Source organism: Ranitomeya variabilis, chromosome 5, assembly GCF_051348905.1.
Source record: "Ranitomeya variabilis isolate aRanVar5 chromosome 5, aRanVar5.hap1, whole genome shotgun sequence".
Lineage (NCBI taxonomy): Eukaryota > Metazoa > Chordata > Amphibia > Anura > Dendrobatidae > Ranitomeya > Ranitomeya variabilis.
In genome coordinates this window covers 613,425,722-613,497,810 of record NC_135236.1, presented here as the reverse complement: position 1 = coordinate 613,497,810, position 72,089 = coordinate 613,425,722, and the positions used below count along the sequence as shown (strand labels likewise).

The window sequence follows — 72,089 nt, the reverse complement described above, 5'->3', positions numbered from 1 at the left end:
GCAGAACTGAGCTCTGTCTCATTACAAAAATGTCTATAGTTACAGTTCTCTTCTTACAGTGCTGTATTCGCCCTCCCCTAATACTGACTACCATTAGATGAAACCTAAATGTCTTAGTAATGTCTGTTCTGCTCCCGACATGCTGTAATCACATACAGCCCTGAATTGAGACCGTTGAAGAGATCAGGCTATCAGTCATTACATGTTTCACACAGAAGAAAGCTTGATCTAAGCTCTTGTATTTTTTTTCACTGAATGTTGAAGCTTGCTTATGACTAGTCTGTGCTAACATCCCCTTGGTCTTAACATAAATTACAATCTATCCTTTACAAGCTAATTTCTCCACAATGCAGAGGAGAAATTAAAAAATAAATGCTACATTTTGTTCAGCTCTGCAGCCTCTATTACATCATGTGACTAGTCAAACTAGTCCTCTTTAGAGGACATTTTCAGGAATACACATTGATGGCCTATCCTTATTCTGTGTTATCTTAATATAACATTGTGGTTTAGTTTGGATAATGTGGTTTTGATTTACGCTCACACCCATATATTGTCCAGATGAAACCACATGTGCAAGTCCAAAGGTTACGTTGTAAATAACGTGGTTGTTATTTGTTAACAGAAATTAAGCTTGCCAAATACTGCTGCTGCGCAAAAAAGTATAGCTATATTTTGTGTTCTATCCTTTCTTTGAAAGCAGGCAAAGCTTAATATATTCTGTTTTGGCTCATGTACATATTGATGAACATATAATAATATTCATGTTGCAGGAATTTTCCAAGCATATGTAAGGGTTTTACTAAGTTCAGGGGTCAGGAGAAGGTGATTTAATCTGTATCAAATGATTTATCTTAAGAGACTTTCCAGGAAGGGATTGAATGGAGTGCTTGAGTTGAATCATAATATTCCAAGTAAGAGGTATTAGGCTTACTGTTAAAACCTTCTAAATCATTAAATGTAGCCTGAAATCTACAGGTATGGGCTTTTCTCCAACTAGAGCATCCTCCTTTCTAATATTCTTTTTTTTTAGTCAGACTAGAGATGTGAGATTCCATTACTTGAAATTTCGGACACTCAACCATGGTCATCATGATCACTGTTTAGTTCATGTACGACCAGCCCAAGTATTTTCTGTATGTGTTTTTACATGGTAATATAACTCATGAAGATGTGTACAAGGATTAGAGACAGTAGGTCCAGAGGAGTATCTTGAAGATCCAGGGTCCTATGGATAAACTATAATAGAGCCCCAATCATGTTAAGTTTTATTAAAAATAATGATGCCTTCCAATATAAGTATTTATATACACTATATAGAATTGAAATTGCAAAACCAAGAAGAAAAAGCCATGAAGTTCTGGAAGTCAAAGGATCAATAGACATGTTAATCATATGCAGTAGAAGAAACAAAGACAAAATGCAGAGAGTGGGTAAGAATATTAACACATGACTTTTAATGTGACATTTAAAGGCAACAACAAAATCTAAAATGCTGGATATTTTCTTCAGTCCTCCTGCTGTTCTACTGCCCAGGAGCTCACATGGAGTCTCTGTGCACCGCACCTTTATTGAGGCATTTTTCTACACTTACTGAGCCAATATATTCCTCCCCCTCTTTTTCATATGTTAACTATATGCAAATAGGAAAAATGGAAATAATATTTTTCAAACATTTTTATTTATTATCATTATTATTGTTATGTATTTATTTATATAGCATCATTAATTCCATGGTGCTGTACATGAGAAGGGGTTACATCAAAATACAGATATCATTAACAGTAAACAAACTAACAATGACAGACTGATACAGAGGGAAGAGGACCCTGCCCTTGCCGGCTTACAATCTACAGGATTATGGAGAAGGAGACAGTAGCTCGAGGGTTGCAGTAGCTCTGATGGTGTTGAGATTGACGGTGTAGTCATTTCAGGTTGTAAGCTTTCTTGAAGAGGTGGGTTTTCAGGTTTCTTTTGAAGGATCCAAATGTGGTGAATAACCGGATGTTTTGGGGCACAGAATTCCAGATGATGGGGGATAGTTGGGAGAAGTCTTGGAGGCAATTGGGTGAGGAACGAATAGGCGTGGAGGAGAGAAGGAGGTCTTGGGAGGACTGGAGATTACGTGAGGGAAGATATTGAGAGATTAGTTTGGAAATATATGGAGGAGAAAGGTTATGGATGGCTTTGTAGGTCAGTGTTAGTAGTTTAAACTGGATGCTCTGGGAAATTGAGAGCCAGTGAAGGGATTTGCAAAGAGGGGAAGCAGGAGTGTAGCGAGGAGAGAGATTAATTAGTCGGGCAGCAGAGTTAAGGACGGACTGGAGGGGTGCAAGAGTGTTAGAAGGTAGGCCACAGAGGAGGATTTATTCAGTATTGATTATGAAGACCACATGCAGAAGTACATGCACTTACTTGCCTCAGCAAAGTATCAATGAGTTTATTAATTGTTTTCTAAAGAATGTTGTGCCACAGTGAATGAATCCAATTAATTCATGAAGATTCATTGATGACAGCTCTTTTTACAATTGACAACTAATGGTGTTCTAAATGAAAGCCCGATGGTAGACAAGCCCGGAGATGTGCAGGACTTGGTAATATGTTTAGACCACTCAGGCTGCTCATAATAGCAGGTGGCACAAATATCAGCTTGGTAGAGCAGTAATATTAGAAAAATGTAAGGCTAGTAACACAGGTAGCTGACTGAAATTAAGTGCAGGTCTGCCAGTCTGGACGCCCTGCTGAATCACAGCAGAACATTTTTTAATGGCACAGAAGCAGTCAGCCATGGGCCATGCACATATCAGGGTATGGACCAGCATTTTGAGCTTTGAATTGAAGATTCAATTAAGACGAGCTGGGTGAGGGATCCACATAAGCCTTCTTTGCTGGGAGCCCTGACACCTCATGCTGCAGCTCAAACTGTTTTTTTTTTCCCTACCACAATCAGGTGCCACAAATATCAGCTTGTTAGACCTCAAATGTTCTAAAAATTTAAGGATAGTAATACAGACAGTTGACTGAAAGTAAGTGCAGGCCTGCCAGTCTGGGAGCCTTACTGCTACAGGCAACACACATGAAGGAGATTCAATTTGGAGTGCAAACATTTCAAAAAATTACTGCAGCACACCACTAAAGTGGCATCAATTTCCTGGAGTAGCTATAGTATAATCGGCTTCTGACTCCCCTTTCACTAAAGGTAACCCACCAGATGAAGACTCAAATTGGAGTCTCCACAGTTGAAAAAAGTATTGTCACTAGTGTTGAGCATTCCGATACCGCAAGTATCGGGTATCGGCCGATACTTGCGTGTATCGGAATTCCGATACCGAGATCCGATACTTTTGTGATATCGGGAATCGGTATCGGGATTAATAGCAATGTGTAAAATAAAGAATTAAAATAAAAAATATTGCTATACTCACCTCTCCGACGCAGCCTGCACCTTACCGAGGGAACCGGGAGCCTTCTTTGCTTAAAATGCGTGCGTTTACTGCCTTCCGTGACGTCACGGCTTGTGATTGGTCGCGTGCCGCCCATGTGACAGCGACGCGACCAATTAGGCATTAGGCATTCAGGACCTGAAATTATGTCACGGCTTGTTGTGATTGGTCACGTCGCCGTCACATGGGCGGCACGCGACCAATCAGAAGCCGTGACATCACGGAAGGCAGTAAACGCGCGCATTTTAAGCAAAGAAGGCTCCCGGTTCCCTCGGTAAGGTCCAGGCTGCGTCGGAGAGGTGAGTATAGCAATATTTTTTATTTTAATTCTTTATTTTACACAGTAATATGGATCCCAGGGCCTGAAGGAGAGTTTCCTCTCCTTCAGACCCTGGGAACCATCAGGGATACCGTCCGATACTTGAGTCCCATTGACTTGTATTGGTATCAGGTATCGGTATCGGATTAGATCCGATACTTTGCCGGTATCGGCCGATACTTTCCGATACCGATACTTTCAAGTATCGGACGGTATCGCTCAACACTAATTGTCACACAACACTGTTGGTATCACACTATTGCCAAACACTACTAAAGTAGCATAAATTTCCAGAGCGTAGAAATAGTATAATGGGGATCTGACACCCCTTCCATCACAGGCAACCTGCCAGATGGAGATCCAAATTGGAGTCTCCACATTTCAAAAAATTATTGTCGCACACCACTAAACTGACATCAGTTTCCCCAGAGTAGAAATAGTATAATGAGGTTCTGACACCTCTTCTACTACAGGCAAATCACCAGATGGAGACCCAAATTGGAGTATCTACATTTCAAAAAATTGTGCATAACATCAGCAGCAGTAGCAACAGCAGGCACAGAAGCCAAAACAATGATGCCACAGACTGCAATAACATCTAAAAACTACACCGCTGCCTAGTCTGCCCAGTCTGCGACTTGTTCATCTCAATGAAAGTTAGGTGGTCTACGCTTTTAGAGGACAACTAGGTGCGCTTATCCATCCATCCAAACACCACCAGCAGCTCTGTTAGGCAACTGGTTGTCGGGCATGACAAACCCTCCAAGGTGTGACAGGCAAGCTCAGGCCACTCTTTCATGTTTGAAAACCAAAATGCAAAAGGGTCCAAATTCCCCCTTATGGCATTGATATTGAGCTTGAGATACTCCTGCACCACACTTACCAATCATTTACATGTCAGACTGGTACTCTGTTCTTCTTGCCTGGTCTAAAAAATGCGTGAAACAACTCACAGAAATTGCACCTGCCAATTAGACTGCTGTTGCTAATGCTTTTGAATTAACAACTCAACGTTCCCGGAGTATGGAAGTCTACAAGAGTGATGCACACTGAGCTTCACTGCTGTCTTGGGGAAAAACACTCTTAAAATTGTCTGCAAACGTGTTTCGATATTCGAGCATACATGTCCCTTTCCAGGGAGGAAGCATCTGGCAAAATTTACTCTTGTACTGTGAATCTAACAGAGTGGCAACCCAGTAGTCAGCACTGTTTCTAGTCGTAACAATACGGGCATCATGTTGCAAATAGTGCAGCAAGAAGGCACTTATGTGTTGGGCGCTTCCAAGAGGTCCAAGTCCATGGTGTGTTGGTGGTGGGGTAACACTCAAGTTTGATTCCTTCTTCTCCTCCCACCAACCATGGACAAAAGAGAGGGGATCATCATTAGAGATGAGCAAATATTTCAATATTCAGTTTGGATAATGATCTCTGAATTTGCAAAATTCGCAGATTTAATCATCGTTTTAATCGCCAAATATAGCCGAACATACACAGCACAAAAGCCGTTGTTTCCCATGCTGTGTGTGCGCTGTAAATAAATAATTAAAAAAAACCTGCATGGGTTCCCCTGTATTTTTGATAACCAGCCTGGCAAAATACACAGCTGGGGATTCAGTAAGGTTGGCTATCAAGAATAGAGGGGTCCTCACGCCGTATTGTTTAATTATTTAAATAAGTAATTTAAAAAACGGTGTGGGGTCCCCCCCCATTTTTTACAATAAGCCTTGCTAAAGCAGACAGCTGAGATCTGGTATTCTCAGGCTCATAAGGGGCCATAGATATTGCCCCCCAGCCTAAAAATTGCTGCCCGCAGTTGCCCAGAAAAGGCACATTTATTAGATGTATCAATTCTGGCACTTTGCCCAGCTCTTCCCACTTGCCCTGTAGTGGTGGCAAGTGGGGTTCATATTTGTGGGGCTGATGTCACCTTTGTATTGTCAGGTGATATCAAGCCCAAGGGTTACTAATAGAGAAGCTTCTATAAGACACCTATCCATCACTAATCCTGTAGTTGTATGGTAAAATAAAGGCACAGCCAGAATAAAGTCCTTTATTAGAAATAAGACTAAACACAGTTTTCCATTTTATTTAAAAATAACAAACACAGTTATACTCGCCTAACGCCGAAGCCCTTGTTCTCCTGTAATAAAACTAAAATAAAAAAACAACAATATCTCTCACCTGTTGGTCGTTCTGTCCCAAGCCGTAATCCGTGTCTGGGGGATTAATAGTTTTCAATCTGGACGTTGCCAAGATGCGACCGTCCTGGCTGAGAACCACTGGTGAATGAGCTGCTGAGTGAGCAGAGTCAGTGACTGGTGGTAACTTGTTTGACATCACCGCTGGGCATCATGTTGCAAATGTGCAGCAAGAAGACCAGTGTCCATGGCCCCTTCCTAGGCTTTTAATATCAGCCCGCAGCTGTCTGCATAGCCTTTGCTGGTTATTAATTATAGAGGGAACCTACTTCATTTTTTTTAGGGTGATCCATTTTAAAAGCAAGTAAAAGCAAAGTATCCAGTTGTGAGCTGATATTAATAGCCTGGCATGCTCCATGGGTATTACCCCCTTCCCAGGCTATAAACATCTGGCCCCAGCCATCAGCTTTCCCTCTGCTGGTCACGAAATTTGCAGGGGAGCCCACGCCATTTTTTTCCAAAAACTAATCTTTTACTAATTAAACACAGCTACAGTAATTAGCACACACACTGCACTAATTGTATGTCACTGACATCTATATATCTATCTATAATATATGTGTTTACTGTACGGAATCCATCACTTCTATCCTGATGGCTCCTGCTGTGATTTTACAGTACACGGCACATGAATTGCCGGGTTTTCTTCTATCAATCTATCTATGTAATATACAGTATATACATATATATGGGTGTCACTGACATCTACATACCTACGTGTTCTAGGTGTAGCTATCTGTTCTATCTATTATATTCTAATCTGTCACTCTGATTTTACTGAACGCAGCACATGAATTGCCGGCTTTTATTCTATCTTTTACCAAATGATACCCACTTTTTTAGATTTTAGGGAAAATGCTCATGTTACTGATCATGAATCCAAATTTACCATATTAGTGCCGAATTTATGTTTGGCGATGGTTTTTCGAACATATTTGCTCATCTCTAATCATAATCTTCTTCATCTCCTGACTGTTGTGCGCTCATCACCTTTTCCTCCTTATCCTCCTTAATTTGTTCCTCGGCTCCTGCATCTTCAGTAACAGTTTGTATGGTACCATGAGCCCCCCTCGATCGCTGTAATCCATCCTCCTATGGCACCTGCCTGTGCAATTAAAGTTCAGAACTTAGAGATATTGTTATCCCTTTTGCATCCTACTCTGCTTCCACCTCTTCCTCTGGGACCACAACCTCCTCTTGCAGACTATTCAAAGTGCGCTCTAGCATATAGATGACAGGAATAGTGATGCTGATTACATCATAATCATCAGCGCTTACCATTTTAGTAGTCATTTCAAAACTGTGCAGAAGGGTGCAGAGGCCCTAAATCTGTGCCACTTCACAAGCGTGATTTCCACCATGTCCGTCCGTACTGTGTTGTCCCAAGCTATGCAAAAGGACATGCTGCACCAGGGATCATTGTTGCTGCCACAGTCATTGCAACATGTGCAGAGTGGATATCCACTGTGTTGGCACATTGAAAATCAAACAGTTAACTGGTAGGAAGAAAGACCTCTGCAGTGATGCAAGTCAATGACCTGCGGGGTGCGATCGGCGGCGGTGAGTACACAGCGACTGTGATTTCTGCATCAGTGCCTCCAGGACGGGATAGTAGAGAAGAAATTGCTGTACCACCAGGTTGAGGACATGTGCCATGCATGGCACATACATTAGTTGGCCCTGCTGTAGGGCCATCACCACATTCACACAATTATCGCACACGGCCTTTCCATGCTCCAGGTGCAATAGAGACAGCCATTACTCAAACTTGGCATGGATAGTTGTCCACAACTCTTGAGCTGTGTGACTAACATCTGCAAGGCATATTAGTTTAAACACTGCCTGATTGCGGTGAGCCCTGGCTGCATAATACAGAGGTGGGTGACTATTTCTGCATTTTTGGAACGCATGACTCATAAAGGTTGAGGGCGCAGGTAGAGGAGCCAGAAGCAGTGGAGGAAGTGTTAATTACAGAGATTTGCCCCTCAAGCCTTGGAGATTCCAAGACTTGTGGAGCAGCCCCTTGCATGCCTGCCCCCACAGTGCCCTGTGAGCAAGATGTAACTCCCCTGCCCATGTTTGCATGTGTCCAGGTGTCAGTGGGGAAATGCACCCTGGCAGACATAGATTTTTTAAGGAACAGGTGATGTTGTCTGCAACATGCTGGTGTAGAGCAGGCAAAGCTTTCTTAGAGAAGCGCAACAGGGCAACTGGTACTGGGGGACTGCAACGGCCATCAACTTTCAGAAACCAGCTTCATTCATCAGGCGGAAATGCAGTGTTTTCATGGCCAACAGATTGGAGATGGTGGAGTTCAAGCTCTTAGCTTTGGCATGTGTAGGAGGAAACATTCTATTATGAGACCACAAGTGTGGGACCAAGGGGTGACTGCTGTGCTGAGAGAGGGTGGAATATGGTGAACAGGACAAACTGCTGGACTGTGAGTGAGGTGCAGGTGATGTTATAGTGGATTGAGAAAGATGTGGTGTGCTTGGTGAAAGAAAAATAGCAGGTATTCCCACTTCCATAACAGGTGGTAGGCTCTCACTCACTCTGAAAGTAGGGGGTAAACAAGTGGAGGTTCTGCAGCTGGAGACCTTCGTGAGATCATTTTCCATGGTGATGTAGGAGGAAGAAGCAGCAGATGTGGTTGATGAGATGGCCAATGGTTGGTGAGGTCCACTAATTTGCAGTTTAGTGCAGTGTGATTTCAGACTAAGGCATGTTGATAGCGCATGTGTCGGTCAATTCACGTAGTAGTCAAATTTTTGCAATTTTTGCCTCTACTGAGTCGTTTTTAGCAAAGTTGACAGATAACGTGAGTTGGGTAATTCTTTGCTGTCTAAGAAAAGGTGCTATCCTTGCTGCTTCTGCAAACTACAGCGGTTGCATCACTCCGTGTCTGTGTGTCAAACTGCAATGTAACTTCCTCATCTTCCTCCTCCTCTGCTGAACTACTCAGCTGCGTGCCTCTGGGTTCACACCAAGTGGGATCTACAACCTCATCATCATCTTCTGTGTTCTCCCACGCCTCACCCTGAGAGTCACCCTTCTCCTCTCCCTACCCTGACAGCACACTACAGTCCTCGTGCGCCTCATGTATCAGAGTCATAATCAGTATCACCTCCGTTCCCGGTGGTTAACATCTGGTGACAAGGGTTTGGATTCTGCTCAGACCCTACTTCATCCGGAAACAATTTTGGGCATCGGTGCAGATGCTTTCTTCCTCTGGATTCTGCGAATCTTTGGAGAAGACCTCTGATACCCAATGAATAGAATGTGTGAACAGCTCCACAGTCAGTTTAGCAGTTGGAAAGTTGTGACTAGAGGTGAAAGAAGGGAAATTTGGTTGCCACCTTTAACAATTGTACTGTGTGTGATGTTAAGGTGGAGGAAGAGAAGGAAAGACCACTTGATGCAGCACTTGTCATCCACTGGAGCACATGCTCTTTCTGACTCTCATCTACAAGGTGTATCGCTGTGCGGCTGCCAAAGATAGCCAGTCAAGTAGCCAATCCAGTAACAGATGTTGCCATTTGTTTTTGGATAGGACAAGACTGTGTTTGTTCAGTAGAGCTTTCAGTAACATTACCTTCTAACCCTGGTATACGTCGAACACAAGGTCTTTTCCCCCTTTCACCACAACCTCGCTTTTTCCCACCCATGTTGCATGTGCCCTTCCCCTCTTTTCACCAGCTGTTTCACAACCCCAGGCCCAAACATGTCAGTCACCTGTCACTATGAACAATATCTATTTATTTTCTTATGTAGTGTGCCTGAACAACAATATTAGCTCTAGTGATTTTGATTTGCAAATGGGGCCTGGTGATTGCACAACAATATTAGCCTCAACGATTTTGATTAGCAAATGGGGCCTCCTGGCTGCACTACAATTTTAGCCCTAACGATCTTGATTAGGAAATGGGGCCACCTGGCTGCACCTCAATATTAGCCTTAACAATTTTGATTTGCAAATGTGGCCTCATGGCTGCACCTCAATATTAGCGATAATGATTTAGATTAGCAAATGGGACCTCCTGGCTGTACCCCAATATTAGTCCTAATGATTTGGTTCAGAAAATTGGGCCTCCGGAGTCCTGACTGCAACACAATATTAGACCAAACAATTTTGAGTTGGAAATGTGAACTGCTGCTTGCAAAGCACTATTTACACAAATTAATTAGATGCTGGAATGGTGATGTCACACGGGACAGGATCCTATCTAATTTTATGACAACTTGCATCATCAGGAGAAGCCTCTCTGTGCTGTAAGGCCGGCATCACAGTAGAGAGTTTTATGGACGTATGAGAGGCGCAAAAACAACGCATTGCACACGGACCAATGATTCTCTATGGGGCAGCTCCTATCTGCCGTATATTTCACAGCTGTATTTTACAGGCGTAAAAAATCGCAGCATGCTGCGTTTGTCAGCGTATTGCACAAAAAATCCGCCAATGAAAGTCTGTGGGGGCGAGAAAAATATAGATTACACACGGACCATCAGTGTGATTTGCGAGAAAAACGCACCGGTGTTCTGTAGAAAAGCCGGTAATTCGGAGCGGTGTACAGTAAAATCATACTGACAGGTTAGAATAGATGGAATTAATGTCTACACATAATATAGGTGTATTATTATATATATATATATATATATATATGTCAGTGAGACACATATATATATATATTTATATTTCATACAGCGCTAGATAGCAGAAAAGACGGTAATTCAATTGCCAGCTTTTGCTATCTCCTTATCAAACCCGACAGGATATGAGACATGGTTACATACAGTAAACCATTTCATATCCCTTATTTTTTTGCATATTCCTCACTAATAATGTTAGCAGAGTGTGTCTGCAAAATTTGGGGGCGCTAGCTGTTAAAATAAAGGATTAAATCGCGGAAAAAACTGGCGTGGACTCCAGCGCAATTTCTCCGCCAGAGTGGGAAAGCCAGTGACTGAGGGCAGATATTAATAGCCTAGAGAGGGACCATGGTCATTTGCCCCCCCCTGGCTAAAAGCATCTGCCCCCAGCCACCCCAGAAAAGGCACATCTGCAAGATACGACTATTCTGGCACTTAACCATTCTCTTCCCACTCCCCTGTAGCGATGGGATATGGGGTAATAAAGGGTTAATGCCACCTTGCTAATGTAAGGTGACATTAAGCCTCGTTAATAATGGAGAGGTATATCCATATATATGTGTCCCCACTTATGGTATATCCATGTGTATTTGCAGAGGTTGTGGAGACACAGCATTGTATCTTAATTAACCAGATGTCTATTTTTATCAAACCAAGAAGAATAAACTGTTATCTGTATGTTGGCTTTTGAATTTAAGCATTTCTTTCTGGCTGGTCAAAAAAATAGACTTTTTTGTTTGTCTCAACCTGTAATTTTGACTTGTAAGCTGATATTTGATATAACATAGTGTGCTCTTATCCTAAATGACTAGTGATAAGCTAATTTTGCATTAGGTAACCCAGATAGTTTGTAGATTTTTAAAACAGAGGATGAAAATCTATGAAAATAGAATCAAACAAGGCGATCTGGTCATCACCATTCTTCCCCTTCTCTCTGATACTGGACTGAAGGACACTTATTTGGTTTGAAAATAGGTTACATGCCTTGGTATAGACAGAGAGAGACAGACTGAGAGACAGCCACATATTCTGCCAAGACATCCAAACATCCAGGGGACCCTACAGGACTGCTGCCAAGATATCATGGCCCCATCACAAGGGACACGAATCTATCATTCTACAAGAAACAACCTAGGGTACCTTGGTCCCTGTTGGAAGGATACAGATCTGCTCCATTGACCATCGCTGAACCATGGATATGTTTGGAGAAAGCCATAATTGGAACCCACCAGTTGCCTGGCTCCATGGAGATGTTCTGAGAAGCCAGGTTGTGACCCTTGGGTCAACTGGCATTACAACTGAATAGACTGTCATCTTCCTACGCTTCCAGGTATGTTCTCCCATCCTGGCCCCATATGTTCTCCCATCCTGCCCTCATGAGTATCCATTCTGCCCCATGTGATGACCCATTCTGTCCCATGTGATGTCCTATCCTGCCCCAGCTGTCCACTGATCCTGCCTCATCTGTCCCATGATTCTGCCCCATCTATTCCGTGATCCTGCCCCATCTGTCCTGTGATCCTGCTCCATCTGTCTCATGATCCTGCCCAATCCCCATGATCCTGCCCCATGATTCTGCCTCTGTCTCCATTGTATCCATCCTGCCCATGATCCTGCACCATGTGTCTCCATCCTGCCCCATGTCTCCATTGTGCCCCATGATCCTGCACCATATATCTCCATCCTGCCCCATGATCCTGCCCCATCTGTCTCCATCCTGCCCCATTATTCTGCTCATTCTGTCTCCATCCTGCCCCATGATCCTGCCCCATCTGTCTCCATCCTGGCCATGATCCTGCCCCATCTGTCTGCATCCTGCCCCCTGTGTTTCCATCCTGCACTGTGTGTCTCCATCCTGCCCCCTGTGTCTCCATTCTGCCCCCTGTGTCTCCATCCTGCCGTCGAAACATATTGTGGCTTTCCGTTTTCTATAAAAAAAAATTCTCCTTACCTGACCACACTATCTGGCTCCATCCTGCCCCATATTCCTGCCCCATATTCCAGCCCCATCTGTCTCCATCTTCCACCATGTCTCCATCCTGCCCCCTGTGTCTCCGTCCTACCCCCTGTTCCATGAGGTGGTTGTATTACACTGTATCAAGGACTATGGAGAATACATACTATATGAAAAACTATGGGGTGCATTATAATATGGCAAGTGAATTGTGCTACATGGATGACTATGGCGGTGCATTATACTATATGGAGCACAATGAGGAGTGCATTATACTATATGGAGGACAGAGCAGCGTATTTTAATATATGGAAGACTATGAGGCATGTATTATACTATATGGAGGACTGAGGAATGTATTATACTATATTAAGGACTGAGGAGTGTATTATACTATATGGAGGACTATGGAAAGTGTAAAATACTGTATGGAGCACTATGAGGAGTGTATTATACTATATGGAAGACTGAGGAGTGTATTTTAATATATGGAGGACTATGAGGAGTGTATTATACTATATGGAGGACTATTGGAAATGTATTGTACTATATGAAGGACTGAGGAGTGTATTTTAATTTATGGAGTACTATAGGGAGTGTATTATACTATATGCAAGACTATAGGGAGTGTATTATATTATATGGAGGACTATGGGGAGGGTATTATACTTTATGGAGGACTATGGGGCACATTATAATATATGCAGGTCTATGGGGTGTGCATTTTACAATATGGAGGACTGTGGTGCACATTATAATATATGCAGGACTATGGGGTGTGTTATACTAAACAAGCAAAATGCTGCATATTCATCGAGTGATTGGATTGTTTATGCTGGAACAGAAATCATTGTTCTCAGCAGCACATCGCAGGTGTGAACTGTAGATGTGCTCCTGATAACATTATACTGTATGGGGACAGTTTAATCTAATAGTGATTGTTGTGTTCCCATCATTCTTTCTCAGTGGGTGTAAAGAGGCCAGGAAACAAGTGTCAAACGACTTCAATATTGTCGATCACACTCGTTTAGTGGCCTGAGCTCAGCACATGTAAATACAACAGAAATGCTTCTGTGTGATGTGCAATATGTTAGCATTTGAGTCCCCATTTTAAACTTTTCCCTAGGGCCTAAAACTGGCCCTGCCTGCTTCCTGTGTCTCCATCTGGGCCCCTGTGTTTCCTGTTGTGAATTCTGCTCTTGGGCTCCCTCCGGTGGTTGTTGGTGGTAGTGCAGTTGTCTTGGGGTTGTAATCCGGGAAGGTGTTTCTGCTGATTGCAGCTCTATTAGGTATTTAGGTGTGCAGGCTCCATTAGTCAGTGCCAGTTGTCCATTGTACTTGGAGGGATTGCATCTCTCTCTGGCTCCTCATGCCCTGCTGCCAATTCATCTAAGATAAGTGTCTGGTTTTTTGTCTCTGTGCACACATGCAGTGTGCTTTGCAATTCAGTGCAATTTATTGTGTTTTTGTCCAGCTTAGACTTTGTTTGGATTTTTCAGTCATGCTGGATTCTCAGGAGATGCAGATATACTTTCTATGTCTTTAGTTAGATGTGGAATATTTGTATTATCTGCTGTGGATATTTTTAGGATTTTAATACTGACCGCTTAGAATTCTGTCCTATCCTTTTCTATTTAGCTAGAAGTGCCTCTTTTGCTAAATCCTGTTTTTCTGCCAGCGTGTGTCTTTCCTCTTATACTCACAGTCAATATTTGTGGGGGGCTGCCTGTCCTTTGGGGTTCTGCTCTGAGGCAAGATAGAATTCCCATTTCCATCTATAGGGGTATTTAGTCCTCCGGCTGTGTCGAGATGTCTAGGACGTGTTAGGTACATCCCACGGCTACTTCTAGTTGCGGTGTTAGTTTAGGGTTTGCGGTCAGTACAGGTACCACCTACTCCTGAGAAAGTCTCTCATGTGGCTCCAAGGTCACCAGATCATAACAGTTTGCATCCTGCCCCCTGTGTCTGCATACTTTCCCCTGTGTCTCTGTTTTTCCCCTGTATCTCCATTCTTCCTCCTAGGTCTCCATTCTTCCCCCTATGTCTCCATTCTTCCCCCTGTGTCTCTCATTCTGCCCTCTGTGTCTCCCATCCTGCCCCCATGGCTCCCATCCTGCCCTAGTAACTCCCATCCTGCCACTGTGTCTCTCATCCTGCCCCGTGCCCCTTTCATTAAAAATAAAGAAAACCTTTCTCTCTGCCTGGCTGTTCTCCTGCGGCGATGCTCCCTTCATGCAGTTCAGGCGCGCACTTGCCGGCACATGAGAATGACATCATGCGCCGGCAACGTGTATGCTGATGTCAGATGCCAGCCTCCGATTGACTGGTGGTTTAAACTCTTTTTTTGTGCTAGCTTTGGTTAGAGTAGGACTCGTAAGCGCGGGGACCCTTGACGTTGGGTTACGAGCTTACATATTTTGGCCAGAATATAAACTAATACCTTACATATTTTTTATATGTGTTTTTTGCATTTTTTCGGGGTGCAGTTGGGCCCACTCTGTCTTGTAAACTGTGGTGTCTGTTCACATGGGATGTATCTTAATAGCGCTGGGCAGCCCGCCTGAGCTAATAGAAGGGCGTCACTAATAGGCTGTTAACCTGGATGCTCTGCATTCCCATTGTGTGAACAGTGCCACATACAAGTCTCTAATGTGCAGTCATATGCCAAGCAGCCACCCCTTCCATTAATTTGGTAGGTTGTGAGTGGCTGCCTTATTGGTATTTCTGCACCTGTGTAACCGCCATCTTAACCACATGGGTCCACTGCATCCTGATAATGCATTTGTTCGGAGGCCTAGGCAGGTAAGCATCTCTGCCTTTTTTGCTATTTTTTGGAATTTTTGGAGGATCTCTGAATCCTTTTTTTGTGCTAGCATTGGTTAGAGTAGGACTCGTAAGCATGGGGACCCTTGATGTTGGGTTATGAGTAGTGTTGAGCGATACCGTCCGATACTTGAAAGTATCGGTATCGGAAAGTATCGGCCGATACCGGCAAAGTATCGGATCCAATCCGATACCGATACCCGATACCAATACAAGTCAATGGGACTCAGGTATTGGACGGTATTCCTGATGGTTCCCAGGGTCTGAAGGAGAGGAAACTCTCCTTCAGGCCCTGGGAACCATATTAATGTGTAAAAGAAAGAATTAAAATAAAAAATATTGCTATACTCACCTGTCCGACGCAGCCGGGACCTCAGCGAGGGAACCGGCAGCGTTGTTTGTTTAAAATTCGCGCTTTTACTTGGTTACGTGAGGTCCCGGCTTGTGATTGGTCAGGGCGGCCATGTTGCCGGGACGCGGACCAATCACAGCAAGCCGTGACGAAATTACGTCACGGCTTGCTGTGATTGGTCCGCGTCCCGGCAACATGGCCGCCCTGACCAATCACAAGCCGTGACGTCACGGGAGGCTGGACACGCGCGCTTTTCAAAATACGCGCATGTCCAGCCTCCCGTGACGTCCCGGCTTGTGATTGGTTAATGGCGGCCATGTTGCCGGGACGTCACTGGAGGCTGGACACGCGCGCTTTTCAAAATACGCGCATGTCCAGCCTCCCGTGACGTCACGGCTTGTGATTGGTTAATGGCGGCCATGTTGCCGGGACGCGGACCAATCACAGCAAGCCGTGACGTAATTTCGTCACGGCTTGCTGTGATTGGTCCGCGTCCCAGCAACATGGCCGCCCTGACCAATCACAAGCCGGGACTTCACGTAACCAAGTAAAAGCGCGAAATTTAAACAAACAACGCTGCCGGTTCCCTCGCTGAGGTCCCGGCTGCGTCGGACAGGTGAGTATAGCAATATTTTTTATTTTAATTCTCTTTTTTACACATTATTACATTAATGTTGTTGCGATACCCGATACCCGATACCACAAAAGTATCGGATCTCGGTATCGGAAATTCCGATACAGCAAGTATCGGCCGATACCTGATACTTGCAGTATCGGAATGCTCAACACTAGTTATGAGCTTACATATTTTGGTCAGAATATAAACTAATACCGCACATATTTTTTATGTGTTTTTTGCATTTTTTGGGGGTGCAGTTGGACCCACTCTGTCTTGTAAACTGTGGTGTCTGTTTACATGGGATGCATCTTAATAGCGCTGGGCAGCCTGCCTGAGCTAATAGAAGGGCGTCACTAATAGGCTGTTAACCTGGATGCTGTGCATTCCCATTGTGTGAACAGTGTCACATACAAGTCTCTAATGTGCAGTCATATGCCAAGCAGCCACCCCCTCTATTAATTTGGTAGGTTGTGAGTGGCTGCCTTATTGGCATTTCTGCACCTGTGTAACTGCCATCTTAACCACATGGGTCCACTGCATCCTGATAATGCATTTGTTCGGAGGCCTAGGCAGGTAAGCATCTCTGCCTTTTTTGCTATGTTTTGGCTTTGAACTATTGCTGCTTGGGCCCGATGAGCAGTTCATCGGGCTCCATACACCAGTCAGGGCAGTAATGCCCTGATGGCAGCCCTGGCAGGCCCTTAAACAGTCCGGGCCCCGTCACAGCTGCGACCCATGAAGTTACGCCCCTTAAATGCCAACAACCTGGTTTTCCTAATTCTTTCAAAGTTCAGTGAAATACTGCTGCCCCTGCTTCACTGAGAGAAGCCGTTAGTGAATTTAGTTGTCACATGAACAACCTCTACTTATGGTATATACATGTCTATTTGTAAATTTTTGCTCTCTTTATTGCTATTTGCTTCATTTCTAGTTTTCTGTTTATTTGTGCTTGAATCTATATTGATTTAAATGATTAGGTTATTTTCACATATAAATGATCTAAAACTGTTTTCATTCATGTGATATTCTATTTGGTTTTGGTATGTATTATTTTATTTATTGTTGTTTTTTTCACGAATTTACTCTGGGAGCATTATCTTTCATTACATCTTTGAAGGACTATTTTTTTCAATATTGTAGTTCAATATTAAAGGGAACCTGTCACACCCAAAATCGACGATGAGCTAAGCCCACCAGCATCAGGGGCTTATCTTCACGCTGTGGCTCTGGCGCAGGCGTACTTTGTCAGGCGCCGGGTCTCTCTGACCTTTCCTGGCGCCTTCGCACTGCAGCACTTTGCTCTGCCCTCAACAGGGCAGACAAAGTACGCCTGTGCTGGAGCCGCGGCATGAAGGACCGCGACGCCCATCAGATCCGGACCGCCCCTGGGTGAGTATAATCTAACCTCTTTTTCTTATCATTCAGGATACATCGGGGGCTTATCTACAGCACTCCAGAATGCTGTAGATAAGCCCGTGATGGTGGTGGGCTTGGCTCATCGTCGATTTCGGGGGTGACAGGTTCCCTTTAAGGTCCAGCGCCCAGTATACATCCCTATTCAGGTGTTTTTACTATTTTCTATGGGTTTCTGTTTATTATATTAATAGATAGGGCAGTCTTAAGCTCCATTAGGCGTTTGTCTCATTATTGTATGCAGCCTTTTAGGCTTCTTAATTGCTTTCATTATTTGTGTTGGCTTCTATGTAAGTCAGTAGTGACATTTTATGGGTGATCCCTTTATTTGCATATTTATTTTCTTCCTGTTTCATTCTTTTTGGTATGCTACAGGTTTATCCCCTTTTCACTTTGGTGGTGCCCTTTAACTTGCTTTACAGTGCTTGAGAAGGGTGTTATCAATGCCATGAATGGCAATAATAAAAAAAATCAGTTTTGGAACAAATCAAGCAACGCACGCCACTCGAAGCAAGGATCACCAAACTGATACTTGCTCACTTTGGACACATTGCACAAAGAAAGCAATCACTGGAAAAGGACACCATGGACAGAAAAATAGAAGGAACATCAGAATGAGGAAGACCAGCCACCTAATGGCTTGATACCATCAAAATAATCTCGGACAAGACTCTGGTGGACTTATCTAGGCTTGCACAAGATCAATTTTCCCACAGAACATTCATCCATCAAGTCGCCATGGCTCGAGATCGAGCCAAAGGTCATTAAAATAATAAATAAAAGATTAATTACTCATACTCCTACTTATAATCCTACAAAATTCTCTGACTTTGTGCCTCTTTTTTTCAGGCAGACAAACCCGAGGAGCTGCTCAAAAAAATGCAACAATAACATGCAGGTTGAACATACCTAAAGAGTGTTCACTCCAGATGTTGATTTAATTTAGATTTCTCTTTGTTCATCAAGTTTGTATTTTGGTAATTGATAAAAATCTACTATTAACGTTTCTATTTTTTAAAGCTTCCTTACTTTGCGCCATATTTTTCACACCTGCCTTAAAGTTTTTCCCAGTACTGGACATGACAATATTTATGTTATGCACAATAAGTATATATTTTTTGTTCAACTATGTAATTTCACATCTCTTGTCAATCTCCTGAAGTTTTTCCACTAATTTAACTGAAAAACCTTTCCCTGTAATTGTATCTTGTCAATCATGACATTAATATGTATCAGTACGTTAATCTCATGACTCTTCTGATGGAATGCCCTGGGAGCTTTGTGTATCTAAGACAACAGAGTGATCCTACATAGTGATTTGGGGTGAGACTTCCTTTACAGCCATGGTTATCTCGCATTATGTCAGGCAAATGTAATTACTGTCATGGCTCAAATAAAAATCTACCAAACAAATCTAAACCAAAAAAAATGAACTAGAGTACAAGTTGGAATACATGGAAAATAGGAGCATGTTCACACTGGCCATCAAACAGACAAAACTAAGACAGAAACAAAATGAACAAATTCCCTGCTGTAAGTAAACAAGTAAAAGCAATAGTGCATATAAATAACATTGGATACTTAGTAAACATAGTTTTTAATTAAAAAAAAGAGTAAAAGCCATCCCACCAACTTTAAGGTCTACCCAAATTTGGGATGGTCCTAACCGTTTCTGTTAAAACCTTACCATGTGTCACAGTGCCATCAATGTGAATAAGGGCTAAGCAGGACTGGGTCCCAAACATGGACACACACAGTGGCGGACACTGACAGCTTTGGGCCCCTGTGCAAGAAATGTGTCTGGGCCCCCCTCCCTGCCCAGCATCATACCTCTCAACTTTTGAAGATGGGAAAGGGGGAAAAGTTTAGGCCACGCCTCTGGCCACACCCATTCATAACTAGTCACACCCATATCCACGTCCCAACCACACCCATTTAGCACTGCTGATCACACTGTTTCATAAAGAATAATTATAAACAAAAAAACATGGCCACACAGTGCTCCATACTGTATAATGGCCGCACATGATGCTTCATACTGTATAATGACCGCACATGATGCTACATACTGTATAATGGCCGCACATGATGCTCCATACTGTATAATGGCCGCACATGATGCTCCATACTGTATAATGGCCGCACATGATGCTCCATACTGTATAATGGCCGCACATGATGCTCCATACTGTGTAATGACCGCACATGATGCTCCATACTGTATAATGACTGCACATGATGCTCCATACTGTGTAATGACCGCACATGATGCTCCATACTGTATATTGACCGCACATGATGCTCCATACTGTATAATGACCGCACATGATGCTCAATACTGTATAATGGCCACACATGACGCTCCATACTGTATAACGACCGCACATGATGCTCCATACTGTATAATGACCGCACATGATGCTCCATACTGTATAATGACCGCACATGATGCTCCATACTGTATAATGACCGCACATGATGCTCCATACTGTATATTGACCGCACATGATGCTCCATACTGTATAATGACTGCACATGATGCTCCATACTGTATAATGACCACACATGATGCCCCATACTGTATAATGACTGCACATGATGCTCCATACTGTATAATGACCGCACATGATGCTCCATACTGTATATTGGCTGCACATGATGCTCCATACTGTATATTAACCGCACATGATGCTCCATACTGTATATTGACCGCACATGATGCTCCATACTGTATAATGACCGCACATGATGCTCCATACTGTATATTGACCGCACATGATGCTCCATACTGTATATTGACCGCACATGATGCTCCATACTGTATAATGACTGCACATGATGCTCCATACTGTATAATGACCACACATGATGCTCCATACTGTATATTGACTGCACATGATGCTCCATACTGTATAATGACCGCACATGATGCTCCATACTGTATAATGACCGCACATGATGCTCCATACTGTATATTGGCTGCACATGATGCTCCATACTGTATAATGACTGCACATGATGCTCCATACTGTATAATGACCGCACATGATGATCCATACTGTATATTGACCGCACATGATGCTCCATACTGTATAATGACTGCACATGATGCTCCATACTGTATATTGACCGCACATAATGCTCCATACGATATAATGACTGCACATGATGCTCCATACTGTATATTGGCACCACTGTACTATGTGCACATATATAGTGTTACATGCACTGAGCACTGACCAGGCTGCAGGAACTCACATTATAATATATATCTGATATATAATGTGGGATGTCCTGGAGCCGGGCTCAGGGTCACACAGTGCAGGGTGAGGATCACTGTGACTTATTGCTGCAGCTTCAACTTACATGCAGATCAAGTGACGCTGGAGCCGGGACCTTATCTGTCTGTAAGTTTAAGATGGTGCAATAAATCTCACAGTACAGATAGATCTACAGAAAGCAGATAAGAAAGCAGGAATGAGATGAAGCCCGTCACATACCTCCTGCCCGGGACCCCATGGCTTTCTACTAACTTCATCTCTCCTCTCCGGCAGAGTGAAACAGGCGCGCAGGTGACGTCTGATCAGCAGACACACAGCCTGCTGTGTCTGCAATAGGAGGATGCCGGCCGGCACTTGTACACTGCTAATACAGTGCGGGGCCTGCACTGATCTACAGCAGCAGCAGAAAGCCGGGGCCCTGTATGCCCCTGCCTGCAAGGGCCCCCTCCACCTCTGGGCCCCGGTGCGGCTGCACCGCTTGAACCGGCGGTAGGTCCACCCCTGGACACACAGCTAACGGGGAATGTAATATCCAGCTCAAAGAAGGGAGGGCATTCCCTTACCTGTACTAACAAATAAAAGCTAAAAATGATATCAATATTGGGTTTTCTGGAATCTAAGACTGTTGGCATTTCATTAGGATAGCTCATCAAATCAAGATCATAGGTTACTCATACCCTGGATCCCTACTAATCTTCAAAATGGAGGATCAATGCGCAAGATACGGGGGTCTGAATATGTGTATTGCTGTGTCAGTAATAGGTCTGATGGAGAGCTTAAAGCAAACCTGTCACCAAGTTTGGCCGATATAAGATACACCCACTGCCTTTCAGAGCGTATCTACAGCATTCTATAATGCTGTAGATAAGCCCTCGGTCCGACCTGAAAGATAAAAAAAATAAGTTTTATTGTACTCATCCAGGGGGCGGTCCAATCCGATGGGTGTCGCAGGTCCAGGTCCGTTGCCTCCCATATTGTTACGATGCCGCTCTCCTGTCGTTCAGGTCAAACCGGGGGCTTATCTACAGCATTATAGAATGCTGTAGATAAGCCTTAAAAGGCGCTGGCCATATCTTATTTTGGCCAAAACTGCTGACAGGTCCGCTTTAAGCACCAAGGCTCCCCTGTTATATTGACGGATCTCATAAATAGGCCATCAATATTATGGTATATTTCATTTTCACTGGTTAAAAGGGTAACATACTCCAAACCGGAATTATTTGGGGCTAATAAACCATTCTTTTTTTTTACTTCTGGAGGGAAATTATTTCTAACATTCAAAGAGGGGTTGTGCTAAACCTTTATTTTCTACCCACTTTCACTGTTAAAACATTTTTCATTCTTCACATAAATTTTACCATAATTCCTCACTTCTGAATTAAATTTATTAAAAATGTTAATTTTTCCATACAGAACCTCATTAGAGATAACAAAAGGTTTTCTTTTTATTTTACCTTTAAATTCAATGTGGGAAAGAATGGAAAAATGGATCATTATTATGTCACACATTGCATCAGCCCAACTACAGGAGTCAAAGTAATTGGTGACAGATTTTAGAACTGATGCCATGATGACCTCTTGAAAATGTTTTATAGGCCGGCGTCACACTAGTGAGTTTTACGGACGTAAGAGCGCAGAAAATACGTCCGTAAAACTCGCCAAACAAACGGCACAATTATTCTCAATGGGGCTGCTCCTATCAGCCGTATATTACGGTTCAGTATTATACGGCTTTCTACGGCCGTACAAAAATCGCAGCATGCTGCGTTTGTCAGCGTATTGCGCAAAAAAACGCCAATGAAAGTCTATGGGGGGCGAGAAAAATACGGATTCCACACGGACCAGCAGTGTGACTTGCGAGAAATACGCAGCGGTGTTAGTGAAAAGCCGGTAATTCAATTGCCGGCTTTTCATTTCTCCTTCCCAAACCCGACAGGATATGAGACATGGTTTACATACAGTAAACCATCTCATATGCCCTTTTTTTTGCATATTCCACACTACTAATGTTAGTAGTGTGTATGTGCAAAATTTGGGCGCTGTAGCTGCTAAAATAAAGGGTTAAATCGCGGAAAAAATTGGCGTGGGCTCCCGCGCAATTTTCTCCCCCAGAGCGGTAAAGCCAGTGACTGAGGGCAGATATTAATAGCCAGGAGAGGGTCCATGGTTATTGGCCCCCCGTGGCTAAAAACATCTGGCCCCAGCCACCCCAGAAAAGGCACATCTGGAAGATGTGCCTATTCTGGCACTTGGCCACTCTCTTCCCACTCCCGTGTAGCGGTGGGATATGGGGTAATGAAGGATTAATGCCACCTTGCTATTGTAAGGTGACATTAAGCCAGATTAATAATGGAGAGGCGTCAATTATGTCACCTATCCATTATTAATCCAATTGTCTGAAAGGGTTAAAAAACACACACACACATTATTAAAAATTATTTTAATGAAATAAACACACAGGTTGTTTTAATATTTTATTGCTCTCTCAATCCACCTAAGACCCTCGCTTGGCAAAATAATAAACCCACAATATACATACCCTCTGATAAACCATCACGTCCCACGAGGTAATCCATCTGAAGGGGTTAAAATATTTTACAAGCAGGAGCCCTGCTAATGCAGCTGTGCTCGTGCTTGTAAGCCCTGGCGAATGAAGGAAATGTAGGTCAATTACCTATAGTTACCTTCAGTCGTGGTGATGCGCCCCCTGCAGGTTGTCCTCATGAACTGCAGCCTGGGAACTTTTTCCCACGCTCCAGGTCATAAGAGGACATCCACCAAGGGGCGCATCACCGCGACTGAAGGTAACTATAGGTAATTGACCTACATTTCCTTCATTCGCCGGGGCTTACAAGCACGAGCACAGCTGCATTAGCAGGGCTCCTGCTTGTAAAATATTTTAACCCCTTCAGATGGATTTTATAAATTTTCAACAGATTTTCATCTATGTGACATCCGTGTGTCCGTTTTTTATGTCCATCTGACTTCCATGTGACATCCGTGTGTCCATTTTTATGTACATCTGACATCCATGTGACATCAGTGCGCTCTCCGTTCGCTTTCATAAAACTGCATTAAAACATGTACATGATTACATACAGTTTCCTAGGTTTATAATAGAAATCTACCCATAAAAATTGGGTGCCACTCTCCTGGTCCTTGTGGGATCTGATTTGTTTTTCTTGCATCGTGAGACTTGAATGTGTGGGTCTCATTCTAGCAGTTGGGCATGCTGTGATCTTACTTTCATGGACACTTGGACGGAGAACAAAATCGTTCATCTGCACAACAAAGAAAAAATGAATTTACTTGCTTTTGTAAGATTTTATTTTAATTACACATGAAGTAGTTAACCTCAGACAATAACCTATTTTCTAATATTAAAACATGTCATCATTGTTGTAAATCTGTTTTTCTCTATGGAAACTAAATAAACTACTGTCTAACTTTCCAGGTGTCACACAGTGATGTAGACAGAAAACCCCTACACAAAAGGACCAAAATGAACATCTTTGGCAACTCACAGACTTCTCCTTGGGAAATCTTTTCTAACTTGCAGTGTACAGAAGCACCGCAGGTGAACAAAATCCATGTAAATAGAATTAACCAAAACAAAAATCTCAATGGCAGCAATGTACAATGAAGCGAAAAGGTGAAGCAGTTAGCAATGAATGAGGGACCTTGACTTGTTGTGTTTGTAGTACATTGCAATGGCAATATCCTCTCTCTCCATTATGCTTCTCCAGTGGCGTGCAGTATGGGTAATATTAGTGGGTGGTATACGCAGAAGCTCAGACAGTCAACCTCAGAAAGATAAACTGAGCAATTATACTCTCTTCTCCCAGGCTGACATTCATAATGCTGTCAAACGTGAAATGAAACATAATGAAAGCAGCAATTTTAACTCTAATTACTGAAATGTTCAATAGAAACTTTACTTGTGAACATGATAATGATAGTTCTTACCAGTACTTTAGTGTCCACAGGATACAGAATACAAGGATTGAACAACACAGTCCACAATTATTCCAAAATGATAATTTAATATGAAACCTTACAATGAAACTCCACCTTTGAAGCTGCTTTGAAGGAGTTGTCTCTCTCAGTCAACCACTTTTTGTAAACACTACTAAAGTGACGTGGAGGACACAGATTGTTGAAACAAGTTCTACTACTATTCCAATGATGACATGATGCAAAAGCAATATCATTTCTTTTGAAATGTACTGAATGAAAATGCACTAATATGAGGAAATGAAAGTGTTACATTGGTTGAACCCTGCATCAGACTTGTTTTCATAATGACCCGTGTTCCAGTCTTGTAGTTTTTCTCTAGCTATTCCAGGACTGTTCACACAGCGTTGTTAGGTTATTAATAGACTTTGTGCAAATTGATTTGCACATCCCAGGCCGCACGCCATGACAGTGATATGTGGCCACTGGATGTTAATGGGAGAACTGCCTCATACGTTTCTGGCAGGTTTCGGGGCTGTCGTTGGGCAACATTGAGTTTCAGCTCCCTCCAAAGATTTTCTATTGGGTTCAGGTCTGGAGACTGGCTAAGCCAATCCAGGACATTGAAATGCTTCTTATGGAGACACTCCTTAGCTGCCCTGACTGTGTTTTGGTTCATTGTCATGCTGGAAGAGCTAGCCAGGACCCAGTTTCAATGCTCTTACTGAAATAATCAGGTTGTTTTGTCCAAAAGTGCACGGTACATGACCCCATCCATGCTCCCTTCAATACGGTGCAGTCATCCTTTTACTTTTGCAGAAAAGCAGCATCAAAGAATGATATTTCCATCACCCTGCTTCAGGGTTGGGACGGTGTTCTTGGGGTTGTACTCATACTCTTCTTCCTCCAAACATGGTGAGTAGAGTTGATACCAAAAAGTTCTATTTTGATCTCATTTGACCTCATGACCTTCTCCCATGCCTCCTCTGTATCATCCAGAAGGTAACTGGTGAACTTTTAAAGGGAACCTGTCACCATGTTTTTGGAAGATGGGATAAAAATAGCGTTAAATAGGGGCAGAGGTGGGCGTTACATTAGTGTGTTTGTTATGCGTTTATTACCCACCTAAGTTGCCGAAATACCTTTGCAAAGTCTCCGTTTTCGCCTGTCAATCAGGCTGGTCTGGTCAGATGGGCGTTGTCTTCCCCCAGATTTTGCGTAGTTTTCCGTTGGTGGCGTAGTGGTGTGCGCATGCCCAAGGTCCCGAATCCTCTGCCAGGGGATTTCAAAGAGCGCGGTGTCCGTTATTGCATTGGTGATCGGTGGGCGCGGCCATCTTCCTTTGGCCGCGCGTGCGCAGAAGCGGCGCTCTGCTTGCCGCGGCGCTCTGCTGGCCGCGGCTTCAGGAAAATGGCCGCCGCGATATCCATCTGCGCACGCGCGGCATCCCGCGGCCATTTTCCTGATGCCGCGGCCAGCAGAGCGCCGCTTCTGCGCACGCGCGGCCAAAGGAAGATGGCCGCGCCCACCGATCACCAATGCAATAACGGACACCGCGCTCTTTGAAATCCCCTGGCAGAGGATTCGGGACCTTGGGCATGCGCACACCACTACGCCACCAACGGAAAACTACGCAAAATCTGGGGGAAGACAACGCCCATCTGACCAGACCAGCCTGATTGACAGGCGAAAACGGAGACTTTGCAAAGGTATTTCGGCAACTTAGGTGGGTAATAAACGCATAACAAACACACTAATGTAACGCCCACCTCTGCCCCTATTTAACGCTATTTTTATCCCATCTTCCAAAAACGTGGTGACAGGTTCCCTTTAAATGAGGCTGGACATGTGCTGGCATGAGCAGGGAGACTTTGCGTGCTCTGCAGGATTTTAATCCATGATGGCGCAGTGTGTTAATGGTATTGTTTCAGACTGTGGTCCCAGCTGTCTACAAGTCATTGACCAGTTCCTCTTGTGTAGTTCTGGGCTGATACCTGACCTTTCTCAGAATCATACTTACCGCATGAGGCTAGATCTTGCATGGAGCCCCAGACCGAGGAAGATTGACAGTCATCTTGTGTTTCTTCCATTTTCTAGTAATTGTGCCAACAGTTGTTGCCTTCTCACCAAGCTGTTTGCTTATTGTTCTGTAGTCCATCCCATATTTGTGCAGGTCTACAATTTTGTCTCTGCTATCCTTAGACAGCTCTTTGGTCTTGGCCATGGTGGAGAGGTTGGAGTGCTATTGAGTGTGTGGACAGGAGTCTTTTATATAGGCAACGAGTTCAATCTGGAGCAATTAATACAGGTAATGAGTGTAGCCTGGGAGGGTTTCTAATGAAAAACTTTGGTCTGTGAGAGCCAGAAGTCTTGCTGGTTGGTAGGTGATCAAATACTTATTTCATGCAATAAAATGCTATATAATTACTTAAAAATCATTCAATATGATTTTCTGGTATTTATTTTTAGATTCTGTCTTTCATAGTTGAAGCATACCTACGATAAAAATTACAGACCTCTCCATTTTTGTAGGTGGGAAAACTTGCAAAATTGGCAGTGTATCAAATAGTTATTTTCCTCACTGTATACTGTGTGTGTGTGTGTATGTATATATATATATATATATATATATATATATATATATATATATATATATACTGCTCAAAAAGATAAAGGGAACACTAAAATCCCACATCCTAGATATCACTGAACGAAATATTCCAGTTGTAAATCTTTATTCATTACATAGTGGTATGTGGTGAGAACAAATAAAACCTAAAAATTATCAATGTAAATTACAACTAATAGCCCACGGAGGTCAGGAGTTGGAATGATGCTCGAAATCAAAGTGGAAAATGAAGTTACAGGCTGATCCAACTTCAGTGCATGACAAGGAAATGATGCTCAGTAGTGTGTGGCCTCCACGTGCCTATATGACCTAACTTCAACACTCTCCTGATGAAGTGGAAGATGGTCTCCTGAGGGCTCTCCTCCCAGACATGGACTAAAGCATCAGACAACTCCTGGACAGTCTGTGGTGCAATGTGACGTTGGTGGATGGTGCAAGACATGATGTCAAAGATGTGTTCAATCGGATTCAGGCCCGAGGAATGGGCGGGCCAGTCCATAGCTTCAATGCCTTCATCTTGCAGGAACTGCTGACACACATGAGTTCTGGCATTGTCCTTCATTAGCAGAAACCCAGGGCCAACCGCACCAGCATATGGTCTCACAAGGGGCCTGAGGATCTCATCTCGGTACCTAGTGGCAGTCAGGCTACCTCTGGCGAGCACATGGAGGGCTGTGCATCCCTCAAAGAAATGCCATCCCACACCATTACTGACCCACTGTCAAACTAGTCATGCTGGAGGATGTTACAGGCAGCAGATCGCTCTCCTCGGCATCTACAGAATCTGTCATGTCTGTCATATGTGCTCAGTGTGAACCTGCTTTCATCTGTGAAGAGCACAGGGAGCCAGTGGCAAATTTGAAAATCTTGGTGTTCTGTGGCAAATGCCAAGCGTCCTGCACATTGTTGGGCTTGGAGCACAGACCCCATCTGTGGATGTCGGGCACTCAGACCATCCTCATGGAGTTGGTTTCTAACCATTTGTGCAGACACATGCACATGTGTGGCCTGTTGGAGGTCATTTTGCAAGGCTCTGGCAGTCCTCCTCCTGTTCCTCCTTCCAAAAAGGCTGAAGTAGCGGTCCTGCTGCTGGGTTGTTGCCCTTTTAGAGCCCCCTCCACATCTCCTGGTGTACTGGCCTGTTTCCTGGTAGTGCCTCCAGCCTCTGGACACTACGCTGACAAACACAGCAAACCTTCTTGCCACACCTCGCATTGATGTGCTATACTGGATGAGCTGCACTACCTGAGACACTTGTGTGGGTTGCAGAGACCGTCTCATGCTACCACGAGTGTGAAAGCACAACCAACATTCAGGCCAAAACATCAGCCAGAAAACATTGGTAATGAGATGTGGTCGGTGGTCCCCACCTGCTGAACCACTCCTTTATTGAGTGTGTCTTGATAATTGCCAATAATTTGCATATGTTTCTATTGCATTTGCACAGCAGCATGTGAAATTGGCAAGCAGTGATGCTTCCTTAGTGGACAGTTGATTTCACAGAAGTTTGATTTACTTGAAGTTATATTCTGTTGTTTAAGTGTTCCCTTTATTTTTTGAGCAGTATTTATATATATATATATATATATATATATATATATATATATATATATATATACTAGACGGTGGCCCAATTCTAATGCATCGGATGTTCTAGAATATGTATGTATATAGCAGCCACATAGTATATAGCACAGGCCACGTGGTATAGAGGAGCCATGTAGTATATAGCAGACAAATACTACGTGGCCTGTGCTATAAACTATGTGGCTGCTATACACATACATACATACATATTGTAGAATACCCAATGTTTTAATACAGGCCACGCAATATATAACAGTGGCCATGCAGTATAAAACACAGCCCAAATAGTATATAACACAGCCCACGCAGTATATAGCAGCCACACAGTATATAACACAGGCGATGTAGTATATAACACAGGCCATGCAGTATATAACAGTGGCCACGTAATATATAGTACAGGCCACGCAGTACATAACACAGCCCACATAGTATCTAACACTGGCCACGTAGTATATAGCAGCCACGCGGAATATAACGCAGCCCACGCGGTATATAACACTGCCCACGCGGTATATAACACTGCCCACGTAGTATATAACACTGACCATGTAGTATATAGCAGCCACGCTGTATATAACGCAGCCCACGCGCTATATAACACTGCCCACGTAGTATATAGCTGTGTGGGCACATATCCGTGTTAAAAAAAACATAATTAAAACAAAACATAGTTATATACTCACCCCCTGGGATCCAGCGAAGCTGTCCCTATGTGCGTGGCTGCCGCCATCTTCCGTTCTCAGGATGCATTGCGAAATTACCCAGATGACTTAGCGGTCTCGCAAGTTGGACGATGGCGGAAGATGGCGGCCGGCGCGAGCGCATCGTCAGACTACGGAGGGTGAGTATAGCTGTTTTTTTGTTTTTTTTTAGTTATTTTTAACATTAGGTCTTTTTACTATTGAGACTGCATAGGCAGCATCAATAGTAAAAGGTTGGGGACACACAGGGTTAATAGCAGCGGTAACGTTACCCGCGATATAGCGCGGTACGTTACCGCTGGCATTAACCCTGTGTGAGCGGTGAGTGGAGGGGAGTATGCGGGCGCCGGGCACTGACTGCAGGGGAGTATGGAGCGGGCGCCGGGCACTGACTGCGGGGGAGTATGGAGCGAGCGCCGGGCACTGACTGCGGGGGAGTAAGGGAGGGACTAATCGGACTGTGCCCATCGCTGATTGATCGCGGCAGCCATAACAGGCAGCTGGCGAGACCAATCAGCAAAGTTGCAGACAGAAAGACGGAAGTACCCCTTAGATAATTATATATATATATATATATATATATATATATATATACAGTACAGAGCAAAAGTTTGGACACACCTTCTCATTTAAAGATTTTTCTGTATTTTCATGATTATGAAAATTGTAAATTCACACTGACGGCATCGAAACTATGAATTAACACATGTGGAATTATATACTTAACAAAAAAATGTGAAACAACTGAAAATATGTCTTATATTCAAGGTTCTTCAAATTTGCCTCCACAGTCACCAGACCTGAACCCAATCGAGATGGTTTGGGGTGAGCTGGACCGCAGAGTGAAGGCAAAAGGGCCAGCAAGTGCTAAGCATCTCCGGGAACTCCTTCAAGATTGTTGGAAGACCATTCCCAGTGACTACCTCTAGAAGCTCATCAAGAGAATGCCAAGAGTGTGCAAAGCAGTCAGCAAAGCAAAAGGTGGCAAATTTGAAGAACCTAGAATATAAGACATATTTTCAGTTGTTTCACACTTTTTTGTTAAGCATATAATTCCACATGTGTTAATTCTTAGTTTTGATGCCTTCAGTGTGAATGTACAATTTTCATAGTCATGAAAATACAGTAAAAACTTTAAATGAGAAGGTGTGTCCAAACTCTTGCTTTGTACTATATATATAAATATATATATATATATATATATATATATATATATATATATGTATATACTGAGAGAAATTAAGAGCGATTTGCCTGTTTATTTAACAGAAAGTTGTTTTGACAGGTATCGTTACAGTCAGAAATGTTGAAAACAATAGACTTTATCAATATGTCATGCGTGTGAAAATGATAGATGTCAGTGTAGTGATTTAATGGCTTGATAATGTGACAAGTTCAACATTATATTGGTTACATTTTTTGCATTTCTCAATTTTCTCTGGAAAATACGTCACTAAAGACTTAAAGGCTTGATGTAAAAAAATTTACATAGACCATTTTTTTCGGTTTTAGATAGCTCGCCCACTAATCTTCAAGTTATTCATGAAAATCATGGACTTTATGTATTTTAACTAAAAAAACACTTGTTTGACAGCTTAATCATGTGCATAGAAAAAACTGGCCTATTTCTTAAAAACGTATGCACATTTGAAAAAGAAAAAGTTCCAGCTTCCAGAATCAAGTGGAGAGAAAAACCAATGTCTTTACTGTTAAAAACATATGGCTTAAGAAATCATACACATTGCAATAGTGTGGAGACCTCCACAAAAATACTAAATGTTTCAAACGCTAATCATATTCTTAAACCTAATATACAACAGTACATCCTGAATGGAAAATGTATCTATCTCCTTCATATTAAGGAAGAAAACAGCTTGTTATCAAGAGGTATGAATTATGCACTTACTAATAATAAAATGTTTTTAGGCAACAAGAGACATTAATTGGTTTGGTCGCTATCTCACAATAAAAAAAAATATTTCTGGTCTGATACATTACTGAGTGATTCCAACAACCAAACACAAATTTGTAATACTTTAAAAAAAATGGATTTCAATGAACAAATCAGTCTTGTTTGTCTCATGGATCTTAATCAGCATGAAACCCCTACCTACACAAAATAAACAAATCATACATATTTTTACCTCACACAAATGAGGACACCATCAATGAAACAATTCTAGGAAAATATTGAAAGCGACCACAGAAAACTACAAGAAGCCCCACAAGAATCATATCACCAAACTCAAGTTATCAAAATCAGAACAAAAAGCTTTGGACCGGTTACGATCTAGATGGGACCTAATAATTAAAATGTCATGAGTGGCTCTTCAGGAGTCATGAATGATTTGGACCATATTTCCTTAATAGAAAAATTGCTGACAAACATGGACACCTATATCCTCTGACAAAATGACCAAACCTCGTAATTTTGGCAAGAGTTAAAATTGATAATCAAAGAGGGTTTCACCTTGGAAGTTCTCACTACAAAACATCATCTGATAGAAAGTCCTGTAATTCCGATTTGAAATGCATTAGCCAAAACACCCCTTCAATACAACCTATAGTATCAGGGATTGTGTCCATGGGGGGATATTTAAAGGGAACCTGTCACCAGAATAAAATGCAAGTAAGGCTACTTTCACACTAGCGTTTTTGGCTGCACGTCGCAATGCGTCGTTTAGGAGAAAAAACGCATCCTGCAAAGTTGTCTGCAGGATGCGTTTTTTCCCCATAGACTAACATTACCAACTCATTGCGACGTATTGCCACACGTCGCAACCATCGTGCAACGGTTGCGTCATGTTTTGGTGCACCGCCGCCACAAAAAAGTTACATGTAACTTTTTTTGTGCGTCGAGACCGCCATTTTTGACAGCGCATGCGTGGCCGAAACTTCGCCCCCTTCTCCCCGGACCTTGCAATGGGGCAGCGGAAGCGTCGTAAGACTGCTTCCACTGTCCACGTCAGGCATTTTTTTCACATTATGCGTCGGTACGTCGGGCCGATGCAGCGCGACGGCCCCGTACCGACGCTAGTGTGAAAGCAGCCTAACCTGCAAATATGTGGTTAATCTGCAGGTTAATAGCATTACTAAAGGGAACCTGCCAGGTCCCCTGTACTCTCAGTACCACCAACAGTTGCATCTGCATATGTCCAAACCCTGCCTAACAGTCCCTTTATTACATACATAAACAGATCTTTAGAAAAAGTATTTCAAAAGTCTGTTTATGATATGTAAATGAAGGCTTTGACTAGTCAGACAACATAGATGTTATAACGTCCTTGTGGGTGAACATAACTTACACATGCAGGCATCATCTCTAGCACTATACTTGCCTAGAGCATACGCATGGCTCCTTTCCTTTACTGCAATCATCCTCTGAAGTTGTCAATGTGTCGGCTACAGAAAAATGCACTGTGCATGATCAGAAGTCTTCTGCACTTCCAATTATGCGCAGTGTACCTCTCTGAAGCCAGGACACGAACATCTGTACATCCCAGTTTCAATTTACAGTGAAACAATGAGGCTGTGGAAGCCAAACCAACTTGCAAAAATGATTTGAAAAAACAAAACAAAGCAATATATTTAGGGAAAAAGCCCCCCACAGAAGATACCCATATCTTTTATTACTGAACAGCAGATGGCTGTCAGAATGTTGAAAAAATATATATATAATCACCTCATCGCTCACCTCTTCAGCCCCTTGACTGCTCATTGTCTGTCACCGGGTCTTCAGGGCCTCCTCTATCTGTCATCATAGCTCCATCTAGTTCACGCTAGACCAGGACATCTGGCCATGACCAGGCCTCAGAGGTTATTGCACACTGAAAGTCTGTGACCTCCAAAGTCTGTTATGGAGATGAAGCTCATGATCAGGGGATGAAGATAGTAGTTCCGAGGATCTTTTGGCAGGCAGTGAGAAACGTAAGGGCGGGACAGGAGAGTGATGAGGCGAATATAAGGTGTTTTGTTTTTATTAACATCTTACATTTTATTATTGTCTGACCTCAGAGCATTATATGGGACATTCAATTTGTGGAGAATAGCTTAACACCAAATTTCCCGGAAAAATTCACTTGACATTCAAATTTTTGTTAGATCCAGCAGCACAGTATCTCAGTGGTTAGCACTGCAGCTTTGCAGCGCTGGAGTCCTGGGTTCAAATCCCACCGAGGACAACATCTGCAAGGAGTTTGTATGTTCTCCCCGTGTTTGCGTGGGTTTCCTCCGTGTACTCCAGTTCCCTCCCACACTCCAAAAAGACATACTTATAGGGAATGTAGATTGTGAGCCCCATCGGGGACAGCGATGATACAGTGTGCAAACTGTAAAGCGCTGCGGAACATGTTAGCGCTAAATAAAAATAAAAGATCTATAATATAATTCTGGGAGCGTCACTCTGTCCGAAGCCTTTATAGACTGCGCAGGCGCAAGCGCCGGTGCAGTCTGGACCCCAAAGAGTGATGCTCCCAGGAGATCGCGTTATGCGTAAGCACTGAACGGAACAAAAACAGAAGAACAGAAGCCACTAAACAAATGTTAGCACACCACCTATTGCGTATCAAAAAAGAGAACAACTTTAATGGGTAACACATGACAATAAAACCATTTAAAAACAATACAAAACAACACCCCCCGTCAGGCCCATAATACTCATACATATATATTGTGACATGCTACGTAAAGCCGGCTGTATTACCACATGGAATACCATAAATATCTCCTGAGATGATAAAGGACTGGACATACAAAAAGTCTAGGTACAAATAACCCACTGAACATCACACAGAGGGGAGAGGGAGAAGAAGAGCAATACGCCCGGCCCCCTTAAATGTAGTCCCCTCAAAAACCTGTGCCACTGGGGTATCCCAAAAATGAGCGCCTGAGATATGCAATATGCAATAATATCTTGCAAGAAATCAAGGTCCAGGCATACTCAGTAGGAAATCCATGCGGCTCACCTATGTGGAGAAACAACAGCCAAATTGTCACCTACAAATAGAATCGCATGAGAGCTGGACCGACACGGGGGAGAAAGACCCAACGCGTGTCGCGGTTACTCGGACCGCTTCGTCAGGGGAAAGTGCTTACCCTCAAGGCTGTATGTCCCATATATAGTGGATGGTCGGTGATCCAAACACGCCGCACATGTGCGCCGCCATAAACCGGACGTGACGTTACCGGAAATAAGATGCCGCCCGCGCCTGCGCACAAGATGAAAATGATTGTAAAAGGGCAGACGTCTCTGCCCATAGAGTCTCAGTGCGCACGCGCCGTACCAGTTCCAGCGGTGCGCTATGTGACCCAAACAAAAAAACGCCAGGTACCACAGACAGGGAACCAATGATGCCTAGGTGGGTAGGGAGGTATACCAAATGTACCAATGGAAAGCCCTGTGCGTCCATGAGGGTAAACATGCGATAGCTCCCTACAAACTACTGCTGCACTGTGGGGAGTAATGTCATAGTTAAATATTATACATGAACACAGTTAAACTGTATATAATTAGTGGCACATAAACATATTATAATCCTTGTATACTCTAATCAAAAATGATTCATAGTCGCAACAATGAGCCCCATCTGCAATAGTAAGGTCCTAATCCTTAACGAAATCCTGGTACAAAATTTAAATAGAGAGTACAAGCCATCCGCTAAGTCCCGCCAGGCCCACTCCTGTGGTCACCATAACGGCCTTATTAGGCAGTCCATTGGAGACCCTGCTGAGTCATCAAATAAATGTCCTGAAGATCTATGCTCCAAGTGACCCACTCAGCCCAAGAAGCCCGTGAAATGCAGGTCCTCATTAATGCCATGAGGTGCTGTGGAGTTGAGTAGATAAATCCATCTTGACTCCACTTGAAGAAGCCTCTTGTATAGCGGACCTCCTCTGCCCGAGGATCTGATTTGTTCCAAGCCCACAATCCTAATATTGGCACAGCTTCCCCCATGATGGAGCAGAAAATGTGCAGCTACCGTACTCAACGTCTTGCCTCTCCTGTTATCCAGTGATGCCGTGTTGATACTGGATAAATGGCTCTGCATTCTCCGTCTCAACTCCTGCGAGGTTTGACCTACATAAATGCAAGGACACGAACAAATCAGAGCATATACCACATGAGCAGATTTGCAGTTGATGTAAGTTTTTAATTTATGTTCTTTCCGATCCACAGGATTACAAAACGTATCACGAGTAGGCCGCATGTAAGGACAAATGCTGCAGCCTCCACATGGGAATGAACCCCTCAATAATATACCCCGATTAAGACGCCTAGTGGGTCTCCTGTAATGATTCTGGGTCAATAAGTCCTTGAAATTGGGGGCCCTTTTAGCCGTAATAAGAGGCCGAGTACTGATAACCTGGGAAGTAAGTGGGTCTGTGGTCAAGATCCTCCAATGATTGTTTAAAATCCTACTCATCTCTGGCCACTGGGTGTGATACCCTGTAATGAACCGCACATAATTGTCCGGTATTCTCTTGTTGGCCACCAATAAAGAGTCTTGTGACTGCCCACTGGCCCTCACATAGGCTCGCGAAATACACTTTTTAGGATAATACCTGGACTTGAATTTTGCCGTGAGCTCCTTAGCTTCCATCTTGAAGTCTGAGTCCTCAGTACAATTGCGCCTGGCCCTAAGGAATTGGCCAGTCGGGACCCCCTCCCTGGTGTGTTTGGGATGAAAGCTCCGATAGTCCAAAAATCCAGTCACAGCTGTGGGCTTGCGATAGAGACGTGTGGAAATCATGCCCTCCCGGCAACTAACCTCCAAGTCCAAAAAATTCACTGAAATGGGAGAAAACTGATAAGACAAGAAAATATTGCAAGAGTTGTTATTGAGGAACCCCATGAATTGGGAGAGTTCCTCAGCAGAACCTGACCATATGAAAAACACATCATCAATGAACCGCGACCACCGTCGCACTCTGGTATTAAAAAAATCAGACGTGAACACAAACCTGGACTCCCACCACCCCAAAAAAAGATTTGCAAATGAGGGGGCACAACGCGCCCCCATGGCCACACCCGAGATCTGTAAATAAAATACCCGGTCAAATAAGAAAAAATTGTGACGCAACGCAAAATCCAACAAATCAATAATGAAGGAATCGTGTAGTCTGTCCGAATCAACCTGTTGATCAATATAGAATGCGACGGCCCGCATGCCGTCCTCATGGTTGATGTTAGTATAGAGCGACTCTACGTCGCAAGTAACCATGAGATCGCCTGGAGCCAGTGTCACTCCTTTGTGAACATTGATGAAGTGTGAAGAATCCCTTATATAGGACGGGAGCGCTGTTACCAAGGGCTGTAAAAAGAAATCAACATATCCACATGCCCTCTCACACAAGCTGCCCTTGCTGGAAACTATGGGGCGACCCGGGGGTATCGTGGTGCTCTTGTGGACCTTGGGGACCATGTAGAACGTGGGTGTAGTGGGTTGTTCCACCCAGATGAAGTCCCTCTCCTGTATATTAATAATACCAAGTTCCAACGTTTTATCCAGTAATGTTCTCAGCTTAACAGAGAACACCCCTGTGGGGTCAGAGGGCAATTTGCGGTAGAGGAGGGGGTTGTCTAACTGTCTGTGTGCCTCTTCCAAATACATATGGTGCGGCCACAGGACTATATTGCCCCCCTTGTCCGCCTCTCTGATGAGAAACTCATCGTTGTAGCTGAGGCCCCTCAAGACCCTACGTTCCTGGTTAGTCAAATTAGCCCCAACTCCAGATCCACCAGATAAACCCTCTATGTCTTGCTTAACCAATTCGAAAAAGATTTTAACTGCCGGAATGGTAGAAAAAGAGGGACAAACCATGGATCTGTTTCTCTGGGGAAAACGTGGCCTACCTCTGAGAGGATCCCCCTCATCCAACAGGTCCAGAAGGTCCCGAAAAACCTCTTGTTCAACACGATTAGCATCAGACAAGGAATTCGGCTGAAAGTGTAGGACCTGCAGAATGATTTTCCTGCAAAAAAGAAAAAGATCCTTGATCAAAGTGAATTTGTCCATCCTCTGCGATGGTGAGAACGTCAAACCCCTTTTGAGAACCGACAACTCAATGGCACTAAGAGAATAACTGGATAAATTGATGACCTGGAGCGAATCATTAATGGTGGAATCATCATACTCACGGGCTTCATGGGTGGACTGTGTGGTCACTAGTGATTCTTCCTCCGCTGATTGTAGGACATTGGTCTGCGGTTCCTGTTTCTGGTGATCCTCGTGAACAGGCCGCCGTCTCCTCCGCCCGCGCCTAGTCCTGAACCTGTGTCGGGTTCGCTTTCCGCGGAAGATAAAAAATCACTGGACACATGACCATCAGAAGATGAAGGGTTCTGTGTAGGGCCATTGGCATTGGATTTAAAGTTTCTCTCCCGTCGTTGGTTACCCTGGTGTCTCCAGTGAAAGACTGCCTTACGGTCAAAGTCCGTTTTGTCCCTTAAAAATTTAGATCTCTTCTTATCCTTGATTTCTCTATCAAATTTGTCTAGGACCTCTTTGAGTTTCACACGGAAAGGTTGGATTTGAGATATCTCGTCAAACTTATTAAGGTCATCCTCCAACCTTTTGATCTCCAACTTGACCTGACTAAGTAGATCTCTATCATGTGTGATTAAGAGGTTAATCAGTATCTGTGAGCAACGCAAAAGACCCCCCTCCCAAGTGACTCGAAAGTTGTCTGAGGGTTCCCAGGCGGGAAAAATGGAGACCCTCAGACCCCTAGGGACCAAATTCAATTTGAGGTACTCCTCCAAACATCTGATGTTCCAAAGTAACTTGATCCCCTGTTTCTGGGCAGCCATGAGCTGAGTGGTAACCCTTGTGAAATCAGACTCTGGACCACTCGAAGCCTGGTCCGTAAATGCAGCTGAAGCCGCGACCCTCCATGCCGCCTCTCTGGCATCCCAATCCATCTGTGCCACTGGATGGAATCCACCTGACCACAAAAATAAATAAAAGTTATAAACAATCAAAAAACAATTGTCAACGTCACAATAGACTGTGTGCTGCCAAGCCAAGAAAAGACATCACCAGATGCCTGCAAACTAAGTGGTACTAAAGATCAACAGCTGACGCACTACTAAGTAAATAACAATGCTACTACGATGGGGGTGCTTAACTAGTAGCCGAATAAATGTCTAGAACAAAAACAGAAGAACAGAAGCCACTAAACAAATGTTAGCACACCACCTATTGCGTATCAAAAAAGAGAACAACTTTAATGGGTAACACATGACAATAAAACCATTTAAAAACAATACAAAACAACACCCCCCGTCAGGCCCATAATACTCATACATATATATTGTGACATGCTACGTAAAGCCGGCTGTATTACCACATGGAATACCATAAATATCTCCTGAGATGATAAAGGACTGGACATACAAAAAGTCTAGGTACAAATAACCCACTGAACATCACACAGAGGGGAGAGGGAGAAGAAGAGCAATACGCCCGGCCCCCTTAAATGTAGTCCCCTCAAAAACCTGTGCCACTGGGGTATCCCAAAAATGAGCGCCTGAGATATGCAATATGCAATAATATCTTGCAAGAAATCAAGGTCCAGGCATACTCAGTAGGAAATCCATGCGGCTCACCTATGTGGAGAAACAACAGCCAAATTGTCACCTACAAATAGAATCGCATGAGAGCTGGACCGACACGGGGGAGAAAGACCCAAATTGTGGGAGAGGGGCGTCTCTAGGGTCCCTATAAAACATATCCAGGCTCCAGGCCTACCCCCCGTCATACGGGTGCGTCCCCCAAACTGGGGGATGGAGAGAGAGAACATCAGAAACAGATACAAGAGTTGTGAGGACTATCCCGTGGTGCTCAGCAGGGAGGTACTACAACACACAGGTGCAAGTAGGAAGGCTACTGATTTCCACCTGTAAAGGGAACTCTGGATGTGCCTTCAGACCGACCGGTCTCAGCCAGCCCTGTTAGCAGTGCTCTGGATTGTGGATGCCGAAGTCTACAGTAAAAGGTAAAGAGACTGCAACCTTGTGTCCTCGTTATTTACCGCGACCTAAACCACTACCACCTACACCTTTAATTGACAATTCAGAAAAGGGAGGAGGGGGAAGGGTTGAAGCTTGACACGCCAAGACATACATCTGAGAGCTGTTGCAAGTAAATGTAACTGGTGGGTGCCGTACCTGCCGGTGATTTTCAGCTGAAGTAGAAGAAAGGAGAAGTGGGGATATCCAGCACGTCCATCCAGTGTAAGTAAAATAACCAAAATTTATTAGAACATTTTAAAAAAACAATTTTAAAAAAAGAGAGAAGAACCCTCTTTGCCTGACGCGTTTCTGGCGCACCACAGTGCCCTTAGTCATACACCTTTAATTGGACGCCCCTTAGTAGGGCCATGGACCGGGTCGGGCCACCGTGACATCCCCAGAACCGAGACAGAGGGACCCGGTACCGAGTACCCCATTGCCCTGCGTCTGGGAGCGCTCCACAAGCATGACAGCATATACTGCATTTCTGTGTAGCTGACATGCTAGGACTGAGGTGAGTATTGCATTGCCACCCCGGTCCGAGTAACACTGCCGTCTGACTTCCGTTTGACTGCTAGACTGACTGCTTGTAATTCTAAAATGTTCGAAGTCATGTTGTCTATGTAAAAGGGTAAGAAATCACAATATTACTATGGCAAACATTTGAATTAATACAAAGAAAGTGTTGAATCACGTTCCCATGAACATAACATTTAATAGAAAACTAATTCTATTTAAGCACATATTGTCATAAAGAATTTTCAAAATGGTTTTGTCACTACAGCATTTTATCACAGCAGGCAGATGTGCAACATTAGTGAATGTGTATGTATTACTTCCATTTGAATATTGCATGAGCTACTGTGCCAGGATTATGTTGTAGTGCATGTTGAACTGTTTTGTTTTTTTCATGTGGAAAGGCGTATAGAATTTCATATAGAGAATACTCTTTAGCTTCTTTTTGCTTGGCAACACTGAAGAATTAGAATCACAATGTCAAAAAGAAGTAGGATAAAAAGGAATGATGTAAGGCCCCTTTCCATGTTAAATTTACAGTGGATTATGAAAGTACTTACCCCCTTGGCATGTTTTGCTACCTTACAACCTGGAATCTCACAGTTTTTTTTTTTATAATTTGCATAATTTAATGTAAAGAAACGTGTTTAGATAACAAGACATGAACAAGACGTGAAGCAACTGGGAGCCCATTTATTATCAGTGTTGTCATATCCCAATACTACAAAGTCCCTGAAGGGCCCAGAAATACAAAGTGTTCAGGGCTCAGAGACATGGCCTAGGTAAGATAATTGAAACCTGACCATCATGAACAAGACACAGAAGTTGTAACGTCAAGACTGAGCCAAGACACTTGACGGACCAGAGACATGGAACCGTAGCTGGATCAGTAATGGGCACAGTCTTCCATTTCAACTCAGATGCCAGCAAGCTGGAGTGGGGTTCTGTTTTGGGCTGATATTAAGGAAAGAGAGAACGTGCTCAGTGATACTCAGATATCAGTATCTGGGTGCTCGGATTTAAAGCTCAAATCCCTACCGCACATGTTTGGTGTCTATTACACAGCCAGTAAGCATGCTGGGATTAACTACCAGTCACTGTAATGCTATAGCCATCTTGGTAGTGGCAATACTGTGATTTGCTGGCCGCATTACTTCATCAGAGGTTGTAAAAAGACTGATACACCTGCGTTCTACTCACTGACACTATTATCGCCAAAATATCTTCCCAAAATATTAAATCAATGAAAGGGTAAGAGAGTATATTCAACCATAAAACAGCTTTTTATTACAATAAATAAGAAGGAATTAACAAGATTATTACACAAAGTAAAACTACCAAAGAAAGCAGGACAATGTAAGGGGTAATAAGGGTAAGGGTATAGCCAATGCATCAAAAGAATCAAATTTCATGAAATAATTAATAATAAATAAATTCTAGCAGCAGTATAAAGGCAAAGTGCAAATGCATTATGAGAAAAGCAGTTTGAGACAAGCAATCTTATTAGGGGCACAAGATCTTAATAACAATGTGAAGGCAAAGTGCAAATGCAATGTAAACAAGAAGGTCTATTGTAAGCTCAAAGTCTACCTAACAGCAAAGTGCATACTCATGTGAGGTGGAGAAAGGTTTAAATGCCGCATTTTGAAGTTAAAGTGCCTGTGTGCAAGAAAGGAGATTATATCATGCAATTGTACAGGCTAATATCTACATAGCTTGGAGAGTGAATGGACCCCGACCTGCCGCCTATAGTTTGTAGAGTGAATGGACCCCGACCTGTCACCCCTACGCGCGTTTCACCATGTCTTCATCAGGAGTCAAGGTCCATTCACTCTCTAAACTATGGGCAGCAGGTCGGGGTCCATTCACTCTCCAAACTATGTAGGTATTAGCCCATTTTAGAAGATGGTGAAGGAGTACATAGCCGACCGCACCAGTATCTTCGGTGACTTCTGTGCGCTATACAACTATTGAGTATTCAAGCTTTCAAGCCGGACATGTGACATGAATTGTCCCTCTATTCCTTGCAGGTGCTGGCCTGCCTTGCCACCAGTGTTTTGTTTGAACAGGTTTTAATTGCTGCCAGTGGCATAATAACTGAAAGGTGCATCTGCCTGTCAACTAAATATGCTGACATGCTGATTCTTATGAAAATGAAAAAGGCCTGGATTTACCCAGACTTCTCAATCCCAGCGGATGACAGCAGCGGAACATAAAGCCATCACAAATGATCTTCAATTCTGGTGCATTCCCGTAGACCACTTCCCACCCACAAAAAGCTATAAGATTTATGGTTTCTTCTTTTCCTTGTCCTCCTTCTCTTCCTCCACCATATCAACAGGATCAGCATGCTGCCCGCACTCCAAATTTTTAGAGGGCCATCATGTGGCCTCTGCTCCAAATTTTTAGAGGCTATCAGCCCACGAGAGGAGTCCCATTAGGATAGGATTTATACACTAAATATTCTCATTTTTTTTATTTTCTAGAGCAGCAATGCAATTTAAATTTGAGATATTTCATGTTGGCGTATGGCGCTAGAGAATGCAACTTTATTTCGTTAGTCAAAATTTTTAGAGGGTAAATAGGCGACCCTCGCTCCAAATTTTAGAGGGGGATCAAGCAGCCCTCGCTCTAAATTTTTAGACGGTCATCATGCACAGTCAGTTCTTGCATTGTCTGCACATGCTTTTTGACTGTTAGAATCCCTTTGTCATAAATTAAACAGGATGTATCTGGACATGTCACACACCACATGCCCACATAAGGTAGTAAAATGTTAAAATTACATTTACTGATGAATATCTGTGGGTGTAGATTTTTCCCTCCTACTATGTCATTTACTGTAGTCATATGTGATGGAAACATTTGGTGAGAGATGACCCGTCTATTAAGGGATGAAGGAGTTGTTTTTTTTTTTGTCTTTAATTTTGCCATTTATACAGGTCATTAAACAGGAAAGAATGTTTGCTAACATTTTTTCCTGTAAAATCCATTTTATCTTTGGTTTTGTATGATTTATCGTCAGTGCGTTAAAGCCGTGTAATACTCTGGTAACATGGTTCCCAGCAGATACCTGGGAGTCAGAGATGCATCAAGGCGTCGTCTCTAGTGATGAGCGAATATACTCATTACTCGAGATTTCCTGAGCACACTCGGGTGTCCTCCTAGTATTTTGTAGTGCTCGGAAATTTAGTTTTTATTGCCGCAGCTGAATGATTTACATCTGTTAGCCAGCATAAGTACATGTGGGGGTTGCCTGGTTGCTAGGGAATCCCCACATGTACTTATGCTGGCAAACAGATGTAAATCATTCAGCTGCGGCAATAAAAACTAAAATTCCGAGCACTAAAAAATACTCGGAGGACCCCCGGGCATGCTCGGGAAATCTCGAGTAATGAGTATATTCGCTCATCACTAGTCTTCTCCCTTCTGGTCCCATTCCATTTGAGCATTGTTTCCATCCATTTTTTAAACAACTCCTGCCCCCCCAGCCCTCCTCTTAGGGTCTTCCATAAAAATGTTTGTGTTTCCCAAACCCGTCCGAGTGTTTCCCAAGCCCGTCCGTGTGTCTGACAAGTTCGACTTGACTACTGAGCAATCGAGCATTTTAGTCCTCGCTCATCACTAATCTGCAGTTATAGTCACAATTTGACTCCATGGGTGTTTTCCAGAAACATGCATCAACGGATGTTGCTAAGTGAAAATTGCAAATCTGCCATTGTCATGCCCGTATGTTGTAGCACATTGTTCCCAGCTTGTATGTCTAGAAACATTTAGAGACATTGACCCCATATATTAAGCAGGCTCTAATCTCTACAAAAATACCAGACTTGGCTGCTAATAGTGATGAGCGAGTATACTCGCTGCTCGGGTGGTCTCCCAGCATTTGTAAGTGCTCAGAGATTTAGTTTTCGTTGCCTCAGCTGCATGATTTACAGCTGATAGACAGCTTGAATACATGTGGGGATTCCCTAGCAACCAAGCAACCCCCACATGTACTCAGGCTGGCTAGCAGCCGTAAATCATGCAGCTGCATCAACAAAAACTAAATCTCCGGGCACTTACAAAGATCACCCGAGCGTGCTCAGGAAAAACCCGAGCAAGGAGTATACTCGCTCATCACTAGATGCTAACTGTGGCTTAGGCACACTGTGGGGCTCAGAAGGGGGAGGGTAGGATTTGTGAGTGCAGAATTCTTTTGGGGAGTGAGAAGCCATTTTGCTTTTCCGGAGCCTTTGTACTACCAGTAACATGGAAGCCCCCAATATTTCTATTGACATATGACAGACCAGAGTGAGAGCTTTTACTGTGGATTGAGTTGAAGCTTTTATTGGAAACATTTTACATAACATTTCGGATCACATTTATCCTGCGCTCTTAGGAGAGCACTCACATGAAGGTTTAGATATAAGTCTCTGAATTACATGATTCAGATAAAACCCTGGAGGGATCCATTCACTATAATGTGGCAGCAAGGTTACTCTGGACTCAATTTGCCCTCTGTTCAGCTTTGTCCTTCTTTTCACAAGAGTACAAAACTGTGATCAGCCGCGCTTTTGTGTACTTCTAAAACAACGATCACAGCAATGTCATAAGATGGAGTTTCCAGTCTCTCCATCTGCCCCATTGTAGGGAATCTTCCCCCGAGGGTTCCAACTGAATCATGTATTGCTTATATTTACATGGAAACCCCAATGTAAGTGTTCAGCGTAGAGCACAGGGTAATTGTGAGCTGAGATTTATTGTGATTTTTGGGAGGCAGAATAAAGAAATCAGCAGCAGGTGAAGAATTGTTTTTTGTTTATTTTTTACGCTGTTCTTTGTGTGGTATAAGTGGCTAGATTGCTTTATTCTGTGTATTGGTGCGATTATACAAGATTTATATATTTTTTCATCTTTGGCTAATACCACACATTAATAGACACTATTTTCTGCTAGTTTTTGCATCGCCATATTCTGAGAGCTATCATTTTTTTACATTTCTGCAAACAGAATCATGTGAGGGCTCGTTTTTTGCAAGAGGAGTTGGTGTTTTTATTGTTACCATTTTAAGGTACATAACATTTTTTGATCGCTTACTATTCCGATTTTTTGAGAGACAAAATTTGTTAGCACTTGAGGAAAAATAAAACTATTTTTTTAAATAATTAATTTATGTGTAAAAGGATAGTAACTCTAAAAAGAGAAGGACCCTCGTGCTGACAAATAAATTTAAGTGGAAACCACTCACATACCACACAAGTACCAACCACCAGAGTTTAAGACCAAGTACCAAGGAATAAAATGGCAAGGATATATATTTAAAAATACTTTATTATAGCTGGTAATAACATATATTTTATGTGCACATGTTGGAAAATATAAAAACAATAACAAAAGGTGACAAATATATATGAATAAATTAATCACCAATATATACAAAAAATAGGCATAAGGTGTGCCACATATGGAAAAAATTAATTAATCACAGGACTCCTATGCAGGACAATGAATTATTGTGTAACACATGTGGTAAAAAATTAAATAAAATGGACAGTGCTAGATTACTGTTATAAAATATTTAAACATAAGATAAAATCTCCACAGCAAAAAAACGTGGATAATAAATTTGTGCAAAATCACTGTGTGCAATTGTGCATAGGAAGCTGAACTAAATAAAGTGCTGAGTGCAAAAAGAAATACAATAGTCCCGAATTATACGGCAGTACCTGTGTCCTATATGGCATCACCAAGCTCCAAACAATGCGCACCCCAACGCACGTTTCGGATTTTGGAATCCTTCGTCAGGGGGTTTCCCCTTCCCCCTGACGAAGGATTCCAAAATCCGAAACGTGCGTTGGGGTGCGCATTGTTTGGAGCTTGGTGATGCCATATAGGACACAGGTACTGCCGTATAATTCGGGACTATTGTATTTCTTTTTGCACTCAGCACTTTATTTAGTTCAGCTTCCTATGCACAATTGCACACAGTGATTTTGCACAAATTTATTATCCACGTTTTTTTGCTGTGGAGATTTTATCTTATGTTTAAATATTTTATAACAGTAATCTAGCACTGTCCATTTTATTTTTTACCACATGTGTTACACAATAATTCATTGTCCTGCATAGGAGTCCTGTGATTAATTAATTTTTTCCATATGTGGCACACCTTATGCCTATTTTTTGTATATATTGGTGATTAATTTATTCATATATATTTGTCACCTTTTGTTATTGTTTTTATATTTTCCAACATGTGCACATAAAATATATGTTATTACCAGCTATAATAAAGTATTTTTAAATATATATCCTTGCCATTTTATTCCTTGGTACTTGGTCTTAAACTCTGGTGGTTGGTACTTGTGCGATTTTTTGAGAGGTAGAATGAACAAACACCAGAGATTCAGAAATTGTTTACTGGGATTTATTTTATTCCATTCTCCATGTGGTAAAAGTGATAAGACAACTTTATTCAGTACAATTACAGTTTTATATCATTTATATCATTTTTTAATGTTGTGGCGCTTTTAAGCAATCAAAACTATTTTTAAAAAACAAAAATGTTTTTATTGGTATATTCTGAGAGATATAACTTTTTTATTTCTATGCTGACTGAGCTGTATCATAACTTATTTTTTACGTGACAAGATTACATTTTTATTACAGCTGAGCCAACCTTTCAAGGTATATTTAGGTTCAATTAGCCGAACGATTTGACGTTCGACGCATTTACCCGAACCCCATTAGATTCAATGTTAGGCCAAACCATATGTATACCCATCACCTTAAGGGGTGACATAAAGCTTGGCAAAGAGCTAAAATTAGGGGTAGACAGCATGAAATCTGGCATCAATTGATCCACAGTAGAAATTTTCAAATGGCAAAGCAGCCATCAGCCATGGGCCATGCATGAGGTATCGGGGTCTGGCCCAGTATTTACAACTTGGAATTGAAGCTTCAATGAGGACCTGGTGGTTAAGGGAGCAGTGTGAGACTTCTTAGCTAGGAGACCTGATACCGCATGCAACACCTCCAATTTTATTTTTTATTCCAGCCACACTGAGATGGCACATGCATCAGTTTCATATAGTATTTGGTGCAACAATGTAAGTAAAATAACACAGGTTGTTGACTGATCAATTGACCCACAGTAGAACCTTTTGTAACGGCACAGAAGCAGTCAACCATCACTCATGCATGATATATCAGGGTCTGGCCCAGCATTAGCAGCTTAAAATTTAAGTTTAAATTAAGATGGGTAGCTATGGTAAGGAACTGTGTAAGTCTTCTTATTTGGGAGCCCTGATACCTCATGCAACACTTTTTTTTTTCCAGCCAGACTCAGATATCACAAACATTAGTTTCATACAGTGCTATTGGTACAAAAATGTAGAGAAAAGAACAAAGGTGGTTGACAGAAAGTGAGTGCAGGCCTGCCTGTCTGAGAGCCTTACTTACACAGGCAACCCACCATAAGACCAAACTTTGAGTCCACATTTCAAAAAAATAATTGTTACACATAACTAAAGTGGCATTAATTTCCAGAGTAGAAATAGTATAATAGGCTTCTGACAAACCTTCCACCACAGGCAGCCCACCTGATGGAGACCCAACCTGGAGTGTCTATATTTCAAAGAATAGTTGTCATTCACCACTAAAGTGGCATCAATTTACATAGAGTGGAAACAGTATAATAGGTCTCTGACACACTTTCCACCACAGGCAACTCACCAGATGGTCACCAGTCTACGCATTTCAAAAAGTTAAAGTTTCTTTGGATCCATGTGAAAACAGGTGGATGATAAGAGATAGCCTAGAAAAAAGATCTCCTAAACTGAGAACATAGATTTCTCTGGTTTGACATATTATTTATTGTCTCTGAGCATCTGTAAGACCTGCCTGACATGTATCTGATTTGAATAAAGGTCAGGCGAATAAATTAATATGTAATCAGGATAAATCACAATGAATCTAACTGCCGTGTGCCCAAAATGTCATTTACAAAGTGCTGGAAGATGGCAGGAGCATTAGTCAACCCAAATGGCATCACAAGGCTTTCATACTGTCCCTCAGGTGTATTGAATGCTGTTTCTCACTCATCCCCCTCCTTAATAAGAATGAGATTTTACGCCCCCTGAGATCCAGTTTGGAAAAAGATTTTACTCCTGCCATCTAGTTAAAGAGAGAACCAGAAAAAATTGGAGTACATGTCCATAAATTGTATCAAATTTTATTAAGTTACATAGATAACATAAACACATGTATCAAAACACTTTAAGACATATATAGAAAATATCAGATAAGTTAGGTAGCACAGACCAAACTAACGGTGCTGTCCATCACCGACGCCAAATATACAGCAACGGTGCTGTCCAGGTCTGATGCCAGTATTGTGGTAAGAGCACGGGGATGGGTGTGAACATATAGTTATTGAGGTATTAGCCTGTGTACAGGGCTATACCGTGTTTTCCTTATACGACCCTACTTTCTCCTTGACTCTGTGCCCATCTTATTATTTATTTCTTGCATTTTGCATTTGATTGTTGTATATATGGCGTCGGTGATGGACAGCACCGTTAGTTTGGTCTGTGCTACCTAACTTATCTGATATTTTCTATATATGTCTTAAAGTGTTTTGATACATGTGTTTATGTTATCTATGTAACTTAATAAAATTTGATACAATTTATGTACATGTACTCCAATTTTTTCTGGTTCTCTTTGTAGCAGGAGTGTCCTTTTTTCAATTAATTGTGTCCCCCATTTTTTTAGGCTCCCCCACTGGGGTTGTGAGCATGTGGAGGGACAGTGGATGGTTATTTTTCTTCTTGGGTTTGTTTTTTTATTTTTTTATTTTTTTTTTTCATCTAGTTAAAGAGGTCCAGGATAAGATGCAGAGGATACAGATCCCGGTCCGTGATCTGATTGAGTTGACGTAAATCTAGGCAGAGGTGTAACCTATCTTTTTTTTATGAATAAAAACCATGCAGCAACTGAGGATGAGGATAGTCTAATATGACCCTTTACCAGACTTTCTGTGTTATAGTCCTTCATGGCCTGCCTCTCTAGACCAGAGATATTATACAGTCTGCTATTTGGCAGCCATGGAATAATATTAATGGTGCAATCATAAGGACAATGGGGAGGAAGTTCTAGGCACCCTTGCTCTGAAAGCATATCTCCAAAGTCAGACATGTATTCAGGAACAGATTGAGCATCCACCTTGGCTAGCCAGGTGCCCAAGCAGTATCCTTGACATTATTTGGTCCACTTTACCACCTCCCAAGTCTCCCAATCTACCACTGGGTTATGCAGCATGAGACAAGGAAGTCCAAGAACCACAGGAGAAGGCAGAATCTCTAGCCTAACAGTCAATAGATTCAAAATGCATGGCCCCTACCTGTAGATGTATCCCTTGTATAACCTGCATTAAATACCCTTGGCTCAAAGGTGCTGAGTCAATGGTGATTATGGGAATATGTCTAGACAGTGCATGTGATTTGAGGACCTGGACCTGGACGAACCTAGAGTCAATCAAGTTAAACCCTGCCCCACTGTACAGAAAGGCAGAAAGAGCCACAATATTTTTGCCCAGATGGATCTCCGCCTGTTGAAAAATATGTGATCTACCCACAGAGGAGATATGTACACCCGGGTTGCTAACCTCCTCGCAACATGGGCTCCTTAGTATTCCAGCGGTTGTTTATGGTGTGGAAGGGAAGGACAATTACCCAAAATGCCCCTTTCCATCACAGTAAAAACATACTCCCCTTTATGATGAACTACAGTTGGTCCACTCAGTGGACTCAGACCAATGTTCCCTTGACCCCAGACCCATTGCAAATCAGAGCATTACTTTATGTCTCTGATGAAGACGATAATGCACCAGGATAGTCAGATACATGGCCGCCTCCAGAAAAACTGAAGTCTCATTACAAAGCAAAGTCATCCTTAACCCTTACAGATAGCCTTTGACAGATCTGGCCACGGAGTGGGGGGTCATTCCACTTAGTATCAGTGGACTACTTCTGAAACTCAGAGCAATACACTTCAGCTGGCCGGACTACCTGCTGAAGCTGATGTAGACGCAGGGTCGGGGTCATCGAATATATTAACTAGTGCCTAAATAAACCATCCAGAGTGAGTGAGATTCAACATGGAGAAAAAAAGTCCAGGCTTTTGAGTCAGCCTGAAGGAAATAAATTACAATCCCCGCCGATTGCTTCTCGGTCCCTGAGGAGTGAGGACATAAGTTAAAGTAAAACTAAAAAACCTCCCTGAAAACAACAAACTCACTATATGCTGCTAATATGTTGTTATTATCTGGCATTATTTGTCTCTTATATTGCAATATTAATATTGCTGTATTATTTTTAAATCTTATATAGCGGTATAATTAGAAATACTGTAGAGATCTTGTAGTAAATCTTGATCTCTTGCAGGCAAGGTAATATAAGTCATAGAGACCTCAATCTGGGGAAAGAGAAGGGGCTGGAATGGACCTGTGCGCTTTAAAATGCCAGGGCCGAATTCTAGTCCCAGGTCGTCTTTGTATGGAGCATACTATTGGTGAGTGTATGTGAATGATTGTGTGTGTCCCATTTCCACAGTTAATTAGTCATCAAAATTATTATTTTACTGCAGTATCTTCTGAGAGGTCATGCATGGGCATGTATTGGCTTTCGTGTTGGGGAAGCATGCAGTTATTTCACAGCTTTTGTAGCAGACACAATTCAGAATGCTACAATCCGTTTGTACTATTATTACTACTGTGAGTGTACACGCAGATTCTTGCTAATGATGTTGAAACAGAAGATGGAACAGTTCATTGAACAACAAAAGTTTATAGGGAAGTAATTATAATTATACAAGGTAAAGGCATACAGTATGAGAAAAATGCATGAAAGTCTTGTGCCAGGTGGGATTTTTTTTATCACTTTTGTCTACAATGTCACAAAACGTCAAAGAATAACACTACATTCAATGGTGTATGGAGTGAAACACTATCTCCTCTTATTTCTACTATTTTGATTAAATTAATGTTTTATCCACAAACTAAACAATTGGTTTTCATTGGTTGGAATTTTTTTATATCTAAATAATAATAATAATAATAATAACTTCATGCCAAGGCTGATCAGCTGAAGCCTTGATATTATCAGATACAAAATCTCAGATATAGGGACCAGAATCATTTAGTAGTCCTGCGGAGACCACCCAAAACTACATGGGATAATACCCTGTGAAGCTTCCCAATAACATAAGATACATAAACTGAAGCATATTAATCACACAAAATGTACTAAAAAAAAAGAGGTATACTTTACATTCAATAGAAATATATTATATAATAAATATAAATATAATAATAAAATACAGTCAATAGCAATTCAAGCCTAAATATCACAAACAGAGCTATTTGAATATACGGAACAGGTGCACCCATGAAGAAATGTGTTGCACCACAGGAACAAGGTATGGGCACAGAGGTACCGAAAAAGGGTTGATATAACCACTTATTACAGAATAATAAAGTGCCAGTGCATAAATCAATATCAAGAAGGTTATACTCCCCTATTTTTACATAGGTATAAGGAAACACATATCCCTCATTTCAAAGTGGTCAATGAGCACATAGTAAAAACCTATGTAAAGAGAACCAGTGTTCCGATTATATGCTCTTACCCATATCATTGTCCATTGGTGCAAACACAAACCCCTATGCGCGTTTCGCTTTTGGCTTCCTCGGGGGGCCAATATGGAAGCCGAAAGCAAAACACGCATAGGGGCGCGTGTTTGCACCAATGGACAATAATATACCTGTTTCCTTATACCTATGTAAAAGTAGGAGAGTATAACCTTCTAGATATTGATTTCTATTGTAATTAAATTATACCCCTTTTTTTAGTACATTTTCTGTGATTAATATGCTTTAGTTTATGTATCTTTAGCCTTGATGTTATGTCTGGGTCAGAAGGCTGATGATGAATGACTAGCATGGAAGGATGCCAGGAGCCCAGTGGGGGATGCCTGCAGCAAATCTCACAGAAGGAAAACACTTTTTTTTTAAATGACACTGGGCCCATTGAAATCATTTTTAAAAAAGTCATAGACAACCCCTTTAATGAGGACCTTTGAGCAGTTTTAGCATGTTAAGCTGTCCACATCATGGTACAATGGCTTCAGAGATGATAAAAACATCTTTTTTAATTTTTTTATTTCTCATCTCTTTTGCAGAATGATTAGAATCAATTTCCTCCTAAGGCCATTGAGGCGTTACTAGAGATTTGATCTGGGGCATGTACTTTTCCCCTGTATGACATTGACCAATCTCAAGCAGGTGGTGTCATACAGGGTAAAAAAAGGATAGAAGCCCATAAGCTCAGTAGAAATTTCCTTTTTCTGTGAGCCATGTACAGAGCTGAGTAAGGTTACAAACACCTCCATCTTTCATCTCACAGCAATTAATGTGCAGGGTAGACCTGTCAGCACCGTAAGAGGAGAACTGCAACTGATGGGCTTAGCATAATTTAGAATTTAAACATTACAAGCTAATATCTCCACAACAGAGATGAGAAATTAAAAAAATATTAAATACATTTTTGTCAGCCCTTCTGCCACTATGCCATGGAGTAGCCAGATTAGCGTGCTAAACGTGAAAAGTTTTCTTTAAGAAATAAACACTTCAGTACATTACATTTTACAAAATGATGATGCGGTTAAGATTGTTTATATAGTAAATAGTGGTAAATAGCTTTTTTTGATCATTATTTTAAGTTGAATTTTTTACAAACTTTTTTTTCATATTTGGTGCATTACAAATAAAAAACGTATATAGTAGCAACAGCATAATAAAAGATTCCACATATACAGTTTTATTCCATATCATTGGTATAAGGCATGAATAAATGATTGTAATATGTGCAAGTTGCAACAAAGAATGTGAAATCTAGTGCCACCTATTAGACATAACAATCTCAAAAGTCGATATTTAACCTTTAACCCCTTCCTAACATGGCAGTCGCTTTTTCCTCTACTTTTCTGAGAGCCATAACTGGGCTAGTTGTTGCCACTGCTCAAATGTTCTGAGCAATTGGATCAGTGCTGAGGATATCTGCAGGAGGAAGGACACAGCCAAATTTGCATGAATCTGACTATACAGCTGGTACAACTCTGTTGTTGCTGACGTTCATCAGGGTGGCACAATTGTAGATGAAATATCTGGTCCTTTATGTCATAGATACTATGATCACTGTCTTTGCCTTAGTTAATTTTGTCACTAGATATAATGGTTGTGCACTACCTATTCAATGTAGGTGCTATAGTGGTAGAGGAAGTCCACCCAAATGTAGAAGAAAATGACCACGGCACTCCAAGAGATGCAATCAGCAAATTAATTTTAACATTATCGATGTGTCAGCATAAAGCACCAAGATGTGTAGTGGACAATGTTTCCATCAACTGTGGACCTTGGTCACGGCCTTAACCCATTAGCGACAGAGCCAATTTGGTACTTAATGACCAAGCCAACTTTTACAATTCTGACAACTGTCACTCTATGAAGTTATTGCTCTAGAACGCTTCAATGTATCTCACTGATTCTAAGAATGTTTTTTCGTGACATATTGTACTTCATGTTAGTGGTAAAATTTCTTCGATATAAATTGCGTTTATTTATGAAAAAAAAAGAAATTTGGCAAAAAAATTTAAAATTTAGCAATTTTCAAATTTTAATTTTTCACACCCTTAAATCAGAGATTGGTGTGACACAAAATAGTTAATAAATAACATTTACCACATGCCAACTTTACATCAGCACAATTTTGCAAACATATTTTTTGTTAGGATGTTATAAGGGTTAAAATTTGACCAGAGAGTTCTCATTTTTCCAACAAAACTTTCAAAACCATTTTTTTAGGGACCACCTCACATTTGAAGTGTTTGGGGGGTCAAAATAATAGAAAATACCCAAAAGTGTCACCATTCTAAAAACTTCACCCCACAAGGAGTGCAAAACCACATTCAAGAAGTTTATTTACCCTTTAGGTTCTTCACGAGAACTAAAGCAATGTGAAAGGAAAAAATGAACATTTTATTTTTTTCACAAAAAAATTACTTTGGAACCAATTTTTTTTCCACAAGATTATCAGGAGAAAATTGACCCCAAAATGTGTTGTGCAATTTCTCCTGAATACGCCCATACCCCATATGTGGGGGAAAGCTACGGTTTGGGTGCATGGCAGGGCTCAGAAGGGACCATTTGACTTTTTGAATGCAAAATTGGCTGGAATCAATGGTGATGCCATGTCGTGTTTGGAGATCCCCTGATGTACCTAAACAGTGGAAACCCACAATTCTAACTTCAACCCTAACCCCAACACACCCCTAACCCTAATTCCAACCCTAACCGTAACCGTAACCACAAACCTAACCCTAACACACCCCTAACCCTAATCTCAACCCTAACCGTAATCCCAACCATAACCACAACCCTAACCCTAGCCCAACCCTAACCCTAGGCCCAACCCTAACTTTAGCCCAACCCTAATCCCAATTTTAGCCCAACCCTAGCCCTAACTTTAGCCCAACTCTAAAGCCATGTGCACACGTTCAGTATTTTTCGTGGTTTTTTCACGTTTTTTCGCTATAAAAACGTGATAAAAACGCAAAAAAACGCTAACATATGCCTCCCATTATTTTCAGTGTATTCCGTATTTTTTGTGCAAATGTAGCCTTTTTTTCTGCGAAAAAATCGCATCGCGGAAAAAAAAGCAACATGTTCATTAAAATGCGGAATTGCAGGGGATTCCGCACACCTAGGAGTGCATTGATCTGCTTACTTCCCGCACGGGGCTGTGCACACCATGCGGGAAGTAAGCAGATTATGTGCGGTTGGTACCCAGGGTGGAGGAGAGGAGACTCTCCTCCACGGACTGGGCACCATATAATTGGTCAAAAAAAATAATTAAAATAAAAAATAGTCCTATACTCACCTTCGATGTCTTCCCGCCTCTCCGCTGCATGCTGCCGCTTCGGTTTCTATAGCTGGTGTGCGGTGAAGGACCTGTGATGACGTCACGGTCTTGTGATTGGTCGAGACCGGTCATGTGACCGCTCACGTGACCGCGACGTCATGGAAGGTCTTGAACCACACCGGCATCTATAGGAACGGACGCCTGCAGGTGAGTTTAACCATTTTTTTTATTTTTTTTATTTTTTTTAAACATTCTATCTTTTACTATAGATGCTGCATAGGCAGCATCTATAGTAAAAAGTTGGTCACACTTGTCAAACAGTATGTTTGACAAGTGTGACCAACCTGTCAGTCAGTTTTCCAAGCGATGCTACAGATCGCTTGGAAAACTTTAGCATTCTGCAAGCTAATTACGCTTGCAGAATGCTAAAAAAGCGCGAAAAAAACGGAAAAAAAATGCAAAAAAAAAATGCGGATTTCATGCAGAAAATTTCCGGTTTTCTTCAGGATATTTCTGCAAGAAATCCGGACGTGTGCACATACCCTAACTTTAGCCTAAATCTAACCCTAATGGAAAAATGGAAATAACTACTTTTTTTAAATTTTACTATTTTTAACTAACTAAAGGGGTGATAAAGGGGGTTTTGGGTTGCTTTTTTATTTTGATCACAGTGATAGGGTGGGGCAGCCCCCTGAGGAAGTCCATGCCAAATGTGCCTCGGGGCTGCACGCACTGGGTCTTAAAGTGGAGACTATGGGTAAGGGCAACTTGTAGCATTTTTGGGTTATTTTCGTTCCCTTAAAGTGACATACACCTTCTTTGTACTTGGTTTTATATGGTGTTTCAGTGTTTGACTTGCTACTCTCTGTTTTATTAGTTCCTATTTTCTTATACACTTTACTACTTCTTTATTGCCATATATTATATAGTGTGATACAGTGACTGTTCAAGTCTTCAGTGAGACTGATATTTTCCTTGGAACATCTAAATTCCTGCACTTGCACTTTATGTAACCTGCTGCCACACTTTGCCACTCCCTTCCTCTAAAATAATGGTGGACTCTGTGTGTTACATCTGTGATATCTACTATTCAACTTTATCTTCAAATTGATTATTACTATTTTTATTTTTTTTGTTTTACATGTCTTTTGAATAAACGTTTACATAATTTCATTTGGGACTTTTAGTGCTCTCTTTCTTCTTGTGTGTACATGTATTTTGGGAGTGTACTGAGCTACTATAGCCCCCTCACAACCTGATATAGGGTGTTATGTACAGGGCTGCCACTAGGAATTTTGGGGCCCCATACTGGCAAAATTTCCGGGGCCCCCTTGAGACCCCAGCTCCGCCTCCACCCATCGAACTGTCCACAGCCCAACCGCTCTCTCTTGGAAAAACTCCACTTCTCACCTATCACACATTAACAGTTCCCATCACCAGATCACACATACAACAGCAGCTTTTGTTTTGGCCAAAGGATGTTTCTAATCTGCCACCACGACACGGCAGACTCTTTTGGCCGGGCCCTACGCTACTGTAACCTATTAAAAATTTGTTAAAATATGCAATACAATTTAGGTATATTTTTATTTATTTTTCAATTTTTAAAATGACCAATAATATCACATACAAGGGACAAATACCACCACACCATAACCAGACGCCATATTACCACCACAGTGACCGAATAATACCACATACAAGGAACAAATATCACCACATCATGTCCAAATCACATATTACCACCACATGGTGGTCAATAATACCACATTCAGGGAACAAATGCCACCACACCATGACCAGACCACATATTACCACCACAGTGACCGAATAATAGCACATACAAGGGACAAATACCACCGCACCATAACCAGACCACATATTACCACCATATAGTGACTGAATACTGCAATACTGATCATTAATTTAAAAAAAACAATACTAATATCACCATATGTGCCATTATACACAGGAGATCTGTACTTAGTATGCATTGTCCATGTACAGGTAACACACTGACTCACCAGTGATGTCTCTAGATGAAGTCCTTCAGCCTCGCTTTCCATCTTCATCCAGCACAGACCACCATCACGTCTTCCCGCCAGGACTTGTCTCTGCAGGAAATAACAGTTATCTAGAGCTCCTCTTGCAGAACACATTGCTTAATTTTTTTCCACAACTTCTACACTACACCAGATGAAGAAAAAAATGCGACATAGTATCACTCTACACAGTAACAGGACCGCCCCCCCATTTAAAACAGTATCCTCAAAAATAAAATAAATACATCACTGCAGTAATAATATCCCTTAATTAGCCCCTATGGTAATAATATCCCCAATCCTGGCCCGTGTATCTCATTCCTGGCTCCAGCCATATATTGTCACATTCTGCCCCCACCCCCATATGATCTCCCCATCTGTCCCATGATCCTGACCCATCTGTCCCATGATCCTGCCGCCCCATCTGTCTCCATCATATCCATCCTGCCCCATCTGTCTCCATCCTGCCCCATCTGTCTCCATCCTGCCTCATATTCCTGCCCCATCTGTCTCCATCCTGCCCCATCTGTCTCCATCCTGCCCCATCTGTCTCCATCCTGCCCCATATTCCTGCCCCATCTGTCTCCATCCTGCCCCATATTCCTGCCCCATCTGTCTCCATCCTGCCCTATATTCCTGCCCCATGTCTCCATCCTGCCCCATATCCCTGCCCCATCTGTCTCCATCCTGTCCCATATTCCTGCCCCATGTCTCCATCCTGCCCCATATCCCTGCCCCATCTGTCTCCATCCTGTCCCATATTCCTGTCCCATCTGTCTCCATCCTGTCCCATATTCCTGTCCCATTTGTCTCCATCCTGCCCCACATTCCTGCCCCATCTGTCTCCTTCCTGCCCTATATTCCTGCCCCATTTGTCTCCATCCTGCCCTGTGTTTCCATCCTGCCCCATGTCTCCATCCTGCCCCATGTCTCCATCCTGGCCCATATCCCTGCCCCATCTGTCTCCATCCTGCCCCATGTCTCCATCCTGCCCCATCTGTCTCCGTCCTGCCATATATTCCTGCCCCATTTGTCTCTATCCTGCCCCCGTGTCACACATTCTACCCCCTGTATCACACATTCTGCCCTGTGTTTTCATTCCTGCCCCGTGTCTCACATTCCTGCCCCGTGTCTCACATTCCTGCCCCATGTCTCACATTCCTGCCCCGTGTTTTCATTCCTGCCCCGTGTATCACATTCCTGCCCCGTGTTTTCATTCCTACCCGTGTCTCACATTCCTGCCCCGTGTTTTCATTCCTGCCCCGTGTCTCACATTCCTGCCCCGTGTCTCACATTCCTGCCCCGTGTCTCACATTCCTGCCCCGTGTCTCACATTCCTGCCCCATGTCTCACATTCCTGCCCCATGTCTCACATTCCTGCCCCGTGTCTCACATTCCTGCCCCATGTCTCACATTCCTGCCCCGTGTTTTCATTCCTGCCCCGTGTCTCACATTCCTGCCCCGTGTCTCACATTCCTGCCCCGTGTATCACATTCCTGCCCCATGTCTCACATTCCTGCCCAGTGTCTCACATTCCTGCTCCCTGTGTTTTCATTCCTGCCCCATCTCACATTCCTGCCCCCGTGTCTCCATCAAGCCCCTGTGTCTCCCATCCTGCCCTCTTGTCTTTATCATGCTCTGGGCTTGCCGCATTCAGTAAAAAAAAAAAAAAAACCTTTCTCCTTACCTGGCCGGGCTCCAGCGCCAACGTCCATCGCAGGCATTTCAGCGCGGAGTCACCGGCGAATGATGTCCGTGCGTGCTGACGTCTCTGCCAGCCTCCGATTGGCTGGCAGCTGTAACTGTTGCCTTGCGGGCCCGGACGGGCCCGCAAGCAGCAGAGGACACTGAACCTGCATCTTAGACACAGGTTCAGTGTACTGTCTGAAGCCTGCCACTGGGGCCCAGGCCCGATGGGCAGATGAGACTGGGCCCGATGTGGGCCCCCTCTGCCCACCGGGCCCCATACACCAGTCACGGCCATAATGCCCTGATGGCGGCCCTGGTTATGGATAGAAAAATATGGTTTCTGTTCCTGTTTAGAAATATTAGATAGTATACAGTGATTATTCACATGGGATTACACAAAGCTCAGCATTCTGACCAGTTATTCATCTACAGCAGAGAAAACAGGGATACTAATCAAAATTACAGTATATAGCCCAGTAAATGCCTGGAATGAAGCTCTCTTGCCCTATGTTATGCTGCTCTCAGATTACATTACACAAACCAGCTGACAGATTCACTTAAAAAAAGCTTCTTTCTTTTTTGGGGGATTATTTATACTTATGTTTTTTGGCCCAGTTACATGCATTACGGTTTTAGGAGTGTCCTAATAAAATATCAAGAGGCGCAACACATGCAGGGATTGCCTTACAAACAGGCAATCTCTGCATGTGTTGTTGCTGTCAAACAGCTGTGAGATATGCAGTCGCGAGGCTCGAATATATTTTTGAGCACGGGGTCTCCATATTAGAACACGCGCTTAAGTTCTTAGTTCTCGATGATCTATAGGAATACCAGCACACAGAAGGTGATTTTCTCTGTATTCATTGCTTCTATCTAGAGCAATGATTGCTTGGAAAATACTTGACTGACTTTTAGTCGAGCTTGTCCTTCACTTGATAACACTGTCTCAAGATTCAGGAGCTGTCTGACCGGAATCTGACACTGACTTTTCACGGATTTCAGCAAACGGTTTTCAGCAACTACTTTCCTGACGAATCAAAGCCTCCACTTGCAACGGACACAGTCACAGTCAAAGGTGTAGATGGAATACTTTCAAAAAATTTAGCCTCTCCTACTGGTCCAAGGTATTGGAGGTTTTTAGACTTCTCAGGACAAAGGCCGTCAGGATGTTCTACACAACCGCAGCGCTACCGCAATCTTGTGTCATGCCTGAGTTTAGGCAGCTGCTCAGTCTGCCTGAGATGGTCAACCTTCATGGATTCTGTACCGGTAGCTGCCTCTACAAACTGACGAACAGGTGGTCTCTGGAAGGACAGAGCCAGATGTGACGGTTTCCTCAAACACGTCACCTATCTGGTCTGCTCCTGGAAACTAGGAAGGGAAACTTTCAGAAGGCTACCATGAAGTCCTGCAGGTTCGAGATCACAGGTTCCTTTCTCTCCCACAAGTTGTTGAGCCATTCTAGGGCCTCCCCTGCATTATGGGACATCAGATAAGACAACTGCTGATATATCTCCAAGTGTAGAGATGCCTGGGGATCAGTGGGGCCCATGGCCAAAGCAAACTGTCACTCCCGCAGGTGGCGCATGTAGTTCGTGGACCCATTGTGCCACAGTGCCAGGCCTGCCTAGGAAGAGGCATAGCTAAGCCGCTACCTGGTGTTCACTAGATCTCCTGATGGTGAAGAGAGGCTGGGGAGCAGGTAGCCGCCATGTACCACTCCCAGGCAGTCCCCGGTACTGCAGCTGCTGACCGTAGGGGTCAGGTTCACTGACACGGACTCGGGCTATGTTCAGACAGAATATTTGGAGTAACCTGTAAAGACACATGGGTCTCGGATACTGGTATTGGCGCTGGACGCACACAGACCAAGATACAAGGTTGATGCACTGGCCACACAAGGACAAGGGATTCAGGTTCAGGATTGACCATGCTAGAAACCAGGGATTTGAGTTCAGGACTCACCATGCAAGGACCAGGGTTATGGATTCAGGGTACTGGCCACACAAGGATGAGGGGTACAGGTTCAGGACACTAGCCACGCATGAACAAGGGGATCAAACAACTCACTAGTAGGAGAAACTACACAATAATGAATGCTGTTTCTTTGGTGACTCCTTACAGAGGAGGGAGCCTTATATACAAGATACCTCCCAGAAATTAGCTGACAGCCAATTTGCAGGTCCACTCATATACTAAATGCCTCCCAGCTATTGGCTGGGGGGAATTTTGCTTTGTGTGCTTGCTGCTCCTTTAAGAACTGATGAGCATGCACACTAGGCACAACACCAGGAAGTGCAGCATGTACAAGTAGGAGGCATGGCACCAGACGGTGATATGACTGCACGGTCACAGTGATATATCGGCGTCCCAGCATGGGGGGGAAGGAGGAGAGCCATGCAGGGACATCTTCATAAACATTACAGTGAGGAGACTTATAAGCCATGCATGCGCCTGTGGGAAATTAAATATGCAAATTGTAGACAATATGCATATATAACATGCTTCTAAAAAATTCTATACATTGAACATTTTTCTAAGGATTTATGAGCATATTACTATCATGGCAGACTTTTTGAATAACTGTTCAAATTTGCTCCAAAATATTTTGGTTTTGCTACTGATTTATTTAATTGCATCAAAAAAAGAGCATGATGAAATCAATGTGTGAATATGATATAACAAACCTTTATAATAAGGTTTCATGACTTATATTTCACTGAAAAAAATCCTACTGATTTTAGTAGGTAATGCCCATTTGCATCAGTATCTATGTGAAAACATCTATTCTTTGGATTACAAATGACAAAAATATTAAGTTTAGTAGTTATCACTTGTCGGTATTCATTTGATAACACCCTGGGGTGCCATCACCTACAAGTATATAGTAGAATAGAACAATTAATACTGCAGTGTCCCATCCCTTGATATCACCGCACTCGCAAACATGTTGGGGGACCTGTGCTTTAAGTAATGATTGTCTGCTATATAGGTGATAGCACCCCGGGGTGTCATCAAATGAAAACATACAAGTGATAACTGCTAAAGATAATAAGAGAAGGTTAGGGACAAGAATTTATATCTGTATGCATTTTAATATAATATAAATACTAATGAAAGCTAAGTTTTATGGTTTGATAGGTGGAGAGTAGTTGCTGAGGCATTTTGTACAGGAAGCTAGTTCCTGTTAGTTTTATGGAAAGATTGTAAAAGAGATAAGAAGAATTGTGGAATAGTCGGGCACAAGTGGGGCGTGTACAATAGCGCTAAGAATAGTGGACATTGCTAAAGAAGCCTACTACCATCCACAGGGCTGGAGTACACAGACTGAAAAGGAAGTCATAGTGACACACATTGACACTTGTGACTTATATAGAAGGCATTCTTCACTGACTGTGAGTACCAGCAGTGGTATGAAATAGAACTGAAGAAGGTATAATTTCCGTAGGCAGCTAGTGTGGAGTGAGCTACTGAAAACATGTGAAACCAACTCTGGAACTGTAGAGATAGCATGCTTCTCTGGCCACAGAGGAGCATGGGGTACTGCACAGTAAGTAATGAGGGACGTCTGTAGCGTAGAAGAATTACTCGGTTACTCTGAAGTGTCTTATATCATCAAGATATGATGCTTGTGTCTCTAACTGAATATGAGTCTCTGCCTGAAGCAGAATAATTGTGCAAGATTTATCATGATTTCTACCAAGAAATATTGCTATATCTGAAGTTTGACAGTAAAAATGTTTTTAGTAGTAATGAGGGAACATGCTCTTTGATACTCTGATATCACTTGAGTATCTGGGTCATCGGATGTGATCGGCACTCAACGAGTTCAGATTTGAAGCTCAAATCCCCACCCCATATGTTTGGCACCTGTTACCCAGAGAATAAGCAAGTGGGGATTACCTACCAGTCACTGTAATAACGTAGCCATCTTGGTAGTGGCATTACTGTGATTGCTATTAGAGGTTATAAAAGGACGACAGTGCCATACTCGGCACACTGATGCCATGGCATAGCTCAGAGATTGTTGTGATTGAAGGTCGAGAGCAGTTCCCCAGACCTGTGCATGCACAGTTTAAATAATCAGAGTACCCTAGTGGTGATATGAGTTCTGTTGCTGTACCATCATACTAAGAGTTCTTCTAAGGGCTAATCCTGAGCTTTGCTGTTTGTATCAGATAGATTCTTATGTAGCCTAGGGAGAGTTGCAGGAGCAGTCAGAGTGGAAGAACACAGCCTTTTTGGCAGGGCTTAGGGCTTTGCTGTCCATTATTAAATATTTAGCTGATGCACGTGACCTAATTTTTTAGGGGAGTGAAAAAATGTACTATATTGTCATCCATACAATGCAACGTGCTTAAACTAAAAAAAAGCAGTTTAAAAAAATATTTTTGAAATGAATTAGTACTTCATACGAAGTGCCGTGCTTAGTGTTACATGACGGTGGTATTAACTTCCAAAAAATGTTCAAAAAATCTTTCTGGATGGAATTAATAATCCCTACAGTGTAATGTGCTTTGTGGGCAACAAGATGACAAAGATGGCAGAATCCACAAGACTCCCAGGAGAGCGATTGGAGGAATATCAGAGCCAAATCAAGCTGGCATAACAGTGGAGGTGTATGGAGCCTGTGGTCAGGAACCGTCCACTTTTCTGGAGCCACCAAGGCCCAAACCCAGGCCGCCGCTGCTAGCCGCAAGGTACTGAGCGTGAGTTGGCATCCTGGAGGGACATCGTTACATATGACCGGCTGCAGAGATGAGGGTCCATAGAAAAGTTTTGGACCCATCAACACATCTTGCTCAACCAGCGGGCAGTAAAGACGGAACAGTTGCCTAAGAGGCTGTTAGAGCTGACGTCTGGAACCAGGGTCACATTCCTCAAAATGGAGGGGTGACATCGCTGGTATGCGATGGGTGTGATCCGAGAAGAAAGGGAGTAGGATGAAGTTTTCTTGCAAAATGAATGTGCCTGCGAGAGTCTACTTAGGGCGTCTGACAAAGGGGTTACCACCCCCGAGAGATCGGACTGTCCTTGATGTTCCCAACCTCCTGTATGGGAGTAGGCAATGGTGCAGGTGACACAAAGGACTGTCACCCATTTATATATGTCAGGGGCTCTAGCACTACCTGAAGCTGGGTCACTTATAGCCCAAGCACTTGGGAATCGGGCTCAAGGAAGCAGGTGGAGGCAGTCCCCCCAGGCTCCCAAGGAAGAAGAAAAAGAAGCATACACCTGAAGAGGATTTTGCTCTGTAAGGTGCAGCTGTGCCTGTTGGACAGGAAGGATCCACTGAAGAACTGTTCTGCATTCCTAGAGCAGGAGGCCCTAAAGTGTGCTGGGGATTCTGGTGTTGACCAGGAAGGCTAGAAAGGTTTAAATTTTCCCATTCCCAGTTTTTTTTTTTTGCTCACAGTTGCTCATTCTCCTGCTGGATTATTGAACTCTAAAGTTATAAAGGGCACAAGACCATTCTGTCCCTATGGACTTAGCTATTAAAAGGAACTGTTACCGGCAAAAAGGGGAGGGGAGGAAATGAATGACTTGATGATCTGGCCTGGTCAGAACTCCATGGATGTCCTCATGAACTGCAGCCTGGGAACTTTTTCCCATGCTCCAGGTCATATGAGGACATCCACCAGGGGGCGCATCACCGCGACTGAAGGTAACTATAGGTCATTGACCTACATTTCCTTCATTTGCCGGGGTTTACAGGCACGAGCACAGCTGCATTATAGCAGGGCTCCTGCCTGTAAAATATTTTAACCCCTTCAGATGGATTACCTCGTGGGACGTGACAGTTCATCAGAGGGTATGTATATTGTGGGTTTATTATTTTGCCAAGCGAGGGTCTTCAAATGGATTGAGAGAGCAATAAAATATTAAAACAACCGGTGTGTTTATTTCATTAAAACACTTTTTAATCATGTGTGTGTGTGTGTGTTTTTTAACCCTTTCAAACAATTGGAATAATAATGGATAGGTGTCATAATTGACGCCTCTCCATTATTAATCTGGCTTAACCCCTTCACCCCCAAGGGTGGTTTGCACGTTAATGACCGGGCCAATTTTTACAATTCTGACCACTGTCCCTTTATGAGGTTATAACTCTGGAACGCTTTAACGGATCTTGGCGATTATGACACTGTTTTCTCGTGACATATTGTACTTCATGATAGTGGTAAAATTTCTTCGATATAACTTGCGTTTATTTGTGAAAAAAACGAATATTTGGCGAAAATTGTGAAAATAATTCGCAATTTTCCAACTTTGAATTTTTATGCCCTTAAATCACAGACATATGTCACGCAAAATACTTAATAAGTAACATTTCCCACATGTCTACTTTACATCAGCACAATTTTGGAACCAAATTTTTTTTTGGTGACGGAGTTATAAGGGTTAAAAGTTGACCAGCAATTTCTCATTTTACAACACCATTTTTTTTTAGGGACCACATCTCATTTGAAGTCATTTTGAGGGGTCTATATGATAGAAAATACCCAAGTGTGACACCATTCTAAAAACTGCACCCCTCAAGGTACTCAAAACCACTTTCAAGAAGTTTATTAACCCTTCAGGTGTTTCACAGGAATTTTTGGAATGTTTAAATAAAAATAAACATTTAACTTTTTTTCACTCAAAATTTGTTTCAGCTCCAATTTGTTTTATTTTACCAAGGGTAACAGGAGAAAATAGACCCCAAAATTTGTTGTACAATTCGTCCTGAGTACGCTGATACCCCATATGTGGGTGTAAACCATTGTTTGGGCGCAGGGCAGAGCTCGAAAGGAAATGAGCGCCATTTGACTTTTCAATGCAAAATTGACTGGAATTGAGATGGGACGCCATGTTGCATTTGGAGAGCCCCTGATGTGCGTAAACATTGAAACCCCCCACACGTGACACCATTTTGGAAAGTAGACCCCCTAAGGATCTTATCTAGATGTGTGTTGAGCACTTTGACCCAACAAGTGCTTCACAGAAGTTTATAATGCAGAGCTGTAAAAATAAAAATCATATTTTTTCACAAAAATGATCATTTCGCCCCCATTTTTTTATTTCCCCAAGGGTAAGAGAAGAAATTAGACCACAAAAGTTGTTGTGCAATTTGTCCTGAGTACGCTGATACCCCATATGTGGGTGTAAACCACTGTTTAAGCGCATAGCAGAGCTCGGAAGGGAAGGAGCGCTATTTTACTTTTCAATGCAAAATTGACTGGAATTAAGATGGGATGCCATGTTGCGTTTGGAGAGCCCCTGATGTGCCTAAACATTGAAACCCCCCACAAGTGACACCATTTTGGAAAGTAGACCCCTTAAAGAACTTATCTAGATGTGTGTTGAGCACTTTGACCCAACAAGTGCTTCACAGAAGTTTATAATGCAGAGCCGTAAAAATAAAAATCATATTTTTTCACAAAAATGATCTTTTCGCCCCCATTTTTTTATTTCCCCAAGGGTAAGAGAAGAAATTAGACAACAAAAGTTGTTGTGCAATTTGTCCTGAGTATGACGATACCCCATATGTGGGGGTAAACCACTGTTTGGGCGCATAGCAGAGCTCGGAAGGGAAGGAGCGCTATTTTACTTTTCAATGCAAAATTGACTGGAATTAAGATGGGATGCCATGTTGCTTTTGGAGAGCCCCTGATGTGCCTAAACATTAAAAACCCCCACAAATGACACCATTTTGGAAAGTAGACCCCCTAAGGAACTTATCTAGATGTGTTTTGATAGCTTTGAACCCCCAAGTGTTTCACTACAGTTTATAACGCAGAGCCGTGAAAATAAAAATTCCTTTTTTTTTTCACAAAAATGATTTTTAGCCCCCAGTTTTGTATTTTCACAAGGGTATCAGGATAAATTGGACCCCAAACTTTGTTGTCCAATTTGTCCTGAGTACGCTGATACCCCATATGTGGGGGGGAACCACTGTTTGGGCGCATGACAGAGCTCGGAAGGGAAGGAGCGCCATTTGGAATGCAGACTTAAATGGATTGGTCTGCAGGCGTCACGTTGCATTTGCAGAGCCCCTGATGTACCCAAACAGTACAAACCACCCACAAGTGACCCCATATTGGAAACTAGACCCCCCAAGGAACTTATCTAGATGTGTTGTGAGAACTTTGAACCCCCAAGTGTTTCACTACAGTTTACAACGCAGAGCCGTGAAAATAAAAAATCTTTTTTTTCCCACAAAACTTATTTTTTGGCCCCCAGTTTTGTATTTTCCCAAGGGTAGCAGGAGAAATTGGACCCCAAAAGATGATGTCCAATTTGTCCTGAGTACGCTGATACCCCATATGTTGGGGTAAACCCCTGTTTGGGCACACGGGAGAGCTCTGAAGGGAAGGAGCACTGTTTTCCTTTTTCAACGCAGAATTGGCTGGAATTCAGATCGGATGCCATGTCCCGTTTGGAGAGCCCCTGATGTGCCTAAACAGTGGAAACCCCCCAATTATAACTGAAACCCTAATCCAAACACATCCCTAACCCTAATCCCAACGGTAACCCTAACCACTCCTCTAACCCAGACACACCCAACCCTATTCCCAACCGTAAATGTAATCCAAACCCTAACCCTATCTTTAGCCCCAACCCTAACTGTAGCTCCAACCCTAGCCCCAACCCTAACCCTAGCCCTAACCCTAGCAATAACCCTAGCCGTATCACTAGCCCTAACACTAGCCGTAACACTAGCCCTAACCCTAGCCCTAACCCTAGCCCTAACCCTATCCCCAACCCTAACCCTAGCCCTAACCCTAGCCCCAACCCTAGCCCTAACCCTAGTCCTAACCCTTGCCCTAACCCTAATCCTAGCCCTAACTCTAGTCCTAACTCTAGCCCTAACCCTAGCCCTAACCCTAGCCCTAACCCTAGCCCTAACCCTAACCCTAGCCCTAACCCTTGCCCTAACCCTAACCCTAGCCCTAACTCTAGTCCTAACTCTAGCCCTAACCCTAACCCTAATGGGAAAATGGAAATAAATACATTTTTTAATTTTTTTATTTTTCCCTAACTAAGGGGGTGATGAAGGGGGGGTTTGATTTACTTTTATAGCGGGTTATTTAGCGGATTTTTATGATTGGCAGCTGTCACACACTGAAAGACGCTTTTCATTGCAAAAAATATTTTTTGCGTTACCACATTTTGAGAGCTGTAATTTTTCCATATTTGAGTCCACAGAGTTATGTGAGATCTTGTTTTTTGCGGGACGCGTTGACGTTTTTATTGGTAACATTTTTGGACACGTGACATTTTTTGATCGCTTTTTATTCCAATTTTTGTGAGGCAGAGTGATCAAAAAACAGCTATTCATGAATTTCTTTTGGGGGAGGCGTTTATACTGTTCCGCGTTTGGTAAAATTGATAAAGCAGTTTTATTCGTCGGGTCAGTACTATTACAGCGATATCTCATTTATATCATTTTTTTATGTTTTGGCGCTTTTATACGATAAAAACTATTTTATAGAAAAAATAATTATTTTGGTATCGCTTTATTCTCAGGACTATAACTTTTTTATTTTTTTGCTGATGATGCTGTATTGCAGCTCGTTTTTTGCGGGACAAGATGGCGTTTTCAGCGGTACCATGGTTATTTATATCAGTCTTTTTGATTGCGTGTTATTCCACTTTTTGTTCGGCAGTATGGTAATAAAGCGTTGATTTTTGCCTCGTTTTTTTTTTTTCTTACGGTGTTTACTGAAGGGGTTAACTAGTGGGGCAGTTTTATAGGTTGGGTCGTTACGGACGCGGCGATACTAAATATGTGTCCTTTTATTGTTTTTTTTATTTTATTTAGCTAAAGAAATGTATTTATGGGAATAATTTTTTTTTTTTTTCTTTATTTAGGATATTTTTTTTATTTTTTTTTTACACACATGTGGGGAATTTTTTTTTTACTTTTTTACTTTGTCCCAGGGGGGGACATCACAGATCATTGATCTGGCAGTGTGCACAGCACTCTGCCAAATCTGCGATCTGCTGTGCAGGGCTGCAGGCTTACCAAGTGTCTGCTCTGAGCAGACACTCGGTAAGCCACCTCCCTCCCTGCAGGACCCGGATGCCGCGGCCATCTTGGATCCGGGACCTGCGGCGAGGAGGGAGGTAGGAGACCCTCAGAGCAACGCGATCACATCGCGTTGCTCCGGGGGTCTCAGGGAAGCACGCAGGGAGCCCCCTCCCTGCGCGATGCTTCCCTATACCGCCGGTACACCGCGATCATGTTTGATCGCGGTGTGCCGGGGGTTAATGTGCCGGGGGCGGTCCGTGACCACTCCTGGCACATAGTGCCGGATGTCAGCTGCGATATGCAGCTGACACCCGGCCGCGATCCGCCGCGCTCCCCCCGTGAGCGCGGCCGATCGGCTATGACGTACTATCCCGTCGAGGGTCAGATAGGCCCAGGTCACCTCGACGGGATAGTACGTCTAAGGTCACAGAGGGGTTAATGTCACCTTACAATAGCAAGGTGGCATTAACCCTTCATTACCCCATATCCCACCGCTACACGGGAGTGGGAAGAGAGTGGCCAAGTGCCAGAATAGGCGCATCTTCCAGATGTGCCTTTTCTGGGGTGGCTGGGGGCAGATGTTTTTAGCCACGGGGGGGCCAATAACCATGGACCCTCTCCTGGCTATTAATATCTGCCGTCAGTCACTGGCTTTACCGCTCTGGCGGAGAAAATTGCGCGGGAGCCCACACCAATTTTTTCCGCGATTTAACCCTTAAATTTCATAGCTACAGTGCCGAAATTTTGCACATACACACTACTAACATTAGTAGTGTGGAATATGCAAAAAAAATGGGGATATGAGATGGTTTACTGTATGTAAACCATGTCTCATATCATGTCGGGTTTAGGCAGGAGAAATGAAAAGCCGGCAATTGAATTACCGGCTTTTCAACATTATCGCACTGAAGCAAATATAAATATATATATATATATATGTGTCTCTCTATGACATATATACACTCACTGGCCACTTTATTAGGTACACCATGCTAGTAACGGGTTGGACCCCCTTTTGCCTTCAGAACTGCCTCAATTCTTCGTGGCATAGATTCAACAAGGTGCTGGAAGCATTCCTCAGAGATTTTGGTCCATATTGACATGATGGCATCACACAGTTGCCGCAGATTTGTCGGCTGCACATCCCTGATGCGAATCTCCCATTCCACCACATCCCGAAGATTTCATGTTGTTTACGCCAAATTCTGACCCTACCATCCGAATGTCGCAGCAGAAATCGAGACTCATCAGACCAAGCAACGTTTTTCCAATCTTCTACTGTCCAATTTCGATGAGCTTGTGCAAATTGTAGCCTCAGTTTCCTGTTCTTAGCTGAAAGGAGTGGTACCCGGTGTGGTCTTCTGCTGCTGTAGCCCATCTGCCTCAAAGTTCGATGCACTGTGCGTTCAGAGATGCTCTTAGGCCTACCTTGGTTGTAATGGGTGGCGATTTGAGTCACTGTTGCCTTTCTATCAGCTCGAACCAGTCTGCCCATTCTCCTCTGACCTCTGGCATCAACAAGGCATTTCCGCCCACAGAACTGCCGCTCACTGGATTTTTTTTCTTTTTCGGACCATTCTCTGTAAACCCTAGAGATGGTTGTGCGTGAAAATCCCAGTAGATCAGCAGTTTCTGAAATACTCAGACCAGCCCTTCTGGCACCAACAACCATGCCACGTTCAAAGGCACTCAAATCACCTTTCTTCCCCATACTGATGCTCGGTTTGAACTGCAGGAGATTGTCTTGACCATGTCTACATGCCTAAATGCACTGAGTTGCCGCCATGTGATTGGCTGATTAGAAATTAAGTGTTAACAAGAAGTTGGACAGGTGTACCTAATAAAGTGGCCAGTGAGTGTATATATATATATATATATATATATATATATATATACATATACATAAAACGAAACCCGACTTTGGATTACAGATCGTGTACCGCTGACCCGATCCCAGAGTGGGATCGGGTCGGGTTTCACGAAACCCGACTTTGCTAAAAGTCGGCGACTTTTGAAAAGTGCCGATCTGTTTCGCTCAACCCTAATAAGGATACTCAAAGGCAGAGAAGGATGGAATCCTGGTGCAATGCCAACAGTGGAGAGGAATCCCTAGTGGTAGTGAAGATAGTAGGAAAGGGGATACTCTATCAGGAACAAGTACTAGGGCTGAAGTTTTGACCGGTACCTGAGGGAAAGACTGTAACTTGTTGTGCCCTATCCCACATGCTTCACTGTAAAGACTGCAAACTTTTCGGTAAATAATGTATTTGACTGTTGAAAAGCACTTGGTGTCCCCTGGATTGTGTGCAGTGGTTCCGGAAGATAAAAGCCTAGTGTCATGGGGGTCTATGACCCACAATTGAGTGTGATGCATCCCACAACTAACAGCATAATGAGAATGGGACCCTTGGTACATTGTCCCCAGCCACCACTATTTTTTCCAGTGTGGTGTCACCGCCTTGTACCAAGCACGTATCCAGGAACATCACCAGTGTCCTTACCAACGCACTTACTGGGATTGTCCACTTAATGACCGATACATGGACAAATGCTTGTGTCTAGGGATGCTACATTTCCCTGATGACACATTGGGTGGACATTGTGGAGGCCGGGTCCGAGTCCCACACAGTCATGGCACAACGTTGAGGATTGCTGGCCCTACTTCTGTTAGCATTTCCTACTCCTTCTACACCAGTTCCTGATCCCCTTCCTGCTCTCTCTCATCCTCTATCTCTGATTTGGTATCTCTGAGCACATTGCCCACATCAGCCAAAAGCTGGAAGCTCTGCAGCACTACCTCAGCAAAGCTGTAATAGAAGTGGAATTGTTGATCCAATTAAGGCTTCTTCGCCGCTTAATACCTTTGTAGAATCCTCTGCCGCAGGCAAAAACTATAACTGACACCGCCTGCAGGATGCAGTGGAGAGAAATA

At 42.8% G+C, this 72,089-nt stretch overlaps 1 protein-coding gene across 2 annotated transcripts; it reads right to left on the bottom strand.

Moving 5' to 3' along the window:
• Nucleotides 1-35,453: 35,453 nt before the first annotated feature.
• LOC143773880 (uncharacterized) lies at nucleotides 35,454-38,591 on the bottom strand. Of its 2 annotated transcripts, XR_013215423.1 has the most exons (4): nucleotides 38,061-38,591; nucleotides 37,776-37,894; nucleotides 36,485-36,710; nucleotides 35,454-35,999 (listed from the first exon to the last, which is right to left on the bottom strand). XR_013215423.1 is itself a non-coding variant. In XM_077261189.1 (3 exons), exons 1-3 carry the CDS (start codon nucleotides 37,936-37,938, stop codon nucleotides 35,927-35,929), a joined length of 462 nt encoding a protein of 153 aa, XP_077117304.1. In that variant the 5' UTR covers nucleotides 37,939-38,591; the 3' UTR covers nucleotides 35,454-35,926. The 2 variants fall into 2 exon arrangements, 1 of the variants encoding a protein (XP_077117304.1); XM_077261189.1 differs by having other exon boundaries at nucleotides 37,776-38,591.
• Between the last annotated feature and the right edge of the window lie 33,498 nt (nucleotides 38,592-72,089).

Coding starts and splice junctions, on each gene's coding strand:
- LOC143773880 (XM_077261189.1), bottom strand. CDS start 37,938: ATGGACAAATTCACTTTGATCAAGGATCTTTTTCTTTTTTGCAGGAAA. Junction 36,711..37,775: donor TGAGGGGGATCCTCTCAGAG/GTAGGCCACGTT, acceptor CTCCCATTTCAG/TGAATTTTTTGGACTTGGAG. Junction 36,000..36,484: donor ACGGCAAAATTCAAGTCCAG/GTATTATCCTAA, acceptor GCATTTATGTAG/GTCAAACCTCGCAGGAGTTG.